This window comes from Schistocerca gregaria, chromosome 8 (assembly GCF_023897955.1).
Source record: "Schistocerca gregaria isolate iqSchGreg1 chromosome 8, iqSchGreg1.2, whole genome shotgun sequence".
NCBI lineage: Eukaryota > Metazoa > Arthropoda > Insecta > Orthoptera > Acrididae > Schistocerca > Schistocerca gregaria.
Window position 1 is genome coordinate 439,628,037 of NC_064927.1, and position 72,089 is coordinate 439,700,125.

The 72,089-nt window shown below is 43.3% G+C and overlaps 1 long non-coding RNA gene across 1 annotated transcript; it reads left to right on the forward strand.

Moving 5' to 3' along the window:
- Positions 1-22,582: 22,582 nt before the first annotated feature.
- Positions 22,583-54,787, forward strand: LOC126284936 (uncharacterized). The gene is made up of 3 exons (XR_007551578.1): positions 22,583-22,700; positions 43,953-44,104; positions 54,587-54,787. It is a non-coding gene; the product is annotated as an uncharacterized LOC126284936 (long non-coding RNA).
- Positions 54,788-72,089: the final 17,302 nt, after the last annotated feature.

Here is a 72,089-nt window from a genome sequence, read left to right on the forward strand (position 1 = left end):
GCATAGAAATCACATAGGATTAATACTGAATACCTTCCAGGAATGAAGAAGTACTAGTTGACGGATTGCTAATGAAGTGGCTTTCTGACAAGTCACAAAGAATCGCAATGGTCAGACTGTAATTACAGTCATAATCCTGTATGTGGTTTTCACATTTAAGCTGTCCTCGCCAACCGCTACAAACTTCTGTACTGCCTCCATAACGTCACCTGCAAATCTTACAAGAGCAGAGTCAGTAACAACTTTCATTGTAGAAACGCCCTCCTACAACCCATCTGTATGTGAGTATCTGTGCTAATGTTACTGTCAAACATGTGATGAATAGAATATACTTCTTCTCTCTCCCAAGTAAACCGTAAAAAGAAATTTATATATATTATGGTATTCTGCAGTTAGGCAGAATATCCAGGAGAACAGCTGCACAAATTCGACTTCTTGCAAAATATTTGCTTGTGTGTCCATGCTTGTATTCTCTTTCAGGAAAAGACTGCAATTTTTGTTATTACATATGCCGTCTTGTATGCTACGGTATGAGACTAGTGTGACCATTCTATGATTAGAACTATGTTCATTTTCATGTAGGCGTTATCTCATGGAAGTCAAAGAATTTGAGTCGTTTAGTAATATGTTAGCAGTACTTCACACTTTTCTTTGGTTGCAGGCAGAATTATGGTTGGTGAAATGAATATATTTCCTTAACACCGGTACCGTTCAGTAACAAAAATGTAACTAATCGGACAAAGATGCTACGTAACTTTATGCAGTATCTCAGGAACATTGTTTAATTACTTGAAGTAATATTACAATATCATATACACTACTGGCCATTTGCTACACAGACTTTATCAAAGTCGGAAACGTGATGGTACCCATTTGTCCTTCTTACACGAGGCATCAGAACAACGTTTCACCAGGCAACGCCGGTCAACTGCTGTTTGTGTATGAGAAATTGGTTGCAAACTTTCCTCATGTCAGCACGTTGTAGGTGTCGCCACCGGCGCCAACCTTGTGTGAATGCTCTGACAAGCTAATCATTTGCATATCTCAGCATCTTCTTCCTGTCGGTTAAATTTCGCATCTGTACCACGTCATCTTCGTGGTGTAACAATTTTAATGGCCAGTAGTGTAGATTCTTACTGTTATCAGTAACTGTTAGTCCACATGTCTAGTGTAGATTGATGTAATCCATCCATGAACCATGGACCTTGCCGCTGGTGGGGAGGCTTGCGTGCCTCAGCGATACAGATAGCCGTACCGTAGGTGCAACCACAACGGAGGGGTATCTGTTGAGAGGCCAGACAAACGTGTGTGGTTCCTGAAGAGGGGCAGAAGCCTTTTCAGTAGTTGCAGGGGCAACAGTCTGGATGATTGACTGATCTGGCCTTGTAACAATAACCAAAACAGCCTTGCTGTGCTGGTACTGCGAACGGCTGAAAGCAAGGGGAAACTACAGCCGTAATTTTTGCCGAGGGCATGCAGCTTTACTGTATGATTAAATGATGATGGCATCCTCTTGGGTAAAATATTCCGGAGGTAAAATAGTCCCCCATTCGGATCTCCGGGCGGGGACTACTCAAGAGGATGTCGTTATCAGGAGAAAGAAAACTGGCGTTCTACGGGTCGGAGAGTGGAATGTCATATCCCTTAATCGGGCAGGTAGGTTAGAAAATTTAAAAAGGGAAATGGATAGGTTAAAGATAGATTAGTGGGAATTAGTGAAGTTCGGTGGCAAGAGGAACAAGACTTCTGGTCAGGTGACTACAGGGTTATAAACACAAAATCAAATAGAGGTAATGCAGGAGTAGGTTAAATAATGAATAGGAATATAGGAATACGGGTAAGCTACTACAAACAGCATAGTGAAAGCATTATTGTGGCCAAGATAGATACGAAGCCCACACCTACTACAGTAGTACAAGTTTATATGCCAACTAGCTCTGCAGATGACGAAGAAATTGAAGAAATGTATGATCAAATAAAAGAAATTATTCAGGTAGTGAAGGGTGACGAAAATTTAATAGTCATGGGTGACTGGAATCCGGTAGTAGGAAAAGGGAGAGAAGGAAACGTAGTAGGTCAATATGGACTGGGGCAAAGAAATGAAAGAGGAAGCCGCCTGGTAGAATTTTGCACAGAGCACAACTTAATCATAGGTAACACTTGGTTCAAGAATCATAAAAGAAGGCTGTATACATGGAAGAAGCCTGGAGATACTGACAGGTTTCAGATAGGTTATATAATGGTACGACAGAGATTTAGGAACCAGGTTTTAAATTGTAAGACATTTCCAGGGGCAGATGTGGACTCTGACCACAATCTATTGGTTATGACCTGTAGATTAAAACTGAAGAAACTGCAAAAAGGTGGGAATTTAAGGGGATGGGACCTGGATAAACTAAAAGAACCAGAGGTTGTACGGAGTTTCAAGAAGAGCATAAGGGAGCAATTGACAGGAATGGGGGAAAGAAATACAATAGAAGAAGACTGGGTAGCTTTGAGGGATGAAGTAGTGAAGGGAGCAGAGGAGCAAGTAGATAAAAACACTAGGGCTAGTAGAAATCCTTGGGTAACAGAAGAAATATTGAATTTAATTGATGAAAGGAGAAAATATAAAAATGCAGTAAATGAAGCAGGCAAAAAGGAATACAAACGTCTCAAAAATGAGATCGACAGGAAGTGCAAAATGGCTAAGCAGGGATGGCTAGAGGACAAATGTAAGGATGTAGAGGCTTATCTCACTAGAGGTGAGATATATACTGCCTACAGGAAAATTAAAGAGACCTTTGGAGGTGAGAGGACCACTTGTATGAATATTAAGAGATCAGATGGAAACCCAATTCTAACCAAAGAAGGGAAAGCAGAAAGGTGGAAGGAGTATATAGAGGGTCTATACAAGGGCGATGTACTTGAGGACAATATTATGGAAATGGAAGAGGATGTAGATGAAGATGAAATGGGAGTTACGATAGTGCGTGAAGAGTTTGACAGAGCACTGAAAGACCTGAGTCGAAACAAGGCCCCCGGAGTCAACAACATTCCATTGGAACTACTGACGGCCTTGGGAGAGCCAGTCCTCACAAAACTCTACCATCTGGTGAGCAAGATGTATGAGACAGCCGAAATACCCTCAGACTTCAGGAAGAATGTAATAATTCCAATCCCAAAGAAAGCAGGTGTTGACAGATGTGAAAATTACCGAACTATCAGTTTAATAAGTCACAGCTGTTAAATACTAACGCGAGTTCTTTACAGACGAATGAAAAAACTGGTAGAAGCCGACCTCGGGGAAGATCAGTTTGGATTCCGTAGAAATGTTGGAACACGTGAGGCAATACTGACCCTACGGCTTATCTTAGAAGCTAGATTAAGAAAAGGCAAACCTACGTTTCTAGCATTTATAGACTTAGAGAAAGCTTTTGACAATGTTGACTGGAATACTCTCTTTCAAATTCTGAAGGTGGCAGGGGTAAAATACAGGGAGCGAAAGGCTATTTACAATTTGTACAGAAACCAGATGGCAGTTATAAGAGTCGAGGGGTATGAATGGGAAGCAGTGGTGGGGAAGGGAGTAAGACAGGGTTGTAGCCTATCCCCGATGTTATTCAATCTGTATATTGAGCAAGCAGTAAAGGAAACAAAAGAAAAATTCGGAGTAGGTATTAAAATCCATGGAGAAGAAATAAAAACTTTGAGGTTCGCCGATGACATCGTAATTCTGTCAGAGACAGCAAAGGACTTGGAAGAGCAGTTGAACGGAATGGATAGTGTCTTGAAAGGAGGATATAAGATGACCATCAACAAAAGCAAAACGAGGATAATGGAATGTAGTCGAATTAAGTCGGGTGATGCTGAGGGAATTAGATTAGGAAGTGAGACACTTAAAGTAGTAAAGGAGTTTTGCTATTTGGGGAGCAAAATAACTGATGATGGTCGAAGTAGAGAGGATATAAAATGTAGACTGGCAATGACAAGAAAAGCGTTTCTGAAGAAGAGAAGTTTGTTAACACCGAGTATAGATTTTATAAGTGTCAGGAAGTCATTTCTGAAAGTATTAGTATGGAGTGTAGCCATGTATGGAAGTGAATCATGGACGATAAATAGTTTGGACAAGAAGAGAATAGAAGCTTTCGAAATGTGGTGCTACAGAATAATGCTGAAGATTAGATGGGTAGATCACATAACTAATGAGGAAGTATTGAATCGGATTGGGGAGAAGAGAAGTTTGTGGCACAACTTGACCAGAAGAAGGGATCGGTTGGTAGGACATGTTCTGAGGCATCAAGGGATCACCAATTTAGTATTGGAGGGCAGTGTGGAGGGTAAAAATCGTAGAGGGAGACCAAGAGATGAATACACTAAGCAGATTCAGAAGGACGTAGGTTGCAGTAGGTACTGGGAGATGATGAAGCTTGCACAGGATAGAGTAGCATGGAGAGCTGCATCAAACCAGTTTCAGGACTGAAGACCACAATAACAACAACAAGTAAATATTGCGCTTGTTTTGTACAAATATGGGAAATAAGATCATTTTTTTGGATATCTTCCACTAATTGCTCTGCAAAAACATTCCAGATTATGATCTAAAGTGAATGCGAGTGTGAGGAAAGCCGATCATTAATAGGCACCTTTTACACAGGTTGTGGATCGCTAAATTATTGAAAAGACTGAATGTGTTCGATTTCTTAAGTTCGGTAGCTTTGTGTATGTCAAGAAGGTGGCCACATAACTGTTATTGTTACAAATTTCCTACAACTTGATTAAAATTGCAGACAGGATTATAGTTGGTGAAAATACTAAAAGTCCTTAACACAAGCTGGGTTGGCTTTGTGTGTATTTAGAAGGTGCGCATGCAAGTGTTATTGGTCTACATTTGCTATGACTTGGTTAAAATTGCAGGCATAAATATTTTTGGTGAAATGAATAAATGTCTTTAACATAAGATGTGTACCGTTTAGTAGCAAAAATGTTCCTTCAACCTTCACTGTGAAAGCAAAGAGAGATTGAATAACTAGCTCCACTGTAAAGTCATGAAGTCAGTAAGTCGGCTACACTAGTTGCTGTTCGAAGCTAAAGTTCGAAAAATAGCTTGTGGATAATTTTAAGGTTCAAGAACCTATTCGTAAATTTTTTCAAGTGCTTAGGCACGACGCCTCAATTCATAGCTGCACCCCATGAAACTATGAAGGAATTTCACAACTCTTTAACCACTCTTCTGTAGTTCCAAATTGCTGCAGATATTTTATAAGTCCCTATACTTGCCCCCCAAATACTTTTAAACACATAAATCATGACTGATCTGTCATTCATCCTCACAAATCCAGCTGCGTTGACCTCTCAAAGGGAACTGATCTGGACCAAGATGGCCGTTGTCCTTACAGAGAGTGGATCTGTCGGTTCAAAAGCTGCAAATGTACGCGTGCTGTAACTATTATTGTAGAAGCTAAACGTGTAAATACTCTGCAAGTTGAATCCTATGAGCTATTAAATATTAGTGCCACTGTCTCTTATTAAAAATCTACTATGACTTTCTTTGGTTACACATGGACCTTATAATGAAAGCAAATTGCATTAACCTTATCACTGCAGTTATTATTATACTCGTACATGAATCGGGATAAAATTCACAAACTTCTCCGGTTTTTTGCTGGGGCTCTTGATTTCACGGTCGTTGGTGCCTTATTCGATGAGGTGGTCAATGGTCAAAATTAGCGTTGTTTACTCATACGCTAGCGTTATTTACTTAGATATATATGTGTGTGTGTGTATAACGCTAGTTTTCACCATTTCGTCGAATAAGGCACCAACGAATAATATATATGCCCGGGGAGGTTGATAGACCCGTAACCGAGTGCCTCCCCAGGGGACGGATAGTGGACATCGTCAAGCTAAAACTGCAAATCCATAAATTATCGTCAGACTGCAAAAACTAATCTGAAACTGCCTCGGCCCCACTTCTGGTATAGCACTCGTGGCTGCCGCATCGTGGTCGCGAAGTGGGGCCGAGGCAGTTTCAGATTAGTTTTTGCAGTCTGACGATAATTTATGGATTTGCAGTTTTAGCTTGACGATGTCCACTATGGACAAACGGTAGTTACCTTTACTCTGAAGAAGGTTGGGCTATCCCGACTGAAACCTAGGTAAATCTAGGTAAACTTTGCAACTGAGGCTGTTGGTTTATAAAATTAAAATTAATATTTATACAGTTGTTGAGAGGGCCGCGAAATGTTGAAAATATTAAAATCATCAAGAACGTCAATAACAATAGAGCACTAGGAGAGGATGGAGTCATCGTGGAATTCTTGAAGCTACAGGACCCGGAGCTCACAGAAGACATACACAGCATCGTGAAACAGATATGGTAAACCGAAGAGACACCGAAAGAATGGAGCACTGCACTGATACACCCTCTACACAAGGAAGGGGATACGTCGGACCCAAACAACTATAGGGTCATCTTACAGTTAGCGGTCACTTTAGAAAGCGTTGCTAAACAGATTAGAGAAACAAACAGATCACCTGATTGACGGATACCAGGCTGGATTTCGTAAACACAAGTCGTGCGCTGAACAGATATGGAACCTTAAGATGATACTGCAACACAAACAGAACAAAACCATCACCTTCGTCGACTTCAAGAAGGCGTACGACTCAATAGACAGAGAAACCCTCATTAAAATCCTGAAAGAATATAGAGTAGATAGGAATACGCTAAATGTAATTCAGTAAACACTAACAAACACGCCATGTAAAGTGAAGTTCTGTGGAGAGTTCTCAGAACAATTCGAAACCAGGAGTCAGGCAGCGGGCGGCCTCTCACCATTGCTGTTCAACATAGTACTGGACTAAATAGTGAAGGAATGGGAAAAGACACAGAAAGAAATCCTGTTAGGAAACGTAAGAGGCAAGTGCCTACCGTTCACAAACGATTTAGCCATCGTAACAGTACGGGACACAGAAACAATAAGAGCTATAGAGGAACTACATGAAATTGCATCCAAAACCTGACTACAGATATCATACGAGAAAACACAGTTCATGAGCACCCAAAACCACCCATCACTACACACAAAATATGGGACAATACACGGAACAGAAAATTTCATGTGCTTATGAAAAACTATACAGATTACAAGAAGAAATAAGGTACCTAATGGAGAGAAGAGCGTAACTAGAGAAGGCCTACAATCTGCCTTGGAATCACTACAATAAGGAAGCTATCTCACGAAAGGCCAAGCTGCGACACTACGAGACGGTGGTGTTACAAGAAGCACTATACGCAGGCGAAACCACAGTAGTACAGGGACAGAGACGAATCAAACAGATAGAGAAGACGGAACGAAAAATACTCAGAAAAATATTCGGGGCGGCGCAGAAAGACGGGGCATGAATAAACAGGCCAGATGAAGAAGTATACGAACACACACAGAAAATAACAGACCAAATCAGGAAACGAAGACCAGTTTTACGGACACCCCAGCGGAATGGCACCACATAGGATAACGAGACGGATCTTGGACTGGGTTAGCACAAGGAAAAACTACAAATGGATGAATGAAGTAAGAAATGACATGGGACAACCCAACATGACACAGGAAACAGAACAAAACAAAACACTCCTTAAGAACCTGATCAGAAGAAATAAACTACGAGGGACATCAGACAACAAACGAACACAATGGACCGAACAGAGACGGCAAGAACATAGCCAGAGGATGAAGCAGCACTGCCCGAACAGGCAAAAAGAGAAGCCGAAGAGAACACAGGACCTAAAGTGGACTGAAGAATGCAAGCAGAAACACAACACACCAATGAGGAAAGTTTGAACAGAACGTAAAGAGAAAACAACAGGGAAATGGACATGAAGTTTAGTTTAGGTGCGTTCTTCAAGAGCTTAACACAAATGCTCATGAATTAAGGATAATTACTGAATATGGTGCCACACAAGATGGCACTGCACAAAACTGGCGCTAATATCATAGAGGCATAGGGAACACACACGACACGGATCTGTAAGTCCACGGTATTGGTGAGAAGTTGAGAAAATCGTTCCAAAACACATGTGCTATAAACCGCCACTGTTTCCTGCGCATGTACCCCGACGTCAATATGTGATATAATCACCATGCACACGTACACAGGCTGCACAACTGGTTGGCATTCTATGGGTCTGGTGCTCGAGCAGCTGCTGGGGTACAGCGTCCCATTCTTGCACCAGCGCCTGTCGGAGCTCCTGAAGTGTCGTAGGGGTTTGAAGACGTGTAGCGTTACGGCGATCGAGAGCACCCTAGACGTGCTCGATGGGGTTTAGGTCTGGAAAACAGGCAGGCCACTCCATTCGCCTGATATCTTCTGTTTCAAGGTACTCTTCCACGATGGCAGCTTGGTGGGGCCGTGCGATATCATCCATCCCCTGAAAAGGCGGACATACTGGTGCAAAATGAAGTCCCGATACATCTTACCTGTTACAGTTCCTTTGTCAAAGACATGCAGGGATGTACGTGCACCAATCATAGTCCCACCCCACACCATCAAACCACGACCTCCATACAGGCCCCTTTCAAGGACATTAAGGAGTTCATATCTGGTTCCTGGTTCACGCCAGATGAAAACGAGGCGAAAATCACTGTTCAGACTATACCTGGACTTGTCCGTGAACATAACCTGGGACCACTGTTACAATGACCATGTACTGTGTTCTTGACACCAGGCTTTACGGGCTCTCCTGTGACCCGGGGTCAGTGGAATGCACCTTGCAGACCTCTGGGTGAACAAACCATGTACTCCAGTCGTCTGTAGACTGTGTCGATGGAGACAACTGTTCTAGTGGGTGCGGTAAGGTCCCTGCAGTAGTCCGTGGCCATCTGCGGGCACAGATGGTGATCTATCGGTCTTCTTGTGATGTTGTATACTGTGGACATCCCGTACTGTAGCGCCTGGACAGGTTTCCCGTCTACTGGAATCGTTGCCACAATCTTGAGATCACACGGAGGGCCCATGCTACGACCTGGTGTGTTTGACCGGCCTCCAGTCGCCCTAGTATTCTACCCCTCATAACGTCATCAATATATGTTCTTTGAGCCATTTTCAACACACAGCTACCATTACCACGTCTGAAAACGTCTGCACACTTACTCACTGCACCGTAGTCTAACTTGCACCAACATACCTCTGCGTATGTGAACTGTTACTAGCTCCACCGTGCGACGACCACAGGTCAAATGCACAGCATGGTCATACCCCAAGGAGATTTAAACCCGCAAACCGCCCACCAGAGCATTGTCATATCTTTCATCATCAATATCTGTGGTACTATTATATCTAGAAAGAGGGTGTTCAGACGTGCATCCTCGCGTCGTTGATCTCTCCCATTAGTACCATTGCCTGTTCCATATTTCTATTGTACATATTTTAATCACGCGACAGTAATGAAAATAATTTGCGACCTCTGCGTTTGCGCCTTGTCGGCAGCATCACACAACACTCGGACCAGCAACAGCCGCTCGGCTGGGTCGTGGTCTTTCCGACGGTCGGCTCTGCAACCCGTAACACCAACGTCGGGTTTCCGACCACAGATATTTTAGCCATGGGCTTTCTGACCGTCGAAGGAAGCCGCAACAGTGGGGGGCGAGGGGGGGGAGTATGCTCTATAGACTATTTCCTACAGTACTGGCCATTAAAATTGCTACACCAAGAAGAAATGCAGATAATAAATGGTTATTCATTGGACAAATATATTATACTAGAACTGACATGTGATTACATTTTCACGCAATTTGGATGCATAGATCCTGATAAATCAGTACCCAGAACAACCACCTCCGGTCGTAATAACGGCCTTGATACGCCTGGGCATTGAGTCAAACAGAGCTTGGATGGCGTGTACAGGTACAGCTGCCCATGCAGCTTCAACACGATACTACAGTTCATCAAGAGTAGTGACTGGCGTATTGTGACAAGCCAGTTGCTCGGTCACCATTGACCACACGTTTTCAGTTGGTGAGAGATCTGGAGAATGTGCTGGCCAGGGCAGCAGTCCAACATTTTCTGTATCCAGAAAGGCCCGTACAGGGCCTGCAACATGCGGTCGTGTATTATCCTGCTGAAGTGTAGGGTTTCGCTGGGATCGAATGACGGGTAGAACCACATCTGAAATGTAACGTCCACTGTTCAAAGTGCCATCAATGCGAACAAGAGGTGAACGAGACGTGTAACCGATGGCACACCATACCATTGCGCCAGTGATGCGCCAGTATGACGATGACGAATACATGCTTGCAATGTGCATTCACCGCGATGTCGCCACACACGGATGCGGCCATCATGATGCTGTAAACAGAACCTGGATTTATCCGAAAAAATGACTTTTTGCCATTCGTGCACTAGGTTCGTCGTTGAGTACACCATCGCAGGTGCTCCTGTCTGTGATGCAACGTCAAGGGTAACAGCAGCCATGGTCTTCGAGCTGATAGCCCATGCTCCTGCAAACGTCGTCGGGCTGTTCGTGCAGATGGTTGTTGTCTTGCAAACGTCCCAATTTGTTGACTCAGGGATCGAGACGTGGCTGCACGATCCGTTACAGCCATGCGGATAAGATGTCTGTCATCTCGACTGCTAGTGATACGAGGCCGTTTGAGATCCAGCACGGCGTTTCGTATTACCCTCCTGAACACACCGATTCCATTTTCTGCTAACAGTCATTGGATCTCGACCAACGCGAGCAGAAATGTGGTGATACGATAAACCGCAATCTCAATAGGCTACGATCCGACCTTTATCAAAGTCGGAAACGTGATGGTACCCATTTGTCCTTCTTACACGAGGCATCACAACAACATTTCACCAGGCAACGCCGCTCAACTGCTGTTTGTGTATGAGAAATCGGTTGGAAACTTTCCACATATCAGCACGTTGTATGTGTCGCCACCGGCGCCATCCTTGTGTGAATGCTGGGAAAAGCTAATCATTTGCATATCACAGCATCTTCTTCCTGTCGGTTAAACTTGACGTCTGTAGACGTCAACTTCGTGGTGTAGCAATTTTAATGGCCAGTATTGTAATAAGCCCACGTAGCCACTCGCCCGACGAATATATCTCGCAGTAACCCTTTTGCTAGCTGAAGCCCTTATGACAGTCGGTGCACTTCATGCCCTCGGTTTCTGCAGAGGTTGGTGTGCCATCTTCTGGTCATACAGACGCCTCCACACCCTACCTGCTCGTGAGTTAAACTCGCCTGTGAGCCGTGGTAAAATTTGCCGTTTTGAAGAGCGGGCCGCAGCGCGTGGTGTCAAGCAGTCGCCCTCCGTTTCTGGCGGTGGGGCCGCTGTGGCAATCGCAGCTTTGGTGTCTCCCTCTGGTGGGAAAGGGGAAAGGTTGCCTGTTTACATGCATTTAAGGGGCCTACCAGCTCGCCAGAGGTGAGTCTGTCAGTCTGGGCGAGTCTGGTCAGTCGATCAGCCGGGTCAGTGTGGGGCAATCAGTGTCTGTCTTTCGACCGGAGTGCTAGTATGTGTTAGGCCGCCAGCCTGCTCGAGTTTGTTGAGGCAACAGTCATTGGCGGTTGGATCGATGTGGTATATGTGGTATATGCGAGGTGGTATATGTGTAATGTAGAGCATGTTGGAACATTTTATGTACAACTGCGCACTGGGACACAAGATAACTTGTCCACCTGGAGCGTCGGCGTTTGTGAAGTCGCCACGTGAGTCCAGTGGCCGCGCCGTATAGCGAGGCGTAGTGGCTTCTCGGCCGACACGAGAGCAACAGGAGTCAATCCTCGACATCGCTTGGCCGGGGAGAGCTGCGACGCCGTGAGACGGGAGATCGGCGCGCCTTCCTGCGTCCGTTGAAGCGGCTGGCAGCGGACGGTTCGGGAGCGCATTTTGGAGGTGCTCCGCCAGGTCTTCACCAGAAATCGCAGTTATTAGAAGTTAGTTGATTCGTGATAAGTTGTTTCAGTTACTTGATGAATTCTACTTGTTTTCTTGGTCGGTCTCTCGTCCCCAGCTTGCTCGTTTGTCTCTCATCTGCTTTTGTTAGGCAGTTAGTGTCTGTCTGTCGGTCTGGCATACGTTAACAGCTGCCTCTGTCATATTTGTCGGATTCGGTGTTAACGGAATCATTGCTTAAGGTGTAAAGGCAGAATTCCTGAAATATGTTTTTATCTTGCCTATCATCTTGCGAGGTGGTATATGTGTAATGTAGAGCATGTTGGAACATTTTATGTACAACTGCATTTCATGGAGTTTATTTAAATGGTCATTTTAGTATATAAAGTTGTCACCCTTCCGCCGTATGAGTTCTTTTGAAAACAAGTTGCACTTTCGGTGGCAAGTAATTTCTTAGTGTGAGTGTTTGTACCATTTCCATGCCTCTTACGGGGTGCATAGTTTATGTATTTGGGTGAACTGTTAAAAATTTTAAGTAAAAAGTAATCTGGTGTGTTACAGATTTGCACCAGTGTACTCTTTCAAAGGTTGTTGTGAGCGGTCGTGACTGCGGCCGTGTTAAAAAGGAGCGACAAGGTTCTCAGCCCGAAAGCTCATACTATCAAAAAAATTGTTATTTCTGCCTCTGAATAAATTGTAACTTGATATTTACAGGGTGCTTTCTAATTATAATTTTAAATCTGTTTTTAAAAAAAAAAGACTTTCATGAATAAAATTTCCATTTATTAAAAAAAAAATTGAAATTGTCTCATCATTTACCCATTGGAAACTACTTCCACGCTCACATAGTCTAATTAAATGTGTTAATGTTCTTGATGAATCGCTAGTAAATAATGTTAATTCTTTAAGGAAAGATTTTGAAAGTAAATCCACGGTTCAGCCTGTTTCAGAACTACCGCTGCGCTGCGTCTCCTGTCAAACCATCGTCCAGCCTCGCTTGTATGTCATTTCGCAGTCTATGTACACTGAGCAGACAAAAGTCATGGGATACCGATATGCAAACACACAGATCGCCGTAGTATCGCTTACATAGAGTACAAAAGGTCGGTGCTCTGGCGGAGCAGTCGTTAGTACTCAAGTAATAGATGTGAAAAAGTTTCCGGTGTGATTATGGCGGCACCAAAGGAGTTGAGAGACCTTGAACACGAAATAGTAGTTGGAGCTAGATGCATGGGACATTCCGTTTCGGAAATCATTAGGGAATTCAATACTTCGAGATCTATAGTGTCAAGAGTGTGCCGAGAATACCAAATTTCAGGCAGTACCTTTCACCACAAACAGCGCAGTCTCCGACGGTCTTCACTTAACGACCGAGAGCAGTGTCGTTTGCGTAGAGTTGTCAGTGCTAACAGACAAGCAACACCGCGCGAAATTACCAAATATGCAGCAACCAATCGCAAAATCATGTTTTATTTATTCACTTTTGCAAATAGATTTCAACTGATTAACAGCCATCATCGGTGCTTTCAACCAACATGTGCCCTGTCTTAAGCAGACGTCAAACAACCGCGCTAAATACCTGCTGAAAACAATGTGGGACGTACGACGGACTTATCCGTTAGGACAGTGCAGTGAAATTTAGAGTTAATGGGCTATGGCAGCAAACGACCGAAGGGAGTGCTCTTCTTAAAAAATAAATAAATAAATAAAATAAAATAAAAAAAGGTTCAAATGGCTCTGAGCACTATGGGACTTAACATCTATGGTCATCAGTCCCCTAGAACTTAGAACTACTTAAACCTAACTAACCTAAGGACATCACACAACACCCAGTCATCACGAAGCAGAGAAAATGCCTGACCCCGCCGGGAATCGAACCCGGGAACCCGGGCGCGAGAACGCTACCGCACGACCACGAGCTGCGAACGCTCTTGTTAACACCACGTCGCCTGCAGCACCTCTCCTGGATTCGTGACTATATCCGTTGGACCCTAGACGCCTGGAAAACCGTGGCCTGCTCAGATAAGTCCCGATTTCAGCTGTTAAGAGCCGATGAAAAGATTCGAGTGCGGCGCAGACCCCACGAAGCCGTGCACCCAAGTTGTCAACAAGGCACTGTGTAAGATGGTGGTGGCTCCATAAAGGTGTGGGGTGTGTTTTACATGGAATGGACTGGGTGCTCTAGAACAGCCTTTGCCGGCCGCGGTGGTCTCGCGGTTCTAGGCGCTCAGTCCGGAACCGTGCGACTGCTACGGTCGCAGGTTCGAATCCTGCCTCGGGCATGGATGTGTGTGATGTCCTTAGGTTAGTTAGGTTTAATTAGTTCTAAGTTCTAGGCGACTGATGACCACAGATGATAAGTCGCATAGTGCTCAGAGCCATTTGAACCATTTAGAACAGCCTTTCATGGACCTCAAGATCCCAAACAACGGTAGAATATCTTATGAACGATAATGCGCCAAGTCACCGGACCGCAACTATTCTCGATTGGTTTGAAGCACAATCTTCACAATTTGAGGAATGACTTAGCCACACAGATTGCCCGACGTGAATCTCATCGAACATTTATGGGACATAACTGAGACGTAAGTTCGTGCACAAAATTCTGCAGCGGCAACTCTTTCGTAATTATGGACTGCTAGAAAGACAGCATGGCTCAATTTTTCTGCAGGGCACTTCCAACGACTTTGAGTCCACGCTACGTCGAGTTGAGCACTACTCCCAACAGAAGGAAGTCCGATTTGTCGCCTTAGTATACAAACTCCGCAAGGTACTGTACAGTCCTTGGCGGAGGGTACTGCGTACCACTCTTAGCGATTTCCTTCTCTGTTCCTTTCGCTTATGGAGCGAAGTGAAAGTGAATGTCTGTATGCCTCTGTTACGTTACTTTTACCATTCCTACTCGAGATATACCATGAAGACAGCAGACGTGTTCCACGGTCTTCCTCAACGCCTGGTTTTCCACGAAGTTTCTCATGTATTCCTGTTTCACTTTCGTATTCACTGTATCGAACTGCTACGAAGTGCATCTCTGAAGTTTTTCGGTATTTACCATACTTGACACGCACCACAAACTGTGAATCAGTACTCGATAACTGGTCGCACTAACGTCTTCAATGAAGTTTCCTTTACAGTTGTACTGGACTCTCTCAGAACTTATTCCACTGCTTTATTTAGCCACCTAAATTAAGATGTTCACGTTCACAATATCTCCGACTGTTATTAATTTGTTGTCCAGACACATTATAAAAACTTCCCCCAGTGGAACAAGGGTGGAACAGTGGTTAGCACATTGAAATTCCATTCGGGAGGACGGCTGTTCAAAACCCGCATCCGGCCATCCTGATTTAGGCTTTCTGTGATTTCCCTAAACCGCTTCAGGCAAATGCCGGGATGGTTCCTTTGAAAGGACGCGACCGAATTTTCTCCCCCACCCTTCCTTAAACCGTGCTCGTGCTCCATCTCCAATGACCTCGTTGTCGACGGGACGTTAAATACTAATCTCCACCTTCTCCAAGAGCAGTAATCACGGTCTCCTCCGACAGTGTCGAAGACCCCCATTCAAAGTAACGGTTAAGTACAGGAATATCAGAGCCGGAATATTGCCAAGAATAAATTAAATTCTCACCTTATCCGTTCAATCCACCACGTATAAAGATAACGGCGCACATTGAAAAACCTGAGGAAAGTTGAGAACAAGAAACTAATCTTAAAAAAGAGCACTCCGATCCCAATTAAGTGTGTTTTATTAATCTCCGATAATTAACGTCTCCATACTTTTGCACACTTTGTAACGTAAGATTTAACTTGGGCTCAGTAACACCCTTAGACACTAAGTATCCATTCTGAGAGATAGTTTAGTGGAAAACTACGTGTCCTCCGGTGCTTTATCTAACAGAACTCCTGCCTCCCACCCGCAAATAAACTACAGTTCCCTTCAGCACTTTATCTTTCGCCGCCATAACTGAACAAATAACTGCCAGATGTCCTCCTTGGTTTGTTTAATAGCGACTGAAAAAGGTCAATGGCTCTAAAAATCTGTTACTAAATATTAGTGAGAGTCTCAGATTCGCAAGAAGTCATAACAAGCATCTTGGTAACTGGCATCTGATGTCATAGAAGTATTATAGTAGTTTTTTTCCACATCTTGCGTAAATGAAAAGGCTTTTAATTCGTGCTATCTTTACTGCTTCTGTACCGCTCTTTCAGCACCACGCATGCTGCTTAAGTTTCATCCGCTGTAAATCCTGCTGTCTTATCTTTATGATACACATACGCACGTCCCCGCGAGACTTAAATACTTCTTTGACAACATGGTTTCAAAATCCTTATAAGTTACTTATTTGTCAACAGCCCACTTCCTTTGTAATCTGCTGAGTTGCGTATTTTCGTATTTTTGCGTTATACGTGTGGCGCAGGATTTCGATGGGAGCGGAGTTTGACTGGAGGGGAGAGTGGCGGGGGAGGGGGAGAGGGGAAAGTGGGGAGGGCGTGCTCTTGACCAACAGCATGAACCGTACGAGTGTTAAAGTGCATGGAAAGTACAAAACAAACCAGGAGTTCGCGCACAGTTCTGCAAATGACTCAATAACTGATATTACAACTTAAAATTCAGGAAAATAATTTCTCGTCCGACAGGAACGCCTTAAGAGCCCCAATAAACACAATCGGAAAATCTGAATTCAGAATACATACTTTGATTAAGAAGGAGCGCTGTGACTGTTTCAGTTCTTTATTCAAAGACACGACTGGTTTCGAAAATTATATTTCCTTCATTCGGTATTTATGGTCAGTCCATAAAAGCGATCTGCTTACAACAATGAAAAAGCACATTCCGAAAGATTATCATCAAGCTATTTAAAAATTTCTAACTCTGATACGTGCGAACGTCCATAAATAAAAAATGAGTTTTAAGGCCATCCCATAGCCTCCAATATAGACAGCCTGTCGAGGAAGAATTGCTGTTACCAGTATTAAACCACCATCCCCCCCCCCTTTCCTTTCCCCATTCTCCGTTTCATAAGTTCTCTCATTTCGGCTGTTGAAGAAGAATTCCTACACGTTCAGTCACGTCACTGAAGGATATGAACGCGAAGGCTATTTTCAACCCAATTTAATGTCCACTATTAGATGTCCGGATACAAGATTATACAGTACATGCACTCAGGCGATAGGTATTTCTCAGCATTTCTACGAACTTTCGTACTATGCACATACTTCTTGCATCACTCTCAAAGATGCTTGTAAATTCCCGTGATTCTTACCATGACGATACCTGTGTCTCCTTTGACCAAGTGGCCTCTTTTACCACCTGCATTAGCTTTATTTCCGTTCAGCAACTGTGTCAACAGATAGAAGTAGCGATGACCACTTCAGTTCCCGATCTTCTTTACATAATGCCAACTTCATCCACATCTTGTTCTTTTTTTCTCCCTATCCCTTTTACGGCCTCTTAAGTTGGTGCTATAGCTCTCTTTTTTTAAAAATCTGGTCTTCCCTGTACAGTGCCCACACAGCTTAGATCACCTCTTATTAATCGTGCCTGCTATATTCTCCGTTGTGTACAGATTCTCGTTTTATATTTACAATCCTTTTTTGTTTTTGCTGATCCTATAATCTTGCTAGTGTCCTTATTTTCTCTTTCTAGTTCACTGTCAGACGTTCTGAGGGATGACTAAAGTTTATCGTCCCTCCTACGACGATCATTAAAAATGGCGCACTAGCTCGTATTAGGCATAGGTGGGGCCATATCCTTTACAAAGGAACCATTCGCTCACCGGCACTGAGCGATTTAGGCAAACCACCTCAATTTCGGTAACGTCGCTCGTTTCGAACAATAGAGGGCTTGTTCCCTCACTGCTGTGCTTGAATGCTTTATCTTTTACTTAAAGAACATTTCCTCCTAGTTTTACTTAGCTTGCATTCATCTAGGTGCTAACCGCCTTAACAGAGCGAAACGAAACGTCGACGGAGCTCAGTGATTAAGACACAGATCTCGCATTCCATAGGAACCAGGGTTTTAACTTCGATCAGGTCATCCAGATTTAAGTTTTTCCCTCGCGCGATTCGCGAGTGGTACAGAGAGAGAGAGAGGGGGGGGGGGGGGGGGGGGGAATACGACTTTGGCGCGAATTGTGCCCTACGCCACACACTGGTTGGTGGCTAGCGGAATATATATGTGGATGTAGATGCAGAAAAGGGTACAGCTGATTTCCTTTTCCTTCGCCCCATCCGAAACAGTGCTTCGTCTTTAAGCTTCCACACCATTAATGAAACGTTAAATCCTAATATTTCTATTTTCTAAGTGATCGTCCTAACTATAATTTTTGTAATTTCTTCAAGTTAATTTAATATTTTAAATTTGTTTACACTCTTGGTTTTTATCAGTCCTCGTTTCCATATTCTTTCCTTAATAGTGCCTGTATTCCATGTACTCTTTCTCTTAGTAGATCTACAATCCCATCACTTCTGCAATCAGACGCAATTTTCCAACAACTTTCTGGGCGTCGTAAGCCTAGTAATGTCACACCTTCTGTGGACATTAGGGATGATTTTGAGCTTTGTCTTTTTCAGACAAAACCTGATACATTCGGTTTCCTTTATTACACTATTCCGTGTTTTAATATCTTCTAAGATAAAGTTTTAAAAAAAAGATTGCTTACGGACCGTCGGCGTGTCTGATTCCTGATAGAACCTATAATGGCTCGGAAATAACTCCATGTTTCTCTCTTTTAATGTCTATTCCAAACTCTTCCATAGTTTTCGATAGTGTCTGTCAATAGAGCCACACCATTTACTGTCGTTAATAGCCACAAGTACAGAATTTCGCCGACTGTTCTTATTCTCACAATGCTTTTGAGACAAAATATTTATTCCCTATGGCTCTCTCTTTTCAGGAACTTCCTTATTATTCATCTTTGTTTAGCAAGACCTTAGGATCTGTTTGGTAACAAACAGGTAGTAGTGAAAACCATCGATAGCTGTTCGAGCCGATTTTGTCTCCGCAGCCCCTACCCTCACACACACACACACCGCCTATCTGCACTACCGACCATTAAAACTGCTACACTAAAAAGAAATGCAGGTGATAAACGAGTATTCATTAGACAAATATATTATACTAGAACTGACATGTGATTACATTTTCACGCAATTTCGGTGCATAGATCCTGAGAAATCGGTACCCAGAACAACCACCTCTGGCCGTAATAACGGCCTTGATACACCTGGGCATTGAGTCAAACAGAGCTTTGATGGCGTGTACAGGTACAGCTGCCCATGCAGCTTCAACACGATAACACAGTTCATCAAGAGTAGTGACTGGCGTGTTGTGACGGGCCAGTTGCTTGGCCACCATTGACTAGACGTTTTCAGTTGGTGAGAGATCTGAAGAATGTGCTGGCCAGGGCAGCAGTCCAACATCTTCTGTATCCAGAAAGGCCAGTACAGGACCTGTAACATGCGGTTGTGCATTATTCTGCTGAAATGCAAGGTTTCGCAGGGATCGAATGAAGGGTAGAGCCAAGGGTCGTAACACATCTGAAATGTAACGTCCACTGTTCAAAGTGCCGTCAGTGCGAACAAGAGGTGACCGAGACGTGTAACCAATGGCACCCTATACCATCACGCCGGGTGTTACGCCAGTATGGCGATGACGAATACACGCTTCCAATGTGGGGTCACCGCGATGTCGCCACACACGGATGCGACCATCATGATGCTGTAAACAGAACCTAGATTCATCAGAAAAAATGACGTTTTGGCATTCGTGAACCCGGGTTCGTCGTTGAGTACACCAACGCAGACTCTCCTGTCTGTGATGCAGCGTCAAGGGTAACCGCAGCCATGGTCTCCGAGCTGATAGTCCTAGTCCATGCTGCTGCAAACATCGTCGAACTGTTCGTGCAGATGGTTGTTGTCTTGCAAACGTCCCCATCTGTTGACCCAGGGATCGAGACGTGGCTGCACGATCCGTTACAGCCATGCGGATAAGATGCCTGTTATCTCGACTGCTAGTGATACGAGGCCGTTGAGATCCAGCACTGCGTTCCGTATTGGCCTCCTGAACCCACCGATTCCCTTTTCTACTAACAGTCATTGGATCTCGACCAACGCGAGTAGCAATGTCGCGATACGATAAACCGCAGTCGCGATAGGCTACAATCCGACCTTTATCAAAGTCGGAAACGTGACTGTACGTATTTCTCCACCTTACACGAGGCATCACAACAACGTTTCACCAGGCAGCGCCGATCAACTGCTGTTTGTGTATGAGAAATCGGTTGGAAACTTTCCTCATGTCAGCATGTTGTAGGTGTCGCCACCGGCGCCAACCTTGTGTGAATGCTCTGAAAAGCTAATCATTTGTATATCACAGCATCTTCTTCTTGTCGGTTAAATTTCGCGTCTGGAGCACGTCATCTTCATGGTGTAGCAATTTTAATGGCCAGCAGTGTATATTTTGACTGTCTGAACGCCCCATATCAGTTTCTTTGGGAAAGGAACACGGTCTAAGTGACGTATGTCGTTCTGCACCTGTAAAGATCACATTGTCAACAAGGCGTTCAACTACACCAATGTGAATAGAGATCAGCCTCAGAAATGGATTTGAGCTCAAATTACTTTGATATTTCCATTACTTACGCCTTTCGTTAGACACACGGAACAGCTCTAGTATCAAAGTATAACGACATGTGGAAGATAAACTGCGAGGAAACACAGACAAGACTGAAATTCAAGGAACTAACAGGAGTCCATGAAGAGTGGAAACTACCTAGTCTTATGGAAAGGAAAAAAAGAATAGCAAGAGCCGAAAGAGATCCTGGGATAGCAGTATGGCTGCTGATAAAGTACACTACTGGCCATTAAAATGCTACACCACGAAGATGACGTGCTACAGACGCAAAATTTAACCGACAGGAAGAAGATGCTGTGATATGCAAATGATTAGCTTTTCAGAGCATCCGCACAAGGTTGGCGCCGGTGGCGACACCTACAACATGCTGATATGAGGAAAGTTTCCAACCGATTTCTCATACACAAACTGCAGTTGATTGGCGTTGCCTGGTGAAACGTTGTTCTGTTGCCTCGTGTAAGGTGGAGAAATACGTACAGTCACGTTTCCGACTTTGATAAAGGTCGTATTGTAGCCTATCGCGATTGCGGTTTATCGTATCGCGACATTGCTACTTGCGTTGTTCGAGATCCAATGACTGTTAGCAGAAAGTGGAATCGGTGTGTTCAGGAGGCCAATACGGAACGCAGTGCTGGATCTCAACGGCCTCGTATCACTAGCAGTCGAGATGACAGGCATCTTATCCTCATGGCTGTAACGGATCGTGTAGCAACGTCTCGATCCCTGAGTCAACAGATGGGGACGTTTGCAAGACAACAACCATCTGCACAAACAGTTCGACGATGTTTGCAGCAGTATGGACTATCAGCTAGGAGACCATGGCTGCGGTTACCCTTGACGCTGCTTCACAGACAGGAGCCCATGCTATGGTGTACTCAATGACTAACCTGGGTGCTCGAATGACAAAACGTCATTTTTTCGGATGAGTCCAGGTTCTGTTCACAGCTTCATGATGGTCGGATCCGTGCTTGACGACATCGCGGGGAAGACACATTGGAAGCGTGTATTCGCCATCGCCATACTGGCGTATCAACCGGCGTGATGGTATGGGGTGCCTATGGTTACACGTCTCAGTCACGTCTTGTTCGCATTGACGGCACCTTGAACAGATGACGTTACATTTCAGATGTGTTACGACCCGTGGGTCTACCCTTCATTAGTTCCCTGCGAAACCCTACATGTCAGCAGGATAATGCACCAAAGCATGTTGCAGGCCCTGTACTGGCCTTTCTGGATACAGAAAATGTTGGACTCCTGCCCTGGCCAGCACGTTCTCCAGATCTCTCACCAATTGAAAACGCCTGGTCAGTGGAGGCCGAGCAACTGGCTTGTCACAATACGCCGTTCACTACTCTTAATGAACTGTGGTATCGTGTTGAAGCTTCATGGGCAGCTGTACCTGTGCACGCCATCCAAGCTCTGTTTCACTCAATGCCCAGGCGTATCAAAGCCGTTGTTACGACCAGAGGTGGTTGTGCTGGGTACTGATTTCTCAGGATCTATGCACCGAAATTGCGCGAAAATGTAATCACATGTCAGTTCTAGTATAATATATTTGTGCAATGAATACCCGTGTATCATCTTCGTTTCTTCTTGGTGTGGCAATTTTAATGGCCAGTAATGTAGTTAATCTCAACACGCCTGCATGTTTTTCTATTGGGAATCAATAATGCCACGGGATGACAAAACAGGTTGTGGGGAAGTGCGGTGTCTTTCGCTACGGCCGACAAATGCAAGGTGGGAGTACAAGTGCTCCAGCGTTCCTCCAGGAAGTATCTCGTAGAAGCACGGCAGGCGACGTCATACGCCTCGCACTCGCTACTCGCCCTGGCCTCGAGTCACGAGCAGCGGAATCTGACTAGATCGGCAGGCAACAGTCGGCTCTGACGTCAGAGACCTGCAGCCTCCGAGAAGGATGACAAGCCGGCAAAACGTGCACGGCCAGAGCGGCGTATCAAACGCGAGCACAATGGGCGCAACCTCTCGAAGGCCGCGCACAGATCTGTAGCGTGTGGGGGGGACGGGAGGAGAGGCCCTCAGCCGCCCTTCATAAGACGGCGTCCGGCGGACCAGTGAGCACCCACCTGCTGCACCCACCATGGCTCGCTCCGCCACGCTCACCGCCCTCTGTCTGGTGCTGCTCGTTCTGGCCGCCGTCACCACCCAGCACGCAGTCGAGGGTAAGCCAACAGTCTCATTCAGTTACGTGAATCGAGAAGCTCCAATTACGCAAACATCAATATTTTTTTGTGTTCAAACATGTTCCGACACATTCGTGCCATCATCAGGGAGAGACTGCAATAGAAGGGAGAACCGATAGAGGTACTCAGGGTACCCTCCGCCACACACCGTCAGGTGGCTTGCGGAGTATGGATGTAGATGTAGATGTAGAGTGTTTTATTCAGTTCTGTAAAATGTAAACATGTTTTAAGTATTAATTGCTTGGACCAATGTTAGGCGTAAGACAATTTGCCCCAACGCAAAAGAGGACAGATGTCATGAAAACGTAATCCCAAAACGTAACTGCGAAATATTTTCGCGCAACAAGATTACGTTTATACAGGGCGCATCAGCTGCTCCTACCGATTTCGTTTTCATGCAACCCGCGTTAGTATCAGGAATGGTATCCAGACAGGCGGCAGCCACATAACCGATATAAGTTCCCCTTCAGAGTTTTGGGCTACGGTTAGCAAACGGGGTCATATTGTAAAAAATAGCCGGCCGGGGTGGCCCAGCGGTTCTAGGCGCTACAGTCTGGAACCGCGCGGCCGCTACGGTCGCAGGTTCGAATCCTGCCTCGGGCATGGATGTGTGTGATGTCTTTAGGTTAGTTAGGTTTAAGTAGTTCTAAGTTGTAGGGGACTGATGACCTCAGAAGTTAAGTCCCGTAGTGCTCAGAGCCATTTTTTTGTAAAAAATATAAGTGAGGATAGGCCATGAGTTACAAGGCATGTATCTTTCGTCTGCCACAATTATGCCAAGTGTCTCCAATCTTCTTTTTGTGTGTGTAATTAGCGGTGCAGTAGACAGGTTTTGGATGTCTCTGTAAGTTTATTCCGCTTTTGGTACTTAATCTTTCGTAAAAGGTCGAGAAACATTGCCTTATAAAGTGTGTTTCCCCAACGGAAACAACGAACTTGACAGAACATATCAAAATGGGAAGCATGGAAGTAACAGGTTTCTGGTATATAACACAGCAAAAAGATTAATATTCAGGGTAATTCAGCTCCCGTACCGATGTCGCCTTCGGTAACCCTACATGACACAACTATGTTGTTGGGCAGTTCACTCCGGAGGTGTGAAGCACATTGTCAAAATGTTGTACGACTGGCAAAGTATACAGAGACATCTTACCCCTACGTATAAATTTTGCTTATTAAACTACTTTAGCATACTAAGGCGGCGAGTCACATATTAATCCTTTTATTGAGTTATACACCGGAAATTTGTTACTTCCACACTTCCCATTAAGATCTGTTAACTTCGTTGTTCTCGGTAGTGAAATACACTTTATAGTGCAACGTTTCTCAACCTTTCATGAAAGATTAAGTATTACAAACGGACATCAAAAATCTGTATGGCTACATCGCTAATTACGCAAAGAAAGACTGGGGACTTGGACATGTATGACACATGTAAAGCTTATCTTGATCCAAGAAAGCCGTGTAATTCATGGTCAACCCACCCTTGTGGCTGATCGTAAATGATACTGCCCATTACCTGTCCGGAAAGTTGCTTTTAATGTGTTTTACAGCTTGGGTAGTATTTTACAAAATATCGTAAGTCAAAATCTTCAACTATGTTCCTCCTCACTGCACTTTACTAAACATCTAATAGCTTCATCTTGAGTGGTTCTGTAAAGAACGTATTGGCCGTCCCTCTTCTTGAAGTTGATTCCACCTTGGTGCCCAGAACATTTTTTTTCCCTCGTAGCCATGAAGCGCTGATTTAGATATTTGGGGCAGTTGTCCAGCTTTTCTTACGATCATTCCTCTAGACACAGCATTAATAGCCTTCTTCGCGGGGTCTTCATCATCAGAGTGATGAAAATCTTAGACTCGCTGTTTTCTAAATGACATAAAAAATAGACGAACAGGTTGTTATAGCATTGAGATAATAGCTTTTGCTTTATCTAGTGATGTAAACGTTGTTAAAATTGCTTTCAAACTAAGAGAAACTTTTTCTCGGCGTATGTCCATGTTAACCTCCGTGTCGCTATTTACCCCATTTTACAACACTTGAATGCTGAGATTACTGAAGTAGCAAAATTTGTTTGGCAAAAATCCGATATCCCAAGTAGCACGCTAATTTGCAAACCTCCGTACTCACTCTCGTGTTTAGTATAAAGGTTCCACAGTCAATGACTGACAACGGAATATTCAGCTCAAGAATAAGAATGTGTTTTTATTAGTTAGGAAGTTTTCCGGTCATTCCAAGCCTCCAGAATGTTCGAGTGTAGTAACGTTTGACGCGTTACCGTTTCCTCATTTGCCACAACGTCCATGATATAGTTGGGTTTAATAAAACGATTTTACACCCATTAATTGGTGTGGATAGAACATCTTTCTTGAACAGTTTCCCCTCCTCCTCCTTACGAATACAGTGACAGTTGTAAGGAAATCTCCACAGCACCTCTCTTCAAACTGTGCACTCACATCCCAGATGTGTGACATCAGTAGTCATCAGTTAACAGAAATAGACAGTACAGCAGTTAACCGCCCCGAAGGCGACCGCCATAGTGCCAGTAGTGTCAGTGTCGCCCTAACCGCCGTCTGCTTCACGTCTGCTGTGCAGCGAGCTACCTTAATTTAAGTATTATCTGTATTTTTCTTACTTGTCACTTCTTCTTCTGCGTGTTTTTGCTTTTAGGAAGCTTTAATAGTAGAGTGCTATTAAGTGTTCCATAGATCTCGTGTTTGTTTTGAATACAGTCAGAGTCCCTTTAGTCAGCCATAGTGCCAGTAGTGTCAGTGTCGCCCTAACCGCCGTCTGCTTCACGTCTGCTGTGCAGCGAGCTACCTTAATTTAAGTATTATCTGTATTTTTCTTACTTGTCACTTCTTCTTCTGCGTGTTTTTGCTTTTAGGAAGCTTTAATAGTAGAGTGCTATTAAGTGTTCCATAGATCTCGTGTGTGTTTCGAATACAGTCAGAGAGTCCCTTTAGTCAGCCATAGTGCTCGTAGTGCTAGTGTTTGTTTTCTATACCGTCCAGAGACAGGTAGTGCTATTTTCCTTGTTTCCACAAGAAGTGGTTAGCAATCACAGTTTAGTCACTAATCAACCGCCTTTAGTGAATTAGCAGTCTAGTTAAAAGCTGATTAACACTCTATAGTAAATTGATTTCTTAGGATGGCTAGGATGTGTGGCTGCTGTGTACGGACGCAGGAGGAGCTGGCCACTCTTCGCGAACAGCTGAGCGTGTTGATGGCTGCGGTCAGCCGTCTTCAGGCTGCTGCCTCGGAGTGTAGCGGCAGTGGGGAGTCTGGTGCGTCGCATGGTGCACCCCAGGTGTTAGATGCTTCACCCACTGTCCCTGCTGTCGAGACATCTTCGCGGGTACCGGGCGCGGTTGGGCCACCCTCTCCCCAAGGGGAGTGGCGGGTTCAGCGGCGTTCGCGGCGCACGAGGCGGAGGGTCAATGTGGAGGCTGGCCGTGTGGCATCGCCCGCTCTGCCTGTGAGTGGACATGTGGCTGCTCCTTCAGCAAGGTCCGAGCAGGCACACGGGGGGAGGGGTTTATTAGTTATTGGGAGCTCCAACGTTAGGCGGGTGATGGAGCCCCTTAGGAAAATAGCGGAAAGGTCGGGGAAGAAGGCCAGTGTTCACTCTGTCTGCTTGCCGGGGGGTCTCATCCGAGATGTGGAGGAGGCCCTACCGGCGGCGATAGAGAGCACTGGGTGCACCCGACTGCAAATTGTTGCTCATGTCGGCACCAATGACTCTTGCCGTCTGGGTTCAGAGGTCATCCTCAGTTCGTACAGGCGGTTGGCGGAGTTGGTGAAGGTGGAAAGCCTCGCTCGCGGGGTGGAATCAGAGCTAACTATTTGTAGTATCGTTCCGAGAACCGATCGCGGTCCTCTGGTTTGGAGCCGAGTGGAAGGCTTAAACCAGAGGCTCAGACGATTCTGCGGAGAGCTGGGGTGCAAATTTCTCGACCTCCGCTATCGGGTGGAGAAATGTAGGGTCCCCCTGAATAGGTCAGGCGTGCACTACACGCCGGAAGCGGCTACGAGGGTAGCGGAGTACGTGTGGAGTGCACATGGGGTTTTTTTTAGGTTAGAGAATTCCCTCCCTAGGCCCGACAAGACGCCTCCTGAGACGCGGCAAGGCAGGAGTAGGCAAAATGCAACAAGGAATAACAATATTAATGTGCTAATAGTAAACTGCAGAAGCGTCTATAGAAAGGTCCCAGAACTGCTCTCATTAATAAACGGTCACAACGCCCATATAGTACTAGGAACAGAAAGTTGGCTGAAACCAGACGTAAACAGTAATGAAATCCTAAACTCTGATTGGAATGTATACCGCAGAGATAGGCTGGACAGTGAAGGGGGAGGCGTGTTTATAGCGATAAGAAGTGCAATAGTATCGAAGGAAATTGACGGAGATTCGAATTGTGAAATGATTTGGGTGAAGGTCACGGTTAAAGCAGGCTCAGACATGGTAATTGGATGTCTCTATAGGCCCCCGGGCTCAGCAGCTGTTGTGGCTCAGCACCTGAAGAATAATTTGGAAAATATTTCGAGTAGATTTCCCCACCATGTTATAGTTCTGGGTGGAGATTTTAATTTGCCGGATATAGACTGGGAGACTCAAACGTTCATAACGGGTGGCAGGGACAAAGAATCCAGTGAAATATTTTTAAGTGCTTTATCTGAAAACTACCTTGAGCAGTTAAACAGAAAACCGACTCGTGGCGATAATATATTAGACCTTCTGGTGACAAACAGACCCGAACTATTTGAATCAGTTAATGCAGAACAGGGAATCAGCGATCATAAAGCGGTTACTGCGTCGATGATTTCAGCCGTAAATAGAAATATTAAAAAAGGTAGGAAGATTTTTCTGTTTAGCAAAAGTGACAAAAAGCAGATTACAGAGTACCTGACGGCTCAACACAAAAGTTTTGTCTCAAGTGCAGATAGTGTTGAGGATCAGTGGACAAAGTTCAAAACCATGGCACAATATGCGTTAGATGAGTATGTGCCAAGCAAGATCGTAAGAGATGGAAAAGAGCCACCGTGGTACAACAACCGAGTTAGAAAACTGCTGCGGAAGCAAAGGGAACTTCACAGCAAACATAAACATAGCCAAAGCCTTGCAGACAAACAAAAATTACGCGAAGCGAAATGTAGTGTGAGGAGGGCTATGCGAGAGGCTTTCAATGAATTCGAAAGTAACGTTCTATGTACTGACTTGGCAGAAAATCCTAAGAAATTTTGGTCCTATGTCAAAGCGGTAGGTGGATCAAAACAAAATGTCCAGACACTCTGTGACCAAAATGGTACTGAAACAGAGGATGACAGACTAAAGGCCGAATTACTAAATGTCTTCTTCCAAAGCTGTTTCACAGAGGAAGACTGCACTGTGCTTCCTTCTCTAGATTGTCGCACAGTTGACAAAATGGTAGATATCGAAGTAGACGACAGAGGGATAGAGAAACAATTAAAATCGCTCAAAAGAGGAAAGGCCGCTGGTCCTGATGGGATACCAGTTCGATTTTACACAGAGTACGCGAAGGAACTTGCCCCCCTTCTTGCAGCGGTGTACCGTAGGTCTCTAGAAGAGCGAAGCGTTCCAAAGGATTGGAAAAGGGCACAGGTCATCCCCGTTCTCAAGAAGGGACGTCGAACAGATGTGCAGAGCTATAGACCTATATCTCTAACGTCGATCAGTTGTAGAATTTTGGAACACGTATTATGTTCGAGTATAATGTCTTTTCTGGAGACTAGAAATCTACTCTGTAGGAATCAGCATGGGTTTCGAAAAAGACGATCGTGTGAAACCCAGCTCGCGCTATTCGTCCACGAGACTCAGAGGGCCTTAGACACGGGTTCACAGGTAGATGCCGTGTTTCTTGACTTCCGCAAGGCGTTTGACACAGTTCCCCATAGTCGTTTAATGAACAAAGTAAGAGCATACGGACTATCAGATCAATTGTGTGATTGGATTGAGGAGTTCCTAGATAACAGAACGCAGCACGTCATTCTCAATGGAGAGAAGTCTTCCGAAGTAAGAGTGATTTCAGGTGTGCCGCAGGGGAGTGTCATAGGACCGTTGCTATTCACAATATACATAAATGACCTGGTGGATGACATCGGAAGTTCACTGAGGCTTTTTGCAGATGATGCTGTGGTGTATCGAGAGGTTGCAACAATGGAAAATTGTACTGAAATGCAGGAGGATCTGCAGCGAATTGACGCATGGTGCACGGAATGGCAATTGAATCTCAATGTAGCGAAGTGTAATGTGATGCGAATACACAGAAAGATAGGTCCCTTATCATTTAGCTACAAAATAGCAGGTCAGCAACTGGAAGCAGTTAATTCCATAAATTATCTGGGAGTACGCATTAGGAGTGATTTAAAATGGAATGATCATATAAAGTTGATCGTCGCTAAAGCAGATGCCAGACTGAGATTCATTGGAAGAATCCTAAGGAAATGCAATCCGACAACAAAGGAAGTAGGTTACAGTACGCTTGTTCGCCCAATGCTTGAATACTGCTCAGCAGTGTGGGATCCGCACCAGGTAGGGTTGATAGAAGAGATAGAGAAGATCCAACGGAGAGCAGCGCGCTTCGTTACAGGATCATTTAGTAATTGCGAAAGCGTTACGGAGATGATAGATAAACTCCAGTGGAAGACTCTGCAGGAGAGACGCTCAATAGCTCGGTACGGGCTTTTGTTGAAGTTTCGAGAACATACCTTCACCGAAGAGTCAAGCAGTATATTGCTCCCTCCTACGTATATCTCGCGAAGAGACCATGAGGATAAAATCAGAGAGATTAGAGCCCACACAGAAGCATACCGACAGTCCTTCTTTCCACGTACAATACGAGACTGGAATAGAAGGGAGAACCGATAGAGGTACTCAGGGTACCCTCCGCCACACACCGTCAGGTGGCTTGCGGAGTACGGATGTAGATGTAGATGTAGAAAGAAGTCCGTCGAAACGTCGGCAGTTCGGTAGCTTTAGTGTTTTATAATGACGCGGTCTAACACCCTAAATTATTTTATTCAAAACTTTGGCGTTTGACTGGATTAGCGTAATAAGTTTTGGCCTTACATGTTAACAGGTCAGCATAAATCTATTTTCTTCTTTCGCAAGCTATGTCGCGTATAAACGGAGGGTGATTTCACACGTTAAACGCTCCTCTTTTAGCTGACCATCCCCAAAAGCTTTTTCGAAAAACAGCCTTTAGTGGCTTGGCTGAGAAATTGTCTCCTCGACTAGTATCTATCTATTTCATAACGGTATTCTTTTCATTTTTTCTTTACAGATATTCCGCAGCTGCTAAGGAAGTCAAGACAGATTTTTTTAAGATCGATAATGTAGTCTTCAATTTACTAACTTTACTTCCAGATCCGAACGCCACAAAATTCAGTACGATGTGTGGCAGGGGGTACATTGTGTACCAGTATCATTCCCTCCCCCTGCCTGTTTCATTCGCGGATGTCACGCTGGCCGACAGGTTGTCGCTCCCCTTTATCCCATTTTGGACCCTGACTCTCTGAATTTTAAGAGTCTGTTGAGCTGTTCTGTGAAGCTTTCAGTCCTTTCTATCTCTTTCGTTAACTTGGTAATGACTCTAGAAAGTCGAATCAGCCTCATCGTAATAATAATCATAATCATCATCATCTGCCCATCCATTTACTTGGTGATGTGGTCTCTTTGAGACGGCACGCAACAAAGGATCACAGCAGGTTCTACCATTTCTGCCGATAATGAGCTTCCCGTTGCAAATTTATTGCATCCAGCTGTCTTTCATAGGTCTCCGGTCAATCTGCTAAGTGTGTTTCCTTCGTTCTTTTTTGGTAAATCTACATCTACAAGGGCGGGCTGACCATGAATTACACGGTTTTTTTGGACGAATATAATCTGTGGGCTCAAGTCTAGGATTTTTTTTTACCATCTGTCATCGTTTCTTCGAATGACATGACCGTCAATACCCATTTCAAGGTATTCGCTCTTAGCACCACGTCATTGAACGCTTTTGTACGTCTGAAATCTACTGTTTTCTTTCAATCCTTCTTTGTGCTTCTCAGCACTGATCTTTCCATTCCTCTTTGAACTACTATGACTTTTCTAGCAGAGAACTCAATTAGTGTCCATATCTCACAGCCGTAATTCATTATTGGTAGTATAAATCAATCAAGAACTCTTTTCTTCTGCTCAGCTGACATCTCAGGTTTGAAAACAGAAGAGAATCTTCCATGAGCTTTCCAGCTCAATTGAATACTTCAAAATAGTTATGGTTTTTAGTATCTTTTTAAAAGTACAGGTTCAAAGAGATAGACATAATACTGCGACCATTTTCAGTTGTGTACTTCCGAGGCATATATTTCCCTCCAAAATCCATTCATTCATCGTGATCTTGGTTTTGTCATAGTTCATTTTTATACTAATGTGGGAGCAGACCATTACAATTTCGTTAGCTAATATTTGGAAGTTCTATACTACTTGTAAATAAAACGATGTCATCAGCAAATCTCAGATTATTTCTTTCCCAGAAATTAGATTCCCTTCGTTTCCCAATTGAGTTTAGCTATTGCTTTTTCCAGGACTGCTGAAAATAGTCTTGAAGATACAGAGTCACCTTGTTTTACCCACTTTTCAATGGTAGATTCATTGGTTTCTTTAACAACACTCACGAACGCTGTGGAAGTTTGGTCATCTTTTGCGAATCTACTAATCCGCCACGACTAGATTTCAGTAGTCTTCCAGCTCCGACATTTTTAACCATTCTCTGACCTCCAGCATCTTTCCAACAGCCTGGAAGTAGGAACTCATAAAGAGCTATGAATAAACAGGCCACACTTACGTTACTTTTTGGATCTCAGCAAATCTTTTGACACTGCCGACTTTGACATTCTACTTGCTGAACTTAGAAGTCAAAATTTTTCTTCGAGTGCTGAACATTGGTTCCACTCGTACCTTACATCCTTCCACAATGTGTAATGATTGGAACAAAAAGGTTACTGTGGAAGGATGTAGTATAAGGGTTTCCACAAGGATCAGTACTGGGATCATTACTGATGGTGTGTCAACTATTCTCTAAGACTGCAGATATCACTTACACGCTGACGACATTCTTACATTTAAGTACAAATCCAGCAAACCCGTGCACAGTCATCCGGCATGTAAATGTCGATTTACTTGCCATATCAGTTTGAGTGCAAAGCATAGTTCGAAACTTAACCCATCTAAAAGGCAAGCACTCTTAGCAGCTTACAAAATACATATTAACCTTCAGTTCAGAGAATCTCTTCCACCATTAATCCTAAACGGCACAAAAATAACCATTCCTTCCTGTGCAAAGAACTTGAAGATAGTTCTAAAACATCATTTAGACTTAACTGTACACACAACTCCAGTCAGCAAAAAGGCGTCAGCGTCACTTCATTGAAGCCAGTAATATAAACAAGTATTTCCTTTCGAGCTTAGAAAGAAGTTCGTAGAGACATTAATTCTTCAGTATGATGGTTCCATTTGTCAAGAACTTTCGTACGGAACCTCGTGCAGACTGCAACTGGCGACGAATTCTATGTGCGACACATTTGAGACGTACGCTTTTTAGGCCATATCAACGAGCCTACGAACAGTTATCACGGCTACGTACCGATAAGCGTAGAAAGTATTATACTGTGTTAGCTCGCTTGTCTTCTCAGTCATTGCACTCCTTATTTATCTTTATTTCTCACTCTCTCTGAACAGATCAGCAGAAATACTCGCTCTCAACAAAGTAAAATTTTCTCATATAGCACTGCCATGTTTTCTAAATAGTTTTCTGCATCAGGAATCAGACTTCGGTAAGTCTTCCTCCGAATATCAGATAAATTAAATTCCTGTCAAACATCAAAAGGCAGCTAATGGTCCATCTTCTATCACAACTGCCATATCTCGTACATGCTGTGGGGTTCATTCGCGTCAGACCCTTCCCCCATAACTTTTCCCAAACCTGGTCGGCAGAGTCTTCTGTTTATATAATACTCTTTCCTAACAGCCACTTGTCACTGTTATTTCTATATTCTCTTTTCCTTCCATCTGACAATGCTAAACAAGGCTTTAAATGAGCAGTTCTCTTAGACTGTTCGCAGATGATGCTGTAATTTACCGTCTAGTAAGGTCATCCGAAGACCAGTATCAGTTGCAAAGCGATTTATAAAAGATTGCTGCATGGTGTGGCAGGTGACAGTGAGGTGATCCACCTGAGTTCCAAAAGAAATCAATTGGAATTCGATTACTAGATAAATAGTACAATTCTCAAGGCTGTCAATTCAACTAAGTACCTGGGTGTTAAAATTACGAACAACTTCAGTTGGAAGGACCACATAGATAATATTGTCGGGAAGGCGAGCCAAAGGTTGCGTTTTATTGGCAGGACACTTAGAAGATGCAACAAGTCCACTAAAGAGACAGCTTACACTACACTCGTTCGTCCTCTGTTAGAATGTTGCTGCGCGGTGTGGGATCCTTACCAGGTGGGACTGACGGAGGACATCGAAAGGGTGCAAAAAAGGGCAGCTCGTTTTGTATTATCACGTTATAGGGGAGAGAGTGTGGCAGATATGAGACCTTTTTACGAAATTTCAGTCACCAACTTTCTCTTCCGAATGCGAAAATATTTTGTTGAGCCCAACCTACATAGGTAGGAATGATCATCAAAATAAAATACGAGAAATCAGAGCTCGAACAGAAAGGTTTAGGTGTTCGTTTTTCCCGCTCGCTGTTCGGGAGTGGAATAGTAGAGAGATAGTATGATTGTGGTTCGATGAACCCTCTGCCAAGCACTTAAATGTGAATTTCAGAGTAGTCATGTAGATGTAGATGTAGATGTAAGTGATATCATTTGAATGCCATCTACTGTTATTATTATTGTTGTTGCTGTATTGTTTCGTTATTATTATTATTATTATTGGAAAACTTTTGTAATATCTTCGGTTTGTGTTATTCCTTATCAGATATAATAGCAGCAATAAATAAGCAAAAACCAAATAAGAAAATAAAGTGCACTGGACAGAAATTCCTTATGTTCAACGATTATGACTGATTTCAGTGACTAAACTTCGGTCATGCAGAAAAATAGTGTCAGGTTTTGCTCTAATTCTATTGCGTCAGACGTTTCTTTACAAATCAACCTGTACAATAAATCAACTGAACTTCTCAGCTTTTCTTTGTGTTTTACTTTGTTTTTAAATACTGCAGGTCTCCTGTCTTTACACAGATTATTAAATTCCAACTGCCTTCTAAACTGATTCTTTGTATTTTATCGTGAGCAGCTTGAATAAATAGTCTAACATGGTTATGGATATATAATTTGCAAGTACAGTATTATCTTTGTTCTGAAATAATATTTTGATAATTTCTGCATTCATGTGATTGGTGCTGTTTTACGGTATAAGCACTGCGGAAAATCGTTGCAAAATCGTCGAAATGGATCGGTGAGATCCTTAGCATGCTGTTGGAAGCATTGCACCAAACACTCAGCCTGTCTCTTGCAAACAACACAAAGTTTCCGTGACAATGCTTTACGTAATTGTTTTTTAATATGCCTGACAGCGGCAGCGGCGCTTTGAAGGCCATGACCTCGAAGCACTGTCTTCCCAATCTATCGGTGGCCCTGAGAGGAAGAACGCACAGCGCTGAAAAGTTCGCATGAAAGTACGCCTGGTCTTTGCTTTCGAAGAAGGACATGTTTACCAGACAGTACTATTTTTATACGTGTTTGTAATCCACTATTGAACTCGCAACGCACTGTCTCGTGTGCCTGTGGTATGCACGAACGTGAAGAGCAGACTTTCTCCTATCATCATCCAACAAAACTCGTCTAATTAATGACAAATTCTTCTGAATAGTGCAATGCGAGAGGCAACAATACTTATTTACCCTTGTGGTTTTGTTAATGTAATGTATGCACGCGAAACAGATAAAAGCACTGCTTTCAACAAATGAAATAAAAATCACAGAAATTATTTACTTGTCGATGTAGACGTTTTCGTCCATGGGTTTTTCTACTATGACACTATTGACACTGGGTTATTATTATTATTACTGATGTTTGGGCCCTACTGGACCACGCGATGTACAACAAGGGGTATGTTAAGCACTTCGTTTCAGCTTTCGTTTGTGTCCACATTACGGTCATTCTTTCAGAATGGGCTCTCCTCTGCTCGTCAGGTTAAGTTGCTCCGTTTCTTGGATTTTCCTGTCTGTCCAATTATCCACTCGTGAATTTTCCGCCTAAATATTTTCCTGCCTTGTATAGCTAGTTGTGTTATGCCTGATTCGTCATCTTTTACTGCACCGACCCATCTTAGTGTTCCAATTTTTGCTTTTCTCCGTGTAATTCTACAACCAATCTACTTAACATGGATTGTAACGTTCTAATAACATGGCCGTAGAATTGTAGCTTGTGTTTTGTGCTATCTGAATACATGCCGAAATACTTTTCAATTTCTTCATTTGCTCTTTGTATGTACTGTGATGCTAACTGTGGATTTTGTTAATGCTTAGAACTGAAAGCAAAATTTTAGCGAAATAAAGCCGCATCACATTGACAACAGCGAGAGAATATTATAGCAACTAAAAGTTGAGTTTTGGAATTAATGATCTAAAATCCTGCGTCGTCTAATATTTTTAAAGATTAAATAAATGTCATCTTCATCGAAATCATTGGTAGGATCGTGAAGTCGCTGTAGAAGAGTGGAGAAGACTGGTGACACAAGACAGTGTTAATGTTTAGTTTCATTGCAATAAAATTATTTTCATGATAATACACATCGATAGTCGGAATTCATAAAGAAGATTAGATTGCTCGACTACATCTGCATCTACATGACTACTCTGAAATTCACATTTAAGTGCTTGGCAGAGGGTTCATCGAACCACAAGCATACTATCTCTCTACCATTCCACTCCCTAACAGCGCACGGGAAAAACGAACACCTAAACCTTTCTGTTCGAGCTCTGATTTCTCGTATTTTATTTTGATGATCATTCCTACCTATGTAGGTTGAGCTCAACAAAATATTTTCGCATTCGGAAGAGAAAGTTGGTGACTGAGATTTCGTAAATAGATCTTGCCGCAACGAAAAACGTCTTTGCTGTAATGACTTCCATCCCAATTCGCGTATCATATCTGCCACACTCTCTCCCCTATTACGTGATAATACAAAACGAGCTGCCCTTTTTTGCATCCTTTCGATGTCCCCCGTCAATCCCATCTGGTAAGGATCCCACACCGCGCAGCAATATTCTAACAGAGGACGAACGAGTGTAGTGTAAGCTGTCTCTTTAGTGGACTTGTTGCATCTTCTAAGTGTCCTACCAATGAAACGCAACCTTTGGCTCGCCTTCCCCACAATATTATCTATGTGGTCTTTCCAACTGAAGTTGTTCGTAATTTTAACATCCAGGTACTTAGTTGAATTGACAGCCTTGAGAATTGTACTATTTATCTAGTAATCGAATTCCAATTGATTTCTTTTGGAACTCAGGTGGATCACCTCACTGCCACCTGCCACACCATGCAGCAATCTTTTATAAATCGCTTTGCAACTGATACTGGTCTTCGGATGACCTTAGTAGACGGTAAATTACAGCATCATCTGCGAACAACCTAAGAAAACTGCTCAGATTGTCACCCAGGTCATTTATATAGATCAGGAACAGCAGAGGTCCAAGGACGCTTCACTGAGGAACACCTGATATCACTTCTCTTTTACTCGATGATTTGCCGTCTATTACTACGAACTGCGACCTTTCCGACAGGAAATCACGAATCCAGTCGCACAACTGAGACGATACCCCATAGGCCCGCAGCTTCATTAGAAGTCGCTTGTGAGGAACGGTGTCAAAAGCTTTCCGGAAATCTAGAAATACGGAATCAACTTGAGATACCCTGTCGATATGAAAATGCATAAAGGATAGCGCGCTGATGGCCGGCGATCGATACGTTACCAAACTAACCGCTTCCAACAAATCTTACAGGCTTAAACATTAATAATTTTTTTTACAATATTAGTAAAACGGGTCAACTACATGGCTAAACAATGAATACGTAGTTAAGTTATTACTCAAGCACGAGTACAGAAGTGACAGATACATGACCTCACAAAATTGGCGGTCGGAACAAGAAGGAGTCAATAAGGAGAAGAAGGCTTTTCGTGCTTCGCTTTTCTTGACGCAAAACAGATAAGATCGTAAATCGTAAAAAAACGACATCATTCAGGTATCTAGAGATAAATTTGTTTTCAAGCATACGATTCTATCCCCGACACTGTTAAAAACATTGATTCTCTACAGTTCGATCCTTCTAGAGAATAACCTGGACTTAAAATTTTCCTTATTACTTTGCGTTATCTTTTTCGCATTTCTTCAGTGTCTGTCTTTCTGTTTAAAACGAATGTCTCACCCTGATACAGACACTGCGATGTAGTCCAGAGTTTGGTGTCTTCTGAGAAGCTTTTTTTTTCGACGTCTCTTCTAAGCGTCAAAACTGATAGTTTTTAGAATTTTCGGCGCCAAATTGTTGCTGGAAATATATAAATATATTTTTCAAAATATATTTCGAACCCTCCTCTTTCTGCCGGTTAATTAATAATTTCAATTTATCTCGAGCTCTTTGAAAGTGCTGGCACTGAACTGCCATGTCGTCTGCAAAAGATAACCAGTCCACCGTAATAATGGTTCTTCCCACTTTTATTAGTCTGTGAATTTTTAGCTCTGATTTTAGTTTCCCCCACTCTTGAATTATTTTTTTTCTAAGAGTTAAAAAGCAAAGGAGACAATCTATCATCTTCTCTCACTCCTGTTTTAATTTCAAAATTTTCCGACATATCTCCTGTGAAGTTTACCTTAGTTTTTGTATCGTTTAGTATTTTACTAATAATGACAGTGGTTTTTGTTTTCAGACCTTGTTGTTTCAGAATTTGGAAGAGAGACTTCTGTTAACAGCTATCACAAAACGTAAATGAACATTAACAAATTCATCCATTTAAACGTTTAATTACTTACAGATCTAGTTCCACGACGAGTGCCCTTCTACTATTTATTTATTTATTTATTTTGAGTCATCAGTCTTCTGACCTGTTTGATGCGGCCCGCCACGAGTTGTTCTCCTGTGTTGACTTCTTCATCACAAAGTTACACTTGCAACATATGTCCTCAATTCTTTGTTGAATGTATTCCGATCTCTGTCTTCCACTACAGTTTTTGCCCTCTATAGCTCCCTTTAGCACCACGGAAGTCATTCCCCGATGTCGTAACAGATGGCCTATCATTCTGTCTGTTTTCCTTGTCAGTGTTTTCCACACTTCTTTCCTCTCCGATTCCTCACCTTATCAGTCCACCTAATTTTCAACACTCGTTTGTAGCACCAAATCTTAAATGCTCCCATTCTCTTCTGTTCCTGTTTTGCAATAGTCCGTGTTTCACTACCGTACAATGCTCTGCTCCAGACGTATATTTCTCAGAAATTTCTTCCTCAAATTAAGGCCAATGTTTGATACTAGCCATACTTCGCTTGGCCAGGAATGCCCTTTTTGCCAGTGCTCGTCTGCTTTTGATGTGCTCCTTGCTCCGTCCGTCGTGGGTAATCTTGCTGCCTAGATAGCAGAATTCCTTAACTTCACCTACCACGAGACCATTAATCCTAATGTAAAGTTTCTCGTTTTTCTACTACATTCTATATTGTTCATATGCTTTCCCATTTCTGAGTTTGAGAAACTGATTCAACAACCACTCCCCCCCTCCCCCCCCGCCCCTCCCATCTCCCCGTATTGAGGGAGATACTGAGTTGAGAGAAATGAAGTCGTCAGCATTTTCGATCGCAGTTTTGCAGTAGTACGTATTAACAAATGAAACTAAGCGTACTGTACAACAAATGGATCACTGCCGCGAGATATCACACTATTACCGTGTAACGCTCCCGCAAGCCCTGCGAAAAGCCACAATTCTGCGAAGAAGAGAGTCTGCACGTTTACTCAGGTGTGCCATACCCAGCTGCAGCCATTCATTCATTGTTTGATCCCGTCGAGTTGCCACATTGTGGGGACGTAGGCTGCTACATTTCACCCGCTGTTTTAAAAAGTCCTAATTATTTTCTGTTCAATTAAGATAGTGTGATTCAGCGGAACGATAAAGGTGTGATAGGGTACCTACAGCTGTTCCAAATACACTAACGGAAAAAAGATCGCAACACCAAAAAATAAGTAATGTGCAGTAATGAAATTTCGGGAATACATTCGCCTAGGTAGTATATTTAAGTGGTTAATATTGCAAGATCACAGGGTAAGGTTGGCGCGAAGTAAGTCACTGCAAGCGTGAACTGCTGTTACATTAATAACCGGTATAACCGCTATAATGTTGAATGTAAGCACGCAGACATACATGCATTGTGTGAAACAGGTGCCGGATGTCAGTTTGTTGGATGGAGTTCATGCCTGTTGCACTTGGCCTGTCAATGAATGGACCGTAAGTGCTCGTTGTGGATGACACTGGAGTTGTCGTCGATGATGTCCCATATGTGCCAGTTTGGAGATAGGTCTGCTGATAACAGGCCGAGGTAACATGTGCAGACCTTGTAGAGCACGTTGGGTCACAACAGCGATTTGTGGGGTGCTGGAAAACACCCCCTGGAATTCTGTTCATGAACAGCGGCACAACAGGCCGAAGCACCAGACTGACGTACACTTTTGGAGTCAGGGTGCGCAGGCTAACAACGACAGTGCTCCTGCGGTCACACGAAATCGCACCCCCCCAGGTGTGCGTCCAGTGTGTCTAGCACACAGACAGGTTGTTTGCAGCCCTTCAGCTGACCACCTTCTAACCATCACGGCCATCACTGGCACCGTGACAGAACCAGCTTTCCTCAGAAAACACAACAGAGCACCACCCTGCCCTCCAACGATCTCTCGCTCGACACTACTGCAGCGATGGTTTGATGTCAGTGGAATCTATGCTACAGGGTGACTGGTTCGAAGCTGTCATGAAGTAACCTTTTTGTAACAGTTCGTTGTGTCACTGTGGTGATAACTGATGCTCAAATTACTGCTGCTGGTGTAGTACTATGGGCCAGAGCCGTACTTCGAACGCGACGTTTTTCCCTTTCGGTAGCGTCAAGTGGTGGTCCGGGGCCGAGTCTTCTTGCGACCGTACTTTCTCGTGTCCACCGCTGACAGCAGTCATTTATAGAGGCTACACACCTGCCAAGCCTTTCTGCAGTATCGCAAAAGGAACATCCAGCTTCCCGTAGCCCTATTACACGCCCTCGTTGAGACTCGAGTGTTGATAGAGGTCCCTTTGCCTTGACTAACGTCAGCCCACCACGTCCATTCTCAAAAGTAACTAACACTCACGATTGTTACAGCGTGTAATTAAAATAAAACTGATTTGTGTCCTCACAGTGGTGCTAATATCGCCAAATTTATGCGATTGGCGCGAAATTTGAATAGACATCATCTTTCGTTTATGTCACACAATTCCTTCTTGACGTCGCAATTTTTTTCGGTCTGTGTAGTAGCAGATGATATGTTCCCCACCATTGGACATTCAATATGTGGACATTCAATAAGAACACAGCCCAGGTAAACGATGCAGAACAAGTTTACTAATATGTTCAAATGTGTGTGAAATCTTATGGGAGTTAACTGCTAAGGTCATCAGTCCCTAAGCGTACACACAAATTATCCTAATGACAAACACACACACATCCATGCCCGACGGAGGATCCGGCCGCGCTGGTCTCGCGGTTCTAGGCGCTCAGTCCGTCGGCCACCCAGTTAGCACAGAGGTGAAAGGCCCCGAAATAGCACCAGATACACTTTAAGACCAAAAAAAACCAAACGATGCAACACAAAGGAGCTGTACAAATTGCTCACAAAATCTTTGGCAGCTAGACGATGACTGTGTGACGCTGCAACGCAATTTCTACATCTACATCTACATTTATACTCCGCAAGCCACCCAACGGTGTGTGGCGGAGGGCACTTTACGTGCCACTGTCATTACCTCCCTTTTCTGTTCCAGTCGCGTATGGTTCGCGGGAAGAACGACTGTCTGAAAGCCTCCGTGCGCGCTCGAATCTCTCTGATTTTACATTCGTGATCTCCACGGGAGGTATAAGTAGAGGGAAGCAATATATTCGATACCTCATCCAGAAACGGACCCTCTCGAAACCTTGACAGCAAAGTACACAGCGATGCAGAGCGCCTCTCTTGCAGAGTCTGCCACTTGAGTTTGCTAAACATCTCCGTAACGCTGTCACGCTTACCAAATAACCCTGTGACGAAACTCGCCGCTCTTCTTTGGATCTTCTCTATCTCCTCCGTCAACCCGATCTGGTACAGATCCCACACTGCTAAGCAATACTCAAGTATAGGTCGAACGAGTGTTTTCTGAGCCGTCGCCTTTGTTGATCGACTACATTTTCTAAGGACTCTCCCAATGAATCTCAACCTGGCACCCGCCTTAGCAACAATTAATTTTATACGATCATTCCACTTCAAATCGTTCCGCACGCATACTCCCAGATATTTTACAGAAGTAACTGCTACCAGTGTTTGTTCCGCTATCATATAATCATACAATAAAGGATCCTTCTTCCTATGTATTCGCAATACATTACATTTGTCTATGTTAAGGCTCAGTTGCCACTCCCTGCACCAAGTGCCTATCCGCTGCAGATCTTCCTGCATTTCGCTACAGTTTTCTAATGCTGCAACTTCTCTGTATATTACAGCATCTACTACGTCATTTATATATATTGTGAAAAGCAATGGTCCCATAACACTCTCCTGTGGCACGCCAGAGGTTACTATAACGTCTGTAGACGTCTCTCCATTGAGAACAAAATGCTGTGTTCTGTTTGCTAAAAATTCTTCAATCCAGCCACACAGCTGGTCTGATATTCCGTAGGCTCTTACTTTGTTAATCAGGCGACAGTGCGGAAGTGTATCGAACGCCTTCCGGAAGTCAAGGAAAATAGCATCTACCTGGGAGCCTGTATCTATTATTTTCTGGGGCTCATGAATAAATAAAGCGAGTTGGGTCTCAGACGATCGCTGTTTGCGGAATCCATGTTGATTCCTACAGAGTAGATTCTGGGTTTCCAAAAACGACATGATACTCTAGCAAAAAACATGTTCTAAAATTCTACAACAGATCGACGTCAGAGATATGGGTCTATAGTTTTGCGCATCTGCTCGACGACCCTTCTTGTAGACTGGGACTACCTGTGCTCTTTTCCAATCATTTGGGACCTTCCGTTTCCCTATAGACTTGCGGTACACGGCTGTTAGAAGGGGCGCAAGTTCTTTCACGTACTCTGTGTAGAATCGAATTGGTATCAGGTCAGGTCCAGTGGACACCACGCAGCCGGCAAAGATAGTAAACAGGGGGGACATGTAGATACTAGCACATAAAGTCCTTGCAAATTACACTCCGTGTACTCAGTTGGACAGCAACTATTCCTCGCAGACAGACGCGTAAACAGTACACGCAAACGTCAGAATTTGAGAGAAGACGTGTAGCTGAGCTTAAAGAAGCCGGTTGGAGTACTCGACATTTGAACAGGAGTGATAGCACTATCAGACGATGTTACAACGAATGGCTGGAGCATGGCCATACCTAGGGAGTCGACAAACGTGAGTATCGAGCAATCGTCAGGGAGGCACTCAGAGCTCCGGGTTCATCATTATCATCGATCCGACGTGCAACTGGTGCTTCAGTGATCGCATGAACCACTTGTAGGCGGTTAACAGAAAGGAGGGCTGTGCTCACTACCATTGACATTTGCACATCATAAAACCGGTTTGCAGTGGTGTCGGGCACATTCGGCCTGTAACGTCACTGACTGGAGTAGAATTGTCTTCAGCGGTGAGTACCGTTACGAACTGAGCCCCGACGGCCAGCGAAGACGTGTCTGGAGAAGCAGCGGAGAGCAGTTGGTGTAAGCAGGCTCTTTAGATTCTTATATTGGTAACGCCACCGCCACCTAGCGCTCTGTATGAAAATCACTGGCTGTGCCGTGAGCAGTCTTTGGCTGGGTGGCATTGTTGGAATTTGCTATTGTAGTGTTGGGCAGCTGGATGTTAACAGCGCGTAGCGTTGTGCAGTTGGAGGTGAGCCGCCAGCAGTGGTGGATGTGGGGAGAGAAATGGCGCAGTTTTGAAATTTGTAAGGCTGTATGTCATGAACTGCTATATATATTATAACTATTAAGGTAAATACCTTGTTTGTTCTCTATCAAAATCTTTCATTTGCTAACTATGCCTATCAGTAGTTAGTGCCTTCAGTAGTTTGAATCTTTTATTTAGCTGGCAGTAGTGGCGCTAACAGACTGCTTTCGTCTTCACTGTCATTTCTCTGTTTACTTTGGAGCCTACTATTACGTTTTTCACACGCCATTATTGTCACAATATTTCACACGACAACACAAAAAAACACTATTTGAAGAGCAAAAATAAGAGAACACATTAACATAGCACTGAAAATAATATCTCGTTAATTCCAAGCGCAGCTGCGAAATAGTTGCTGCAAATCTACATGCATGCCACAACTGTTTTACTGTACAACAATGAAAAACTACAACTACAAAGGAAATTCTCTCTATAATTACGCGCTAGCAATAAAAAATAGCCACACTAATTACAGAAACTACAAGAAAAAATCGGAAGATTCCAGTGAGGTATGCTCGGCTAAGGGTCGACATATGAAACGTCCCCTTAGAAAAATTATACATGACTGTGCTTAAACTGACACACAATATTTTTTTGCGCAACGCAATCTGACTTTTAATAATCCCTACAAAAGAATGGCCCTGATTAACAATAACCTATACCTTTCACAAATCACTTACCTTACAAAAATCTTCGTTACTAGAACTACTGCAATACAGCGAGCGCCTGTGCGAGCGAGCAGCGAAACCTGCTGCTTATGGAGCGGAAACTACTGCACCGTTTCATTTGATCCATTGAAGACGCGAGGTTTCGTACACTGGTGTCGTTCATTGCTGTCGTGATGTTGAATATGTCCCGTTGTAAATGTTTCCAATCATTTAGTTTTTTGGTTTAACTTTCTTACACTGTCGTTCTCGAGACCAATATTAAGCAATTTCAGTTGTTCGCGAGACGTTACAAAATTTGCAGCTGGCTCTCTTTTGCTACTGCCGTCACCGCAGCACTCACCCGCCCTGTGTGAATTGTTGCAGGAGCAAGTAGAGCGGTGCGAGCCTCCACGTGTACGCCGGGCAGCACCTTCATGCAGGACTGCAATACGTGCCGCTGCAACGACAAGGGGACCGCCGCCTCCTGCACCACCAAGATCTGCGCCGGGTAGCCGGGCACCCGCCCGCTCTGCTCCGTAAGTCTGCCCACACACTCGCCTGCCGCAGGCGTTAAAAAACATAAAGAAACTCGCCTGTCGCGTCGAAACTGGTACACTGCGATACCTGAAAGAATTGTAAATAACTGTTGGGTGAGCCGTGGAAGGGGAACAAGGGGGAAACAAATGGCAGCACCAAAATTTTTCATTTAACAGGGTGGCTTTATTGGAGTGAACAGTTACACTAATTCTCAATCTTTCAAAATCAGCTTTAGTTCTTTAAGGCAAGCAGCTGGAATTAATAAAAACAACAAACACCTTGAATACAGTAGCAAAGGGCAACTGAGAAGTCATTAAAATTTAAATAACAACTCTCCACAAATATGGCTTCACAGGTAAGATTAAATTTATAATTGTTAAAATTTCTTTTAAAAAAACTTTCAACAAATAGTCCTTAATGCCTTTATTAAAACAATAAGTGATAGGCGTAACGAGAAAGTGCAATCCATCCCAACATTTCCATAGATCATAGACACAAGTTGCACAATTTAACCCCAAGGATTTGCCAAGGTAACATTTCCCCAAAATCATTACACTAAAATGGTGCATCAGTTATCAACATAAAAATTCACAAGGAGCCCAAGGCTAGATTTTAACATTTCTGACATCGCAGCAGTAGGCGAGATAAAATTAGCTCTGTTAACAAAATACAATTACACCAAAACTCAAATACAAGTTAAAATTTAACACACGCGGCGACAACCGCCAGCTTACAATAGTTTAAAATACTATCCAATCTCATAGGTGCGCAGATGTCATCACCAAGGAGAGTGTGCGAACGAACTTGAAGCAACTATAACATGTTCGGCAGTCTATGCAGAGAAGTCGACATGAAACAGTAAACAAGTCAGGAAGCGATTACCGTCGCCCACATACACACTGGCGCACGGGCACAGAGGAGCCAACCTTAAGCCAGGGAGATAGGACAGGCAGGGTGAAAAAAAAAAAAATCGTCACGGGGCCCACCGACGGGAACTACCAAAAATCACTCACCTTAAACTTTACGTTCGACGCCCGGGTGAGGAAACGGGAAATCGTACAGGCACAGGCCAGCAAAAACCCCAGACAAACACACAGAATCCGATAAATTCCAAAACATAATTTAATCAATTATTCTCCAAAACCCCGGAACTTGGCACAAGCGAAATTACAGGCCACAGGATCCACAGGCACTCTGCAAAAGAATAAGGAGGGAAAAGGTTAAATAAAGTTCTGCAACGACACAATAGAACGCGAAGAGAAACACACCAAGTAAGGTACATCACCCCACAGAATGCCGAGAAACACGAACACTGGGGTTTGCCCACATTTCCGACACAATCATATCAACGAAGATAATCTTCTTAGCCATAGCACGCTGAAACACACAACAGCACCAAACGCCCGAGGACGGAAAAGTGCTCCCCTGTAAACTATAACCGGGAGCAGCACAGCCACAAGCTCCTGCCAAGGCGCGGTCCTGGGAAATCGCCTCGAGAAAGACGATTAAGCACGAGTATCGTCACCCAGACCTCAGAAAGGCGCAGTCAGACGGGGCAGGAAAGCTGGTAATCAGCGACGACTCCAACCACCAACCCGGGGAGCAGCAAGTAACACCAGCCCCGGCCAGCGACAGCGCGGAGGGACCTACCGCCCGACGCAGAAGGCAATACTCGCGCCCAAACATCACTGCCCGCGCACAGCCACCGGGCAGAGACGGCGCCACCGGCCGCCAGGAGGCGCCCCTCAACGGAGAAAGAAACACCACTCGGAGGCAAAACGATCGAGAATCGATCGGGAATACTGCAGCCACGGCACATAGGGTTACTGCAAAAGTCTGTGGAAATTACCTGTTGTTGTTGTGGTCTTCAGTTCTGAGACTGGTTTGATGCAGCTCTCCATGCTACTCTATCCTGTGCAAGCTGCTTCATCTCCCAGTACCTACTGCAACCTACATCATACTGAATCTGCTTAGTGTATTCATCTCTTGGTCTCCCTCTACGATTTTTACCCTACACGCTGCCCTCCAGTACTAAATTGGTGATCCCTTGATGCCTCAGAACATGTCCTACCAACCGATCCCTTCTTCTGCTCAAGTTGTGCCACAAACTTCTCTTCTCCCCAATCCTATTCAATATTTCCTCATTAGTTATGTGAGCTACCCATCTAATCTTCAGCATTCTTCTGTTGTTTTTGTTGATGTTCATCTTACATCCTCCTTTCAAGACATTATCCATTCCGTTCGACAGCTCATCCAGGTCCTTTGCTGTCTCTGACAGAATTACAATGTCATCGGCGAACCTCAAAGTTTTTATTTCTTCTCCATGGATTTTAATACCTACTCCGAATTTTTCTTTTGTTTTCTTTAGTGCTTGCTCAATATACAGATTGAATAACATTGGGGAGAGACTACAACCCTGCCTCACTCCCTTCCCAACCACTGTTTCCCTTTCATGTCCCTCGACTCTTATAACTGCCATTTGGTTTCTGTATAAGTTGTAAATAGCCTTTCGCTCCCTGTATTTTACCCCTGCCACCTTCAGAATTTGAAAGAGAGTGTTCCAGTCAACATTATCAAAAGCTTTCTCTAAGTCTACAAATGCTAGAAACGTAGGTTTGCCTTTCCTTAATCCAGCTTCTAAGATAAGTCGTAGGGTTAGTATTGCCTCACGTGTTCCAATATTTCTACGGAATCCAAACTGATCTCCGATGTCGGCTTCTACTAGTTTTTCCATTCGTCTGTAAAGAATTCGCAGTAGTATTTTGCAGCTGTGGCTTATTAAACTGATTGTTCGGTAATTTTCACATCTGTCAACACCTGCTTTCTTTGGGATTGGAACTATTATATTCTTCTTGAAGTCTGAGGGTGTTTCGCCTGTCTCATACATCTAGCTCACCAGATGGTAGAGTTTTGTCATAGACCCTCTATATACTCTTTCCACCTTTCTGCTTTCCCTTCTTTGCTTAGAACTGGATTTCCATCTGAACTCTTGATATTTATACAAGTGGTTCTCTTTTCTCCAAAGGTCTCTTTAATTTTCCTGTAGGCAGTATTTAACTTACCCCTAGTGAGGTAAGCCTCTACATCCTTACATTTGTCCTCTAGAAATCCCTGCTTAGCCATTTTGCACTTCCTGTCGATCTCATTTTTGAGACGTTTGTATTCCTTTTTGCCTGCTTCATTTACTGCATTTTTATATTTTCTCCTTTCATCAATTAAATTCAATATTTCTTCTGTTACCCAAGGATTTCTACTAGCCTTTGTCCTTTTACTTACTTGATCGTCTGCTGTCTTCACTATTTCATTCCTCAAAGCTACCCATTCTTCTTCTACTGTATTTATTTCCCACATTCCTGCCAATTGTTCTCTTATGTTCTCCTTGAAACTCTGTACAACCTCTGGCTTAATCAGTTTGTCCAGGTCCCATCTCCTTAAATTCCCACCTTTTTGCAGTTTCTTCAGTTTTAATCTACAGTTCATAACCAATAGATTGTGGTCAGAGTCCAACATCTGCCCCTGGAAATGTCTTACAATTTAATACCTGGTTCCTGAATCTCTGTCTTACCATTATATAATCTATCTGATACCTTCTAGTATTTCCAGGATTCTTCCATGTATACAGCCTTCTTTTATAATTCTTGAACCAAGTGTTAGCTATGATTAAGTTGTGCTCTGTACAAAATTATACCAGGCGGCTTCCTCTTTCATTTCTTACCCCCAATCCATATTCACTTACTACGATTCCTTCTCTCCCTTTTCCTACTGACGAATTCCAGTCACCCATGACTATTTAGTTTTCGTCTCCCTTCACTATCTGAATAATTTCTTTAATTTCATCATACATTTCTTCAATTTCTTCGTCATCTGCAGAGCTAGTTGGCATATGAACTTGTACTACTGTAGTAGGCGTGGTCTTCGTGTCTATCTTGGCCACAATAATGCGTTCACTATGCTGTTTGTGGCAATTTCCTATAAGTCTGTTAAACACAACAAGCACACGTAACCGAAGCTTTAGTCATCAATAGTATATTGTCCTTCACTATTTACAACACTGTGCCAACGCTGGGGGAATTTTTCGATTACGCGACTGTAGGAAACGTGCTTGAGTCGCAGAACTCGTCGAGCCATGTTCGGAGGGCGTTTTTATCCGGAAAGGAAGTTCCTTGAGGGTTTTTCGGTACAGAGCGGTAAAGGGGAAAATCTAAGGGAGCAAGATCAGGAGAGTGATGTGGTTGAAAAGTGACTTTCCACCCCAACTCTTTTATAGTGTTCTTCGTCAGCCTAGCAGAATCTGGGAAGGCGTTATCGTAGAATAGCATCACTTCATGCAATCTTCCTAGTCGTTGTTCTTGGATCGCATCTGCAGGACTTCTCAGTTGTTGACAACAAATGTCAGCAGTGATGGTTACAATTCGGGGAAGCAGTTCCTAGTACACCACACCGTCGCCGTTCCACCAGATTCATAACGTTATCTTTTGAGGACGTGCGCAGGTCTCTGTAAGGGGAGCTGCTGCTTTGTTTGGCGTCAACCATTCCTTTCTTTTCCATACATTAACATACTCTCTTTCAAATTCTGAAGATGTCAGGGGTAAAAAACAGGGAGCGAAAGGCTATTTACAATTTGTACAGAGACCAGATGGCAGTTACAAGGGCTGAGGGGCATGAAAGGGAAGCAGTGGTTGGGAAAGGAGTGAGACAGGGTTGTAACCTGTCCCCGATGTTATTCAATCTGTATATTGAGCAAGCAGTAATGGAAACAAAAGAAAAATGTGGAGTAGGAACTGAAATCCATGGATAAGAAATGAAAACTTTTAGGTTCGCCGATGACTTTGTAATTCTGTCAGACAGAGCAAAGGACTTGGAAGAGCAGTTGAACGGAATGAACAGTGTCTTGAAAGGAGGATATAAGATGAACACCAACAAAAGCAAAAGAAGGTAATGGAATGTAGGCAAGTTAACTCGGGTGATGCTGAGGAAATTAGATTAGGAAATGAAACACTTGAAGTAGTAAATGAGTTTTGCTATTTGGGGAGCAAAATAACTAATGATGTTCGAAGTAGAGAGGATATAAAATGTAGACTAACAATGGCAAGGAAAGCGTTTCTGAAGAAGAGAAATTTGTTAACATCAAGTATAGATTTAAGTGTCAGGAAGTCGTTTCTGAAAGTATTTGTTTGGATCGTAGCCATGTATGGAAGTGCAACACGAATGATATATAGTTTGGACAAGAAAAGAATAGAATCTTTCGAAATGTGGTGCTACAGAAGAATGCTGAAGCTTAGATGGGTAGGTCACATAACTAATGGAGAGGTATTGAATAGAATTGGGGAGAAGAGAAATCTGTGGCACAACTTGACTAGAAGAAGGGATCTATTGTTAGGACATATTGTGAGGCATCAAGGGATCACCAATTTAGCATTGGAGGGCAACGTGGAGTGTAAAAATTGTAGAGCGGGACCAAGAGATGAATACACTAAGCAAATTCAGAAGGATGTAGGTTGTAGCAGGTACTGGGAGATGAAGAAGTTTGCACAGAATAGAGTAGCATGGAGAGTTGCATCGAACCAATCTCTGGAGGGAAGACCTCGACAACAACATAAAGAAACCATTTCTCGTCACCAGTAACGATATAGGATAGGAATGGTCTGTGTTGTCCACGAGCCCATTGACGTCGAGCAAGCAGAGATGCACATACGGCCACCAGCTGATTTTTGTGATTTTGGCTTAGAGCGTTGCGGTAGACATAAAGCCTATTTTTGAACCTTCTCCCATTGAATGCAAATGTCGCACGAAGGTGAGTAGATCACAGTTCGCCACATTTGTCAGTTCTCGAGAACAATGACGTGGGTCATTGTGGACTAATGTGTTTAAACGATTTTGATCAAACCCCGAACGTCTTCTTGTACATGGAGACTCATTAGTGCCAAAGCGATCCTCCTTAAAACCAGAAAACCATTTTCTAGCCATGCTCTGTCCAATTGAATTGTCCTCATTCGCGGCGCTAAAGCGTCTGGCTGCCTCCGTTGCTGTAACCGTCTACTGAACTCAAACAGAAGGATATGTCGGAAATGTACCTATTTCTCAACTTGGCACTTCATTTCCTACCGTCCACTGACGGCTTGGGGGAGGGAGGGGGGGGGGGGAGCCTTAGACTGCACGGTGCCGACCTAGCACAGTGACTTCCCAAAGCTGCACTAACTACCCTAGAAAGTGTGCCTCCTCAATGCAAATTCCCATCCACGTCCCAGCCCACATGGAATTCCCAAAGTACAGTTCTGCTGTACAGGCTCGATAACAATCATCGGTTCATCTCTGTTATCTTAGGCATGAAATTAAAAAGTTAATAAAATCTGCATTTTAAGGAGGACTCATCAGGCTAATAATGTACAACTGTGTCTCCAGCTTTGATCATGGCCCCATATCTGGCTGAAACCACTCACTGAAAATTGTATCCTACAGAGCTCCTCAGTTCTGGTACTGTTGATTGCTAAGTTTCATCCGCTGTTCCGGACAGTCCAGACTTTTGCTCTATGGTATAGACCAGATAATCTTTTGAGGCAGTTGAGGTGCGACAGTGTGGTCAAGTGTTTGGGGAAACAGGTATCTAAGCGCTCAGCTCTGTGAATATGTCACCTTTGAAAGCGGAAGTGCATATCACATAGCTATCACTATGGAAAATGGCCAACGAGAAATGTCGAAATAAATATCCTGATTCATCTCCATGGTAATCTGAATGAATGGACTAAAGTCATCGTACGAGAAACACCCCTAAACATCACAGCACCACCTCCAACTTGTATTACACACTCTACACGTTGCGGTTGAACGCCTCATTGTACTGTCGGCCTTCCACCGTTTGAAAAAAAAGACAAAATCGCTACTCATCGGACCACACTAAACGCCTCCAGTGTCCCATTTCTGTGTTGTTTGTGATGTGTCCTCGTCGACACAGTAGTGTCTTTTACTGTAGGGAGAGGATGTTGTTAGGTGGCCGGAATCCTCTTTCTGCAACACAACTTGACACATGTACTAACAAGACTCTTTATTTACATTAACAGGACGCTACTTATCTTTAAGAGAGATTCCATGTGTTGTGGTACATGCTCTTCCGTAATAGTCCTGTTGCAAACAATGTCGGTATTCTAGCTTTAACAAACTGTAGTTTCGCTATTGGTAAAGTCAAAATCCCGCTATGTACACTTATCTGGTCGCAATGTACTGACAGATGCCAAGCTGGAGTGCGAGTTAGTGCGCCAGTGACTGAGCAGCTGAGCTAATGACTGTCACGCAGCCAGTGACTGAGGGCCTCCGGTCAGCGGCAGCGATCTAAATACTTGAGGCTGAGAGGGCGTTGGCAGCGCGTTGCTTACGAGTGTCTCTTTGGCCTCTTCCTGATAGACGCACTTGATCCAGCACCTACTGTCAATCTTCTTGCTACATCTTTGCCGATCTTTGTGCCAGTGACAGCTTACGTCAGCACAGTTTGGTCCACTGAAGACGTGCTACTTTACGTATCGCTGTGATCAATGGCCTTTTGTGAGGTAAATGACTCCAAATGTCCATTGCATATAGTTCATTTTGAAATTTTCACTAGGAAAGTGGTTGAGATTGACCAGTATGACAGCAGAAAATCATGTCGGGTCTGAAACCGGCTGTCATTGACAAGACGTGACACAGGACTTTTTTCCAGTCACTTTTGTCATGCCGTGTTACACGGTTGCAAATGATAAGCCATACATTGGACAATCCACGTCGACAGCAAGAAATCGCACAACTTGATTCGTGCTGTGATCATGTGCCACCTCTCCACGTGGAGCCATCTTAAGGCCTGGCCAGACAGAAGGCGTGCTGGATATGTGGTTCTTCCAGCCATATTCGGCCGCTGCTGTCAGCGCCAAAGCAGACCATGCCAGCCGTCCATAGTGGCTGCTGTCGCTGCGTCAGCTGCCACACTGTGGAACCCCATCAGCTGACTGCGCACAACCGACTCATACACACACACACACACACACCATTTCACTGCCGTGATCTATGTCAGCAGTGGAGGTTGACACCAGTTCTATACCATCTGCACTATAGGGATGGAAAAGACCAACCCATTAAAATAGATATCGGTATTTTAGTTCCTTATTTTTTACTAATAACCAAATAATAAACCTAAATACCAATTAACCATAGCATCAGTGCTGAGATGTTTCATTTTTAAATAAATCTTTCTTTTAAAAAAAAGGAGTAATTTTATTCGTAAAACTTGCACTGGTTTGAAACACCGTCTTACTATAGACAATGGGGAAAGCGCTGAGTGCCATTTTAACAACAATGCCGACAGAAACGAGCGACAAACACATAGCATAAGAGGTGGTGCAGCATTGCTGTGACAATAATGTCCCCTGTTGTCGCGCATCGTGGCTTAAGGCATGCGTGAACGTGTGCAAGACTGGTCGCCACATTTCCTGTACGGTAGTTTCCCACTTTCGTCGCCATACATCCGTTGTATTGTAGAATGGCGACAACCCTAGTCTGGAAACGTTTTTACGAAGTCACGTACCAATGAAGTACAATTTGCGTAAAAGGCTAGAGATTTATCAGCCGTTTCTATGAAATAAAAATGAAGAAGGAATTATGTAAGGCCGAGCGGTTCTAGGCGCTTCAGTCTGGAACCGGGCGACCGCTACGGTCGCAGGTTCGAATCCTGCCTCGGGCATGGACGTCTGTGATGTCCTTAGGTTAGTTAGGTTTAAGTAGTTCTAAGTTCTAGGGGACTGATGACCTCAGATGTTAGTCCCATAGTGCTCAGAGCCATTTGAACTTTTTTTTTTAAATTATGTTAACAGTAACCAATTTAAAACTTCACAAAAATTCATTAGTAGTATAAAATAAAAATAGAAAATAGTTAACCTGTTGCCTATGTCTACAACAATATGCGTTCAGCTGCTTATACCCTTGAAAACGGACAAATTAACATCAAAGACGGAGTTCTTTGACCTAAGTTTTCATCTTTTAACACTGAATATTTACGATGCCCAAACAGTGGTTTGACCTCCGATTACAAGAAGATTTTGGAATAAGGTTTCAAAAAACTGGTGGCTTTTTCTAGTATACTATAACTTATCGTTTTTAATGAAAACCAGCAAACGGTGGACGGACTAAGTTTTTCTGTTATTCGCCTATTTAATGCAAACTGTTCCGTGTCAATGGTTATTGCAGGAAATAACGGGAATAAAAAACCGAAAATCGGCTATTTCAGAAACCGGTTGTTTTGTGCAGTTTTAACACTCGGGTTAACCGAAAACCAATTGTTTCAGTGATAACCGCTATCCCTGATACAGTGCTCCAAAACTAAGGCTATGATTTACGAGGTGTCCCAGAATTGTTGCGACAAACTTTTTAAGGGAAAAATCGAAGATAAGAATCAGTGTCCCGAAACGTCATCCAACGACGATACAGAGCGTCGGGGCTACAGGCACCGACGCCTGCCGCTAGGCAGAAAAAGTGACTTTGTATGCCGACGAAACGTAGGCGTAACATTTGGCAGTGTTATATGTTATTTATTGATCGCGACTGATTGCCACAGTGGCCAATGGAGAAGATGGAGCTAGTTACTGCGTAGACAAGCCTTGTCTCCTATGAATGCTATGCTGTGTTGCCTGGCGGATGACGGTTTCAGACAAGGGTTTCCATCCACAGTTCATATTTCTCCTGGAGCCCTCTGAAATCTCCAATGTTTTTCTGTGTAGAGGAGAAAACAAACTACGGATGTAAACATGTGTTTGTTATCCACCAAGATAACAGAGCAAGGCATTCATAGAATACAAGGCCCTTCTGCATAGGCGATCGTGGGAGACACTCTAGATCAGCGAATAAGAAACAACGTTGCGAGACGTTCCGCCTACGGTCCGTCAGCGTACAAAGTCACCTTTGCTGCCGAAGGGCTTGCCTAGTGGCAGACGCCGGCTCCTGTAACTTCGACACTCTGTGACGTCATTGGGTGACATTTCAGGATACAGGTTCCTGTTCTCGATTTGCTCCTCAAAACACCGTCTACAACCACTGTTTGTCGAAGCATTTCAGGGACATCCTGTATATTTTTATCAGAGAACTTATGCTTTGTAGAAAGTACTCTGAAGTGCAAATACGATGAAAGTGCGACAAGGCACAGACGACGTAACACACTGCGACCCTGCAAATGCTCTTCTGGGCAATCAATGAAGGTCAAAGATACGCAGCTGATTCTGGAAGAAGATTGTTTTGCGTCGTAACTTTCTCGTTGTTTAACTCATGATAACTGCACCTAACACAATGTCTACTTTTAGCTACTAATTAATACTACCACCACCATTTTTTTTAATTTTGTGCAACTTCTTACACTGGTGTAAAAGATCAAAAACAATGCCCTAGTAATATTGTTACATCTAGAGTGCTACTAGTAGAGCTTCATGAAAACGGCTCCATGGTAACCGAGAATGTTTTTCTCTTTTCAGAGCAGGCACCGGTCCAGGATGCTGGGAGTCGGGACGTGTAGTTCTCTGTCTCCTTCAGTGCCTCGCTGCTAATCTTGCTGCACGTGCTCTTCATGCTTACATTCTCTGTAATTCTCTGCTATAGTCTTAAAACTCTATTCACGAGTGGCCCAAAAAACCTGTGCATTAGTTATGAAATAAATTTAGAGTGAATAACAAATACCAATTTGTCTTTCTTTGCCAAAGAATTTTAACACTAGATACCTGACAGTGGAATACACACATGCTTTTTACTCTTTTTACAGCAATGAAATACACCAGGACTGAGGTTACACAGTTGTAAATGTGAACATAATTGAAACTTTATGCGAATCACAACACTTATTAATTAAAAGTAAATACCTGTGAGGAAGCAAATTGAAAAATGAAAACATGACTGAAACTTTACGAGAATCGCAGTACTTATTAATTAAAAGTGAAGAAGCAAAATTTATAGTAATTAACAGATCAAATATTAACAATACCAAAGAGACATATACAAATCTGCTGTACAATTTGACAAATGAGACTAAAATTGTAAAATACTTTTTCGATGTACCAAAGCCGCAAATGTCTTCCCACTACCCTCTAAACAACAAACTGGGGATTACTTTGACTCTTTTCCCTCAAATCTGGCAAAATACCAGAGTGCCCAGGCGAACCTGGAGGCAACGTTCAGGTCCACCTCGAATTATCGGTTCTTGTCCATATCGCCCTGTTAGATGTAGTCCCACAACAACAGGAAAGTGGACTGGTGCTTCGTGACGCTTGGATCACATACTTGCTCAAAAGTAATATCCCAGGCAAACACGACAGGATTGTACGTTGATCTTCGAGACCACATGATCCTAAACATTCAGATAACGGGCCTTAGCCTTGGCTCGAGTTGTAGGACTTTAAGCGTTTGGAAGCTGTTCCTCCTCTAGTCCTGCCTGGTCGGATTGTTGGTACCTCTGGGTCTGGATGGGCCACTGGGTTATCTGGACCAAGAGAAACTATCTGTCAGATTTCTCTGGAGGCTTCTTATTGTTCTTCTTGTTGTTTCCTGGCTGTCCGAACTCGTGTGCCTGGGCGTCATCTAAAAAGGATCCTGTGCAGAAATGTCGTTAGTAAGCAAGAACTAGAGAAAACGACAGCTTAGAAATCTACATCTACATGACTACTCTGCAATTCACATTTAAGTGCTTGGCAGAGGGTTCATCGAACCACAATCATACTATCTCTCTACTATTCCACTCCCGAACAGCGAGCGGGAAAAACGAACACCTAAACCTTTCTGTTCGAGCTCTGATTTCTCTTATTTTATTTTGATGATCATTCCTACCTATGTAGGTTGGGCTCAACAAAATATTTTCGCATTCGGAAGAGAAAGTTGGTGACTGAAATTTCGTAAAAAGGTCTCGCCGCGACGAAAAACGTCTATGCTGTAATGACTTCCATCCCAACTCGTGTATCATATCTGCCACACTCTCTCCCCTATAACGCGATAATACAAAACGAGCTGCCCTTCTTTGCACCCTCTCGATGTCCTCCGTCAATCCCACCTGGTAAGGATCCCACACCGCGCAGCAATATTCTAACAGAGGACGAACGAGTGTAGTGTAAGCTGTCTCTTTAGTGGACTTGTTGCATCTTCTAAGTGTCCTGCCAATGAAACGCAACCTTTGGCTCGCCTTCCCGACAATATTATCTATGTGGTCCTTCCAACTGAAGTTGTTTGTAATTTTAACACCCAGGTACTTAGTTGAATTGACAGCCTTGAGAATTGTACTATTTATCGAGTAATCGAATTCCAACGGATTTCTTTTGGAACTCATGTGGATCATCTCACACTTTTCGTTATTTAGCGTCAACTGCCACCTGACACACCATACAGCAATCTTTTCTAAATCGCTTTGCAGCTGATACTGGTCTTCGGATGACCTTACTAGACGGTAAATTACAGCATCATCTGCGAACAACCTAAGAGAACTGCTCAGATTGTCACCCAGGTCATTTATATAGATCAGGAACAGTAGAGGTCCCAGGACGCTTCCCTGGGGAACACCTGATATCACTTCAGTTTTACTCGATGATTTGCCGTCTATTACTACGAACTGCGACCTTCCTGACAGGAAATCACGAATCCAGTCGCACAACTGAGACGATACCCCATAGCTCCGCAGCTTGATTAGAAGTCGCTTGTGAGGAACGGTGTCAAAAGCTTTCCGGAAATCTAGAAATACGGAATCAACTTGAGATCCCCTGTCGATAGCGGCCATTACTTCGTGCGAATAAAGAGCTAGCTGCGTTGCACAAGAGCGATGTTTTCTGAAGCCATGCTGATTTAGTGTCAATAGATCGTTCCCTTCGAGGTGATTCATAATGTTTGAATACAGTATATGCTCCAAAACCCTACTGCAAACCGACGTCAATGATATAGGTCTGTAGTTAAATGGATTACTCCTACTACCCTTCTTGAACACTGGTGCGACCTGCGCAATTTTCCAATCTGTAGGTACAGATCTATCGGTGAGCGAGCGGTTGTATATGAGTGCTAAGTAGGGAGCTATAGTATCAGCGTAATCTGAAAGGAACCTAATCGGTATACAATCTGGACCTGAAGACTTGCCCGTATCAAGCGATTTGAGTTGCTTCGCAACCCCTAAGGTATCTACTTCTAAGAAACTCATAACCCAGAGTTGTTTAAAACAATTTGAAGCTCTATATGAAGAGATTAATTCACCCAGTTCCAAGAACGACGGTTTGAGTAACTGCTTTAACAGGCACGATTGTGCAGTAACTATATTGTAATATGTAACTGTTATTTTTGAAAGTGAACTGTATCAATTGTTCATTAAAGACAAGTATTCAGTAACTTTTATTACCATTCAACGTTCCTCACTAAGATCACGTTAACAATCAAGTTGTAACAACAAATTCGGTTTTATTGCACACGTGGTTAACTTTCAAGTTTCTTCACAGAAAAATTCAAAGTACAACCATGGACCATGCCCAGCATGAACTGTGAACCTTGCCGTTGGTGGGGAGGCTTGCGTCCCTCAGCGATACAGATAGCCGTACCGTAGGTAAAACGACAACGGAGGGGTATCTGTTGAGAGGCCACACAAACGTGTGGTTCCTGAAGAGGGGCAGTAGCATTTTCAGTAGTTGCAAGGTCAACGGTCTAGATGATTGACTGATCTAGCCTTGTAACAGTAACCAAAACTGCCTTGCTGTGCTAGTATTGCGAACGGCTGAAAGCAAGGGGAAACTAAAGCTGTAATTTTTCCCGAGGGCTTGCAGCTTTACTGTATGATTAAATGATGATGGCGTCCTCTTGGGTAAAATATTCCGGAGGTAAAATAGTCCCCCATTCGGATCTCCGGGCGGGGACTACTCAAGAGGATGTCGTTATCAGGAGAAAGAAAACTGGCATTCTACGGATCGGAGCGAGGAATGTCAGACCCCTTAATCGGGCAGGTAGGTTAGAAAATTTATAAAGGGAAATGGACAGGTTAAAGTTAGATATAATGAGAACTGGTGAAGTTCGGTGGCAGGAGGAACAAGACTTCTGGTCAGGTGACTACAGGGTTATAAACACAAAGTCAAATAGGGGTAATACAGGAGTAGGTTTAATAATGAACAGGAAAATAGGAATGCGGGTAAGCTACTACAAACAGCATAGTGAACGCATTATTGTGGCCAAGATAGATACGAAGCCCACACATACTACAGTAGTACAAGTTTATATCCCAACTAGCTCTGCAGATGCCGAAGAAACTGAAGAAATGTATGATGAAATAAAAGAAATTATTCAGATAGTGAAGGGAGATGAAAATTTAATAGTAATGGGTGACTGGAATTCGAGTGTAGCAAAAAGAGCAGAAGGAAACTTAGTAGGTGAATATGGATTGGGGCTAAGAAATGAAAGAGGAAGCCGCCTGGTAGAATTTTGTACAGAGCACAACTTAATCATGGCTAACACTTGGTTTAAGAATCATGGAAGAAGATTGTATACATGGAAGAACCCTGGAGATACTAAAAGGTATCAGATAGATTATATAATGGTAAGACAGAGATTTAGGAATCAGGTTATAAATTGTAAGACATTTCCAGGGGCAGATGTTGGACTCTGACCACAATCTATTGGTTATGACCTGTAGATTAAAACTGAAGAAACTGCAAAAAGGTGGGAATTTAATGAGATGGGACCTGGATAAACTGAAAGAACCAGAGGTTGTACAGAGTTTCAGGGAGAGCATAAGGGAACAATTGACAGGAATGGGGGAAAGAAATACAGTATAAGAAGAATGGGTAGCTTTGAGGAATGAAGCAGTGAAGGCAGCAGAGGATCAAGTAGGTAAAAAGATAAGGGCTAGTAGAAATCCTTGGGTAACAGGAGAAATATTGAATTTAATTGATGAAAGGAGAAAATATAAAAATGCAGTAAATGAAGCAGGCAAAAAGGAATACAAACGTCTCAAAAATGAGATCGACAGGAAGTGCAAAATGGCTAAGCAGGGACGGATAGAGAACAAATGTAAGAATGTAGAGGCTTATCTCATTAGGAGTATGATAGATACTGCATGCAGGAAAATTAAAGAGACCTTTGGAGAAAAGAGAACCACTTGTATGAACATCAAGAGCTCAGATGGAAACCCAGTTCTAAGCAAAGAAGGGAAAGCAGAAAGGTGGAAGGAGTATATAGAGAGTCTAAACAAGGGCGATGTGCTTGAGAACAATATTATGGATATGGAAGAGGATGTAGATGAAGATGAAATGGGAGATACTATACTGCGTGAAGAGTTTGACAGGGCACTGAAAGACCTGAGTCGAAACAAGGCCCCCAGAGTAGACAACATTCCATTGGAACTACTGACGGCCTTGGGAGAGCCAGTCCTGACAAAACTCAACCATCTGATGAGCAAGATGTATGAAACAGGTGAAATACCTTCAGACTTCAAGAAGAATATAATAATTCCAATTCCAAAGAAAGCAGGCGTTCACAGATGTGAAAATTGCCGAACAATCAGTTTAATAAGCCACAGATGCAAAATACTAACACGAATACTTTACAGACGAATGGAAAAACTAGTAGAGGCCGACCTCGGGGAAGATCAGTTTGGATTCCGTAGAAATACTGGAACAAGTGAGGCAATACTGACCTTACGACTTATCTTAGAAGATTAAGGAAAGGCAAACCTACGTTTCTAGCATTTCTAGACTTAGAGAAAGCTTTTGACAATGTTGACTGGAATACTCTCTTTGAAATTCTAAAGGCGGCAGGGGTAAAATACAGTGAGTGAAAGGCTATTTACAATTTGTACACGAACCAGATGGCAGTTATAAGAGTCGAGAGGCATGAAAGGGAAGCTGTGGTTGGGAAGGGAGTGAGACAGGGTTGTAGCCTATCCCCGATGTTATTTAATCTGTATATTGAGCAACACTAAAGGAAACAAAAGAAAAATTCGGAGTAGGTATTAAAATCCATGCAGAAGAAATAAAAACTTTGAGGTTCACCGATGACATTGTAATTCTGTCAGAGACAGCAAAGGACTTGGAAGAGCAGTTGAATGGAATGGACAATGTCTTGAAAGGAGGATATAAGATGAACATCAACAAAAACAAAACGAGGATAATGAAATGTAGTCGAATTAAGTCTAGTGATGCTGAGGGAATTACATTAGGAAATGAGACACTTAAAGTAGTAAAGGAGTTTTGCTATTTAGGAAGTAAAATAACTGATGATGGTCGAAGTAGAGAGGATATAAAATGTAGACTGGCAATGGCAAGGAAAGCGTTTCTGAAGAAGAGAAATTTGTTAACATCGAGTAAGTATAGATTTAAGTGTTAGGAAGTCATTTCTGAAAGTATTTGTATGCAGTGTAGCCATGTATGGAAGTGAAACATGGACGATAAATAGTTTGGACAAGAAGAGAATAGAAGCTTTCGAAATGTGGTGTAACAGAAGAATGCTGAAGATTAGCTCACATAACTAATGAGGAAGTATTGAATAGGATTGGGGAGAAGAGAAGTTTGTGGCACAACTTGAACAGAAGAAGGGATCGGTTGGTAGGACATGTTCTGAGGCATCAAGGGATCACCAATTTAGTATTGGAGGGCAGCGTGGAGGGTAAAAATCGTAGAGGGAGACCAAGAGATGAATACACTAAGCAGATTCAGAAGGATGTTGGTTGCAGTAGGTACTGGGAGATGAAGAAGCTTTCACAGGATAAAGTAGCATGGAGAGCTGCATCAAACCAGTCTCAGGACTGAAGACCACAACAACAACAACAACAACCATGGAGAACCGCAACCAAACAGTTGGACATCTGGTTCTGTTATGTGTGATGTGGAGACATCACTAAGGCCGTGTTAATGAACAGCCCAGTGAGACTCATCCGGAAATTAATTTACCTACGGAGGAGGAATTAATTGATAGATTTTCTGGGCTCTCGAGTCTGCAAGAAAGAGGATGGTACCTTAGGTCACGTGGAGATCAGGAACCTACACACACATGGACCGTAACCTACGAAGGGATTCAAATCACCATCTACGGTAAAAGTGGGATGTATAGCTAGGCGTATATCTGTACCAGAGCTGCTCGATACACAATTGAACTATTTCACTAATGTGTTGACGAAGAATAAATATTCATCCAAAACACTAATATGTTAGCGACTGACATAAAAAAAACATTAAAGCGGCGATGCAAAGATCGTAGAGATGTTCAGACGCAACGACCTATATAGACAACATAGACTGGCTATGGCACCGCCATCTTTGAAGCAACTTGAAAACTGAGCACCCATGTCTTGTAGCGTCAAGGTGCAGCGTACACTTCGTCTGCTAATACTGAATGTTTTTATTGTGTATTAGGCATGGCGTAAAAAAGAAGCCAATCTGCACTGACAATCTGGTTTCTCTACTATAAAACATATAGTGATGAAGGCTAAAAGAGATGAAACAATTCTGACATCGATTAATTGAAAAGTTTATTACGAAATGTTATAGTACATTTCGCTGCAATGCCATATAGATTAGGTCAAAAACAATTTTAAATGGGTCAGTAGGTCCAAAAACGATCGATTGGCAGCGCAGGGCCTTTCATTGTCCCTTAAACAATATAAGTTTGTATATATTTGCCCAATATGTTTCCCTCTTTCTTCCACTGGCTTGGTTTTTGCACAAATGGTGTAACCTACAATTAAAATACTATTTTAACAGTATCCTGACTAGAAAAGAGTAATGTGACTCTTCTCCAAATTGAGCTGGCTCCATTAGATGGTCAAAATCGAGTAAATAAATTCGGCCTGTCACCCAACATTCTAAACAAATTCCACACACAACTACAGAAGCACGTTCTTCTTCCATATTGACAGTCCCTGAAAACCGTTTCTGCCGCTGTTAACAATTTAAATACACCCTTTGACGCAATATAAAAACTATTTTTCATACATTTTATTGCAATGAAACCTGTTTAACATCAGTTTCCTCCAATTTATGGAGGTACTGCTGCAGTAAATTAAGTTTCACACTTGCTGTTAAACCATTAAGAATTTTCCAACTCTTATTAATCCCAGTGACCATAAACACTAGTGCCTCTTTTGCCATTTGGCTATCATCACTTTCCTCACATCCTTGCCCTAAGTCAACATAACCCTAGATCTTATTACCATCCCATATTAAGTATTTTTTAAGAGCCACCTCATCGAACGTAAGTGCAGCTAAAATAGGTCCTGAACTACGTTGAATCTCATCTGCTAATTTTTTTAAGCTTTCTTCTGTAAATCTAGGACTACCATTTACTGTAGTTGCCCACCTGCGGAGTGTTCAAGGATGGGGTAATTTAACAAACTTTCTCAAATAATTATAAGCTTTGGAGAAGTAAAAAATTGAGTGTAAGGGCAGACTGTCTTATTTCTTTAAGATATTCAGGAAGTGAACATTTGTTTTTAATTGCAAAAAGTTGCTTCAGAATATCACTATTTTTGCCGCATTTTATCACTTCAGAAGCACAGCCTTGAAGTCTCTTATTTAGGCCTACAACCACTGTTTTATGTGTCACAATTTGTTTCTTCTTTCTTGAAACACTTTGCCTTGCATGGTTCGCTTGTTTCCTCAGTTTCTCGGTCCTTTTCTGTAGTGCCTCATAATACAGTTTCAATTTTTTGGGGCTAGGCAAACAATAAGAATGATCTGTATGATCATTCTGATTCACTCTTTCACCTACAAAAATGAAGTATTATCATTAAGCTTTATTTTTCTTTAAACATACGTTGTTTAATAATAAAATTCACACATAACCCATATAGCAAATAAATAACAGCAAACTATTTTACCTGGTTCATTTGATAAGAAAGCTGATTCTTCATTGATAGGCCGTTTCCTTGGTTGTCTCTGTTACTGTAGTTGTTTTCTGCAAATGGTCAGGAAACGTAAATATTATCAGTACTGCGTTTGCCAGAAGTCGCCTTTTCTCATTTGTACTATACATGTATCTATCTTCGAAGTGAAACGAGCATATGAAGCTACACTCCTGGAAATAGAAATAAGAACACCGTGAATTCATTGTCCCAGGAAGGGGAAACTTTATTGACACATTCCTGGGGTCACATGATCACACTGACAGAACCACAGGCACATAGACACAGGCAACAGAGCATGCACAATGTCGGCAGTAGTACAGTGTATATCCACCTTTCGCAACAATGCAGGCTGCTATTCTCCCATGGAGACGATCGTAGAGATGCTGGATGTAGTCCTGTGGAACGGCTTGCCATGCCATTTCCACCTGGCGCCTCAGTTGGACCAGCGTTCGTGCTGGACGTGCAGACCGCGTGAGACGACGCTTCATCCAGTCCCAAACATGCTCAATGGGGGACAGATCCGGAGATCTTGCTGGCCGGGGTAGTTGACTTACAACTTCTAGATCACGTTGGGTGGCACGGGATACATGCGGACGTGCATTGTCCTGTTGAAACAGCAAGTTCCCTTGCCGGTCTAGGAATGGTAGAACGATGGGTTCGATGACGGTTTGGAAGTACCGTGCACTATTCAGTGTCCCCTCGACGATCACCAGAGGTGTACGGCCAGTGTAGGAGATCGCTCCCCACACCATGATGCCGGGTGTTGGCCCTGTGTGCCTCGGTCGTATGCAGTCCTGATTGTGGCGCTTACCTGCACGGCGCCAAACACGCATACGACCATCATTGGCACCAAGGCAGAAACGAATCTCATCGCTGAAGACGCCATGTCTCCATTCGTCCCTCCATTCACGCCTGTCGCGACACCACTGGAGGCGGGCTGCACGATGTTGGGGCGTGAGCGGAAGACGGCCTAACGGTGTGCGGGACCGTAGCCCAGCTTCATGGAGACGGTTGCGAATGGTCCTCGCCGATACACCAGGAGCAACAGTGTCCCTAATTTGCTGGGAAGTGGCGGTGCGGTCCCCTACAGCACTGCGTAGGATCCAACGGTCTTGGCGTGCATCCGTGCGTCGCTGCGGTCCGGTCCCAGGTCGACGGGCACGTGCACCTTCCGCCGACCACTGGCGACAACATCGATGTACTGTGGAGACCTCACACCCCACGTGTTGAGCAATTCGGCGGTACGTCCACCCGGCCTCCCGCATGCCCACTATACGCCCTCGCTCAAAGTCCGTCAACTGCACATACGGTTCACGACCACGCTGTCGCGGCATGCTACCAGTGTTAAAGACTGCGATGGAGCTCCGTATGCCACGGCAAACTGGCTGACACTGACGGCGGCGGTGCACAAATGCTGCGCAGCTAGCGCCATTCGACGGCCAACGCCGCGGTTCCTGGTGTGTCCGCAGTGCCGTGCGTGTGATCATTGCTTGTACAGCCCTCTCGCAGTGTCCGGAGCAAGTATGGTGGGTCTGACACACCGGTGTCAATGTGTTCTTTTTTCCATTTCCAGGAGTGTATATTGAGTTGGCTGCCACTTATCTCGCCTCATATTGGCTACCCACCGCCTTTTCTCATTTGTACTATACATGTATCTATCTTCAAAGTGAAACGAGCATATGTAGCTATATTGAGTTGGCTGCCACTTATCTCGCCTCATATTGGCTACCTACCGACTTAACAGCTCTTTCTTTTTCAGAGGAAATCTAAAAATAATGAGACGTGTATACAGTAGCTTATTTACATTTTGTATACAACTTAAACACGAAAATGATGCACAAGACGCTAAGTAAACACGCATTTAGATACTCACCTGAAATATGATATTCCAGTTGTGTGTGATGTGCTTAGGTTAGTTGGGTTTAAGTAGCTCTAAGTTCTAGGGGACTTATGACCTAAGATGTTGAGTCCCATAGTGCTCAGAGCCATTTGAACCATTTTGTTAACAATGGCAGAAAGGGTTTTCAGGGATTGTCAAACCTTAATATGGAAGAAGAACTTGCTTCTGTAGTTGCGTGTGGAATTGTTCAGAATGTTGGGTAACAAGCCGAATTTATTTACTAGATTTTGACCATCTAATGGTGCCAGCTGAATTTGGAGAAGAGTCACGTTACTCTTTTCTAGTTAGGATGCTGTTAAAATAGTATTTTAATTGTAGGTTACACCATTTGTGCAAAAACAGGCCAATGGAAGAAAAAGGGAATCATATTCAGCAAATATATACAAACTTTCATTGTTTAAGGGACAGTGAAAGGTCCTGCGCTGTCAATTGATCGTTTTTGGACCTACTGAACTATTTAAAACTGTTTTTGACCTAATCTATATGGAATTGCAGCGAAATGAACTATAACATTTCGTAATAAACTTTTCAATTAATCGATGTCAGAATTGTGTTTCATTTCTTTTAGCCTTCATCACTATATGTTCTATAGTAGAGAAATCAGATTTTTTTACGCCATGCGTAGTAAACAATAAAAACATTCAGTATTAGCAGACGAAGTGTACGCTGCACCTTGACGCTACAAGACATGGCTGCTCAGTTTTCAAGTTGCTTCAAAGATGGCGGTGCCATAGCCAGTCTATTTTGTTTACATAGGTCGTTGCCCCATCACTTATTAAAGATGTTAATGACAGCATAGAACAGATCTTGAAGAAACGGAATATCGCCGTAGCCTATAAACCCACCCAAATTTTACAAGAAGGCGTAAGATCGGCCAAGGGCCCTGGCAGTTTACTGGAAAAACATGCATTTAAAGGACGATCAATGTATTTGTAGGTATGCGTACTTGGGTATTGTGAAAATAACTGTGGAAAAACATCTAGAAGAACACAAGGGTAGCTGTGGAAGCAGAGAAACAGACAGGTAGCTGCTGGGGATCATGCTCTGCATCCGGGCGCAGTCGGCGCGAGAGCGTTACGGATATACGTAACGAACTTAAGTTACAGACGCTAAAAAAGAGGCGTTGAGCTTCACAGAGAGATTTGCTATTGAAATTCCGGAAGAGTACTTTGCGGGAAGAGTCGAGCAACATTTTATTTGCTCCCACTTAAGTCCAACGAAATGAGAACGAGAAAATCGATAAAGTAAAGCTATTGTCATAGCCTAGCACACAGTTGCGATATTCACTGCTGTAAAAATTATTATCTTTCCGTAATTAAACGACACTAGCGCCTCTAGCGGCGAGAAAGCGAATCGTAAGAATAATATTGATTTTAATTATTTTTCTGCATAATTAGCTACACATTTTTGCTTCAAGCATTAGTAAATTATAAGCAGACATGAATGATCGTAAAATACATATAAAAACAGCCGCATCTCACTCATTCAGTGACGTAAGCTACAGTTTATTCATCACGAAATACTTTCGAATATGTGTGTAACTGCAACTTAACTCCGGTGAAACGAAGAGAATATAAATACATATTTCATGCAGAAGTAGTACTTCTCTTGTTGTCTGTTCTTGTTATGATAGACACTTTCATTGTCACTTAACTATTTTGGATGTACTCCAGTGGTATGCACATTATTATATCTCACTCGACTTTCTAATGCACGTATATATATGTAAATGTAATTGCTATTGCTTCAAAAGCGAATGTTTTGAAGATTCTTGCCGCTGTGTCTCAAAGGTGGCAACAATTGCAGGACTAGTTTTTCTGCATTAAAACAGTTCTATTGCTTTTGACGTTTTATTATCACGGCTGTGCGGTTTTCCCCTCAGTTACTTGTGGTGGCTTATTTGGTGCTTTCATTAATGCAGGTATTGTGTTTCTCATAGGTTTCCTACGTTCCACGTTCACGATCTGGCTGGAAAGCAAAGAATAGAACTTCACATTGTTGAGTAGATACTAGCCGTATTTCTGCAAAAGGTCAGGGCTTCTACTGTTTGCTAGCCCCTTTTTGTTCTTAAAAGAATACAAAATTCTTCAGTAAATGTCTGTAGGTTACAACAGAGTCGTTGATAAACTGTCCTGTAGTGTACCGTTCCATACCTCCCAGCGCCCTTGGGAAACTAAAGACTAACAAATGTGGTAATATTTTTAGTTAGTGCCCTTTTTTATGGCACTACATGTGACCTCTAAAGTAAAAACTATGTCACAAATCAATATAAACTATAGACCTACTATTCGCACTCATCTGATGTCGTATTTAGAAATATACACTACTGGCCATTAAAATTGCTACACCACGAAGATGACGTGCTACAGACGTGAAATTTAACCGACAGGAAGAAGATGCTGTGATATACAAATCATTAGCTTTTCAGAGCATTCACAAAATGTTGGCGCCGGTGGCGACACCTACAACGTGCTGACATTAGGAAAGTTTCCAACCGATTTCTCATACACAAACAGCAGCTGGCCGGCGTTGCCTGGTGAAACGTTGTTGTGATGCCTCTTGTAAGGAGATGAAATGTGTACTATCACGTTTCCGACTTTGATAAAGGTCGGATTGTAGCCTATCGCGATTATGGTTTATCGTATAGCGACATTGCTGCTCGCGTTGATCGAGATCCAATGACTCTTAGCAGAAAATGGAATCGATGGGTTCAGGAGGGTAAAACGGAACGCCGTGCTGGATCCCAACGGGCTCGTATCACTAGCAGTCGAGATGACAGGCATCTTACCCGCATGGCTGTAACGGATCGTGCAGCCACGTCTCGATCCCTGAGTCAACATATGGGGACGTTTGCAAGACAACAACCATCTGCACGAACAGTTCGACGACGTCTGCAGCAGCATAGACTATCAGCTCGGAGAGCATGGCTGCGGTTACCCCTGACGCTGCATCACAGAGAGGAGCACCTGCAATGGTGTACTCAACGACGAACATGGGTGCACGAATGGCAAAACGTCATTTTTTCTGATGAATACAGGTTCTGTTTACAGCATCATGATGGTCGCATCCGTGTGTGGCGACATCGCGGTGTAGGCACATTGGAAGCGTGTATTCGTCATCGCCATACTGGCGTAACACCCGGCGTGATGGTATGGGGTGCCTATGGTTACACGTCTCGGTCACGTCTTGTTCGCATTGACGGCGCTTTGAACAGTGGACGTTACATTTCAGATGTGTTACGACACGTGGTTCTACCCATCATTCGATCCCTGTGAAACCCTACATTTCAGCAGGATAATGCACGACCGCATATTGCAGGTCCTGTACGGGCCTTTCTGTATACAGAAAATGTTCGACTGTTGCCCTGGCCAGCACATTCTCCAGATGTCTCACCAACTGAAAACGTCTGAGTAATGGTGGCCGAGCAACTGGCTAGTCACAATACGCCAGTCACTACTGTTATTGAACTGTGGTATCGTGTTGAAGCTGCATGGGCAGCTGTACCTGTACAATCCATCCAAGCTCTGTTTGACTCAATGCCCAGGCGTATCGAGGCCGTTATCACGGCCAGAGGTGGTTGTTCTGGGTACTGATTTCTCAGGATCTATGCACCGAAATTGCATGAAAAGGTAATTACATGTCAGTTCTAGTATAATATATTTGCCCAATGAATACCCGTTTATGATGTGCATTTCTTCTTGGTGTAACAATTTTAATGGCCAATAGTGTAGCTTTCTCTCTGCTTGGTGCGCTGCTGCCACAGTGTACTCTGAGGGGACAAAAGTCATGCGATAGCGATATGAACATACATAGATACCGATAGTATTACATACAGAAGGTATAAAAGGGTAGTGCATTGGTGGAGCTATCAACTGAACGCAGGTGATTTATGGGAGTAGTTTTCCGACGTGACTATGGCTGCACGACAAAGATTAACAGACTTTGAACGTGGAATGGTAGTTGGAGCTAGATGCATGGGACATTCTACTTCGGAAATCGTTAGGGAATTCAATATTCCTGGCTCCACTGTGTCGAGAGTGAGCCGAGCATACCGAATTGCAAGCATTACACGTCACCACGGACAATGCAAGTAGTGGGACAAAGACAACACGACCCCACTCTGAATTGTTGCTGAATGTATTCAAGATAGTGGATCCAAGATTGCGGCCATAGATGTGCCAATATCGCAGTGATCCCATGGCAGGAAGTTCAAATTTCCATCCACTCTCCCATCAGGATATTGATGGTAAGAGGACTCAGTCTGTAATTGGTTGCTGGATAGTATGGACATAAGTCTTTATTTTGTGTGCATTGTTTATTTAAGCAATTTGAATTGTTGTAGACAGAAGCCCCATCCTGTGTTGACCTTGAAGTCCGAAGTCCAACTGATCTAGTTCACATCACCACGAGGAATCCCGTGACTTCTGTCACCTCATCATGTAACAGAAATGAGCAGGAGTGTAGCAACTGAAGATGTTAGGTAGTGCTAATATGGACGTTCACCGATATTTTTACTATGTGCCATTTGTGAGTGGGACAGGGGATCAGAAAGCGGTACTAGAAATATCCTTCACCATGTGTAACGCCGGAAATGCATATCCTTCTATTTCCATCTATTGTACTATAGATTTTTCCTTATATTGTTACCTGAAGATAGGACATTTTTGTGTTTTTATATATTGTAATTGTTTTACTAATTGTATATATATATATATATATATATATATATATATATATATATATATATGCATTTATGTCGATGTATAATTGGTTTGTTTTGCAAATATTATTTGTATTTTTACGCTGGGTCTGGCCTAGGGAAAACTATGCTATCGAACGAATACATCGATAGGTCGTGCGGAGAACCAAAGTGTTTAGGATCTTTGGTAGTGTTAACTCCGCCGCGTGGAGCGCGGGCAGAGCAGAGAGTGGCTGGGGTAGTGCGGTTGAGCAGGTGTGCTGTGTGACGCTCCCGCGAGTTGCCGCGCTTTCGGGGTTTGGCAGCATGTAATTGCGCTCGACTTGCTATGATAGTTTCTGACACGGTGTCTCGGATGGGATGCATTAGCTGGCGCACATCAAGAGCCCGTTCCGCCTGGTGACCATGTCGAGAAGGTGGCGTGCCAACTTCCAGCTTCTGCAACAGCGACGGCCGACAATGAGTGACTGTCGCCACCTCCTCGATCGACGGCTTCAAACCTTCAATCAACCAACAGGGAAGACTGGAAGAACGTTAAGTTTTAGAACTGTATGGCAGATCTCAGCTTTTAAAATTGTTGCATCACAAAATTACAGCAACTTAACATGAACCTTTGTTGCTCATTGTCCCAATTGCATTAGCAAGCAGGGTCCCTTCCTTTTCCGAAATGAACCCGAGCCTCGTTGAAATTCAGAGGCCAGCATTAAAGTAATTTCATTCCATTTCACTGCTTTAATTTCAAAGTCCAGTTAAGTTATTCATAGCTGGCTACAATATTTAGACTACACAAGCACAAATTAAGAGTGCGAGTTTTGTTAGCATATTTTAGCTTACCTGTGACTGCAATTCAGCTTGGTACGTACTAAATGTTACTATTGTTAATTGTCCAGAATCATTAAATTCAAGTTCAAAGTTAAATCTCTTACTTATAAATTGCGTAGATTTTGAAATGAGTGTTGAGGTAGCCCAAGACTAACCTTATTTTACTGAATTTCGTAGTGCTTCAAAAACAAATCTCACTATTAATTTCAGTCACTAAATTAACTTTCAATTTTCCGGTTTTATTAATTCTTTTGCTAAATTAAGTCAGAGTGTAGCGAAATTTATTACTTCTGACAAACTTTCAGTTTTCACACAACACGTGTCAACCTTCAATTGCACGCTTTTAGTGCCAATCATATGTGCAATAACCTTTCTTTTTCAGTTATTATAGTAGTTGTCTATAGGACTGGCGAACGCAGTTTTCCCCAAATCTCAAATACAGATTAACGCCAATTAATTGTTAACGTGACGACCGCACATTTACTTTGTTTATTAATTTTACCCTTTTCTCAAAATTAATTTCGACCAATTTCATTTGCATTTTTCCTTTCATTTAGATGTAACCCTTTCCTCCCTCTTTACCGACAGATTAACTTCGGTGACGATTGCTTTTTCCCAACATTAGGTACACGCGGTTTAATTTTTCACTGTCATCAAGGTCGATAAGTGAGGGGGAGGTTACACACGCACTGTAAAGTGGTTTGAACAGTATAGATGTAGACCACATTCTATTTGACTCAGGTCCTGGCTGTCACGAGTGGCTATTGCGGCAGGCTGCCTGGAGAGGAGCTGATAAAGGTTGTTAAACACGCTGATAAGTTTAATCGTGTGGGGAAGGGTGTGCAATGAGTGCTATTTTAGATTCCAGTGCCGAGAAAGATGTGCACCAGTCTTCCATAGTGGGGCGATAGCACAAGCGAACGAAACCCACATTTGAAAGCCAGCAAGAATGGCAGTGCTGTCTATAGTTTTTTTATCAATACAAGTGGGTGCCCAGGTCGTTTCATTTATGAGAATAGAGATAGCAATTCTCTCGGTCGGAAATAAAGAACGAAATTCGTACGCCGCTATCGCACTATGGGAACTTCCGTTGTTCCGAGGTGACCGGTTTCAAAGGTCTTACGGTGCTATCATCCGATCTAAGGAAATAGCGTGAAGATAATGAGGAGTGGAGAGACTACAATTAATTTCACCTATTATGTAAAATACCTTATTTCACTTGTCTTATGGAGCTTGTCATAAAAGTACCACGTTACATTACATGAAGTCAATTCACGAAAGGCAATCCACTCATATATGCACCTACATATATACTTTCGTGCCTACTCTGCAAATCAAACTTAAATACCTGGCACAGGGTTCATCGACCCAATTTCACATTAATTCTCTATTACTCCAATCTCGAACACTTCGCGAACAAGAACGGACTTCTATATATTTTCAGTGGGAGCTCTGATTTCCCTTATTTTATTATAATAACCATTTCTCCCCATGTAGGTCGGCGTCATCAAAAACTTTTCGAGCTCAGAGGAGAAAGTTGGTGATTGAAATTTCGTGAGAAGATTCCGCCCGCTACGGCAACGCCTTTGTTTTAATGATGTCCACCCCAGATCCTGTTTCGTGTCCGTGCCTGTCTCTCCGTTAACCCTATCTGGCTGGCAAGTATTCCAAAAGAGGACGGTCAAGCGCAGTGTAGGTAGTCTCCTTAGTAGA